We start from the raw sequence: 72089 nt of genomic DNA, 5'->3' as shown, positions 1-72089 counted from the left end.
TGGTAAATTGCTATCAATGATCTGAACTTTTTTTTTTTGATGTAAAAATGTGCAATATTTTATTTTATTTATTTATTTATTTTTAACATCTTTATTGCAGTATAATTGCTTTACAATGGTGTGCTTGTTTCTGCCCTATAACAAAGTGAATCAGCCATACATATACATACGTTCCCATATCTCCTCCCTCTTGCATCTCCCTCCCTTCCACCCTCCCTATCCCACCCCTCCAGCTGGTCACAAAGCACAGAGCTGATCTCCCTGTGCTATGCGGTTGCTTCCCACCAGCTATCCACCTTACGTTTGGTAGTGTATATATGTCCATGCCACTCTCTCACTTTGTCACATCTTACCCTTCCCCCTCCCCATATCCTCAAGTCCATTCTCTAGTAGGTCTGTGCCTTTATTCCCGTCTTGCCACTAAGTTCTTCATGACTTTTTTTTTTTCCTTAGATTCCATATATATGTGTTAGCATACTGTATTTGTTTTTCTCTTTCTGACTTACTTCACTCTGTATGACAGACTCTAACTCCATCCACCTCACTACAAATAACTCCATTTCGTTTCTTTTATGGCTGAGTAATATTCCATTGTATATATGTGCCACATCTTCTTTATCCATTCATCCGATGATGGACACTTAGGTTGCTTCCATGTCCTGGCTATTGTAAATAGAGCTGCAATGAACATTTTGATACATGACTCTTTTTGAATTATGGTTTTCTCAGGGAATATGCCCAGTAGTGGGATTGCTGGGTCATATGGTAGTTCTATTTTTAGTTTTTTAAGGAACCTCCATACTGTTCTCCATAGTGGCTGTAAATGATCTGAACTTACTCTTCACTCTTCCCCACATGCACCTGCTGCTCTAGCCAGGTGTGTGCTGAGAGTGACTCCCCCACCTCACCCCTCCATGGAGGTGATATATTCTTCATCAGCCCCAAATCACCTTGCACAAACCCCAAATGCCTAGATGCCTTTTACTCACAAATCCTGTTGTTCCTTAAATGATAAAATGGGAGGGAGAGGAAAATTTTATGATATTGTTTGGCATCTGGGGAAAACCACTCACCCATTCCATGCACCTTTGCACCTTCATCCTGTGGGGAAGAGAGTAGAATGTTGAGTGAGGAGGACTTGGTCAAAGGTATGAAATTTGGACATGAGCTTTTGGACTTCAGGGTCCAGCCGACTGGGGCACCAATCTGGGAACTCCTGGCAGATGATCGTTTAGTTTTTGTGTTGACACATTTGAGATCTGAGTAAACCCTGTAGGACGATTCCTCTGCTTATTTCCAGAGGGACATCTGACAGCAGAAACTTGAAACTGTGTTTGGAGCTAGAGACAAATGTTCCTGAAGTTGCCACCCGGATCCTGAAGCAACGTGTCACTGAGATTCAGGCACCTTCTAACAGTGAGTGTCTCCTCCGGCCATGCTTCTCCTGCTTCTAAGCCTGTGGAGTCTATAATTCTGGAATACTCAGACCTTTCCAATATGCCCGTGCAATCCTGCCTGTCGTTCAAAGCATCTCTTCCCTAATACCTTTCCCAGCCACTCTGGCTTCTCTGAGGCCCTCCCATGCTCGGCATATTACCCTCGGAGCCTCTGATTTAGTAGATCTGAATTCTTATACAACTCTTCTCCCAGAGATTACGACGATCAGTCTGGTCCAAGAACTTACTTTCTATCCAAAGGAGACTCAAGAGGAAAGGGAAAGAGGCAGGGTTCGTCCCCTGCTCTCTACAGTTCTTTGGTGACCACAGAGAGAGGCCTGCTCAATTTGGATAAAACTGTTTTTTCTAGTTCAAGGCCACCATTCTCAGTGTAGAAGTTTCTCAAACCTTAGGGGACAGAAGAATCTTCCAGGTAGCTTGCTACAGATGCAGATTTCTAGGGATCAGCCCCAGAGGGCCTCCTTCACTAAAGCTGGTGAGGCCCAGGAATCTGCATTTGTAACCAGCGTCCTCAGGTAGTTGGGATGTTGCTTATCTGTGGACCTTTTGAGAAATGCTCGCATAATGGAAAGTAGGAGACCATTGCCCACCTCTGCCTTCTTCCTTGTATAACAGGGCATTCAATTTTAAAATAAGGTCCTAACATTCTCATTCATCCAGCAAACATTTATCTAAGCCAAGCACCATACTAGGCATAGGGATAGAGCCAAAACAATATTTGAGACATACTTACACAGACGGTCCCTGACTTAGAATGGTTCGACTTAAACGATTTTTTTTTTTAAAATGGGGTATAGTTGCTTTACAATGTTGTGTTAGTTTCTGCTGTACGGCGAATCAAGTCAGCTATATGTATACATATATCCCCTCTTTTTTTGGGTTTCCTTCCCATTTAGGTCACCACAGAGCACTGAGTAGTGTTCCTTGTGCTATACAGCAGGTTCTCATTAGTTATCTATTTTATACCTAGTAGTGTATACATGTTAATCCCAATCTCCCAATTTATCCCATCCCCCCTTTCCCCCCTTGGCGTCCATACGTTTGTTCTCTACATCTGTGTCTCTATTTCTGCTTTGCAAATAGGTTCATCTGTACCACTTTTCTAGATTCCACATATATGCGTTAATATACAATATTTGTTTTTCTCTTTCTGCCTTACTTTTTCTGACTTTACAATGTTGTGAAAGCAATATGCATTCAGTAGAAACTGTACTTAGAATTCTGAATTTTGACTTTTTTCTGTACTCACAATATGCTGCATGATACTATAGTGATGCTGGCCAGTGGCAGCTCCCAGGCAACCACATGATCACGAGGGTAAGCCACCAATACACTTACAACCATTCTGTTGTTCACTTTCAGTACACTATTCAATACATTTCATGAGATCTTCAGCACTATAGTATAAAATAGCTTTGTGTTAGTTGATTGTGCCCAACGTTCAGCTTATGTAAGTGTTCTGAGCATGTTTAAGGTAGGCTAGGCTAGGCTATGACGTTTAGTAGGTTAGGTGTATTAAATGCATTTTTGACTTACGACATTTTCAACTTATGATGGGTTTATCTGGATGTAACCCCATCATAAGCCGAGGAAGATCTGTACTAAAAAGTTATCCATTGTTTATCTGAAATTCACATTTAACTGGGAGTTCCATATTTTATCTGGCTGTGCTAGGTGGCAGTGGGCAGGAGTTGTTGCAGGTTGGGTCCTCCACAAGCACACTCTGAGATGGAGTTTAGTGTGCAGGATGTTTACAGGAAGCACCCTTGAGATCAACACATGTGGCAGGAAGGGGAAGGAAGCTGGACTGGGCTGAGAGAGAAGGTGGGCTAATATGTAGGTCCACCAGCCTCCACCAACCCTACAGGCAACCCAACGCATCTGAGTTGTCCCATGTTGGGCTGAAATGGCTGGGACTACATAGCCCGGTTCCCATCCATCATTACGTATAAGTTGCCCCAGGAAGGGTGTCACCTTAGGCATAGGAGCTCTCTGTAGCTGAGGCTGACCCTGAAGGGGCTGACAGCTGAAGGTTCTCTGCTGACAGCACTCCCAGCAGCTGGGCAAGTCCTTCCTTGAACAGAGACCTGGGGATTCACCATCCCTGTGTCCACTGCAAGAGCCTAAGATCTAGCAAGGAGCTCAGTGGTTCCAGCCATTAAAATGCGGGCATGAAAACTTAATGTGACCTTATTTTATGCTTGAGAGGCTGCAATACCTGGATACAGTGGTTAAATTTGTTCGAAAGGAGACCTGTGTCCTACAGCCACATATTATCATTGGCTTTTTTGAACTGCTTCACAGTGTGGTATTTTTGTAGATGCTAACTTTCAAACTTCCACAGCACAGAAAATAAAATTCTGAGAAGTGAATGAGTGATTCACAGTGAAATTTCTCCAGGTTTAAGAAACAGAGCTGATGAAAAGCTGGGATCAGTGGCTAATCATCAGGTGATGAACCCCTTTAATTCCTAGAATCCATGCGAGTAGTAAAGCATGACCTGTTTACCCAATACCATCCCAGGGTCACCTTGTCTCCCATTCTCCATTCATTCATTCATCCAACAAGTACGAATTGACCTTATCCATAGAAATAAGTGCTCTTATTCCCCAAATTGTGGAATTGTTGAGAGCTTTCTGTTGGTATGTTTTGAGTAAAGGTGGAAAGGCTGTTTTTATTACTTGATATGTTCAGGTTTTTAAATTTTTTCATATCTTCCAATGCTTCATTTGTTTTCCCTTGAGATAAGCATCACTGCTTCTCTTTCCTTTACATCAATAATTTATTAAAAAATACACTGGTTCCCATAACAACTTCAAAGGTTAACAGCTCATCTAGGCCAGAGGAATCTCCAGAAAACTGTTTGTGATAGAATCACCAGGTCTTCCAAAAAGAAAAAAAATGCTTAAAACGTTTAAAAGCTTAACACTGTGTGAGAATACACACACACACACACACACACACACACACACACACACACACACACAGAGTTGGCTGATGGTGTAATGTGGGATTTTCTGCATTCTAGCATCTTATTACAGTGTAAGAATGGGGCAGAATTCCCTGAGAGAGGTAGGGACTCACCATGCTAGGGGATGTGGGGCTGGAGAAAAGGAGTGGCCCTAACAACAGTGAGAATAATGTTTTTCTGCTGCAAAGTTTCAGGGGGTCACAAAGCCAGAATTCCTCATCTTTGCCAGATGTTAGGAGAATGCTTAAGATCTGATGATCATATCTCTGATTTTGTAAAGGAGGAATAGAGGCTCAGAGAAAAATGATACTTGGGAGAGCAAAGGCAGAAGAACAGAAAGTAGAGACAGAAGAGGGGTGGCTGTGAAAATGTGCCACTGGATTTCCTACTGAAGAGCAAAATTCCAAGCTGGCCCCTACTCCTGCCCCTCTATCTCCACCACCAGTGCGTTGAGTCCTGCTTCCCTAGGCTACTTGCTCCAATGATTGAGCACAGCAGAGGGACTGAGGCAAGCCCATTCCATCAAGAGGAGTGTGACTTTGGCTTGAAAACTCCTTGACAGCTTGCCTGAGACTTCTGTCCCAATCTTCCTTCCTTTCCAATTTTTTTTTTTAAAATTTATTTATTTTTTAATTTTTGGCTGTGTTGGGTCTTTGTTTCTGTGCGAAGGCTTTCTCTAGTTGCGGCAAGTGGGGGCCACTCTTCATCGCGGTGCACGGGCCTCTCACCATCGCGGCCTCTCTTGTTGCGGAGCACAGGCTCCAGACACGCAGGCTCAGTAGTTGTGGTGCACGGGCCCATTTGCTCCGTGGCATGTGGGATCTTCCCAGACCAGGGCCCGAACCCGTGTCCCCTGCACTGGCAGGCAGACTCTCAACCACTGCACCACCAGGGAAGCCCCCCTTCCTTTCCAATTTTTAAAGTTAAGTAGTCTATCTTCTCATTATTGAGTTATAAGAGTTCTTTTCATATTCTGGATAAAAGTCCTTGGTCTTACGTACGTATTGTGAATATTTTCTCCCATTACATGGCTTGACTATTTCGTTTTTTAATGGTGTACTTGAAAGAGCAGAAATTTATGATTTTGGTGAAGTCCAATTTATCAGCTTTCTTTTATATTTTGTGCTTTTTTGTGCCTAATCTAAGAAATCTTTGTCTACCCCAGAGTCACAAATATTTTCTGGTATATATTTTCTTCTACAAATTTTACTTCTTTAGGTATTATGTTTAGGTTTATGATTCATTTTGAATACATTTTTATATATAATGTAAAGCAATAGTTGAGGTTCATTTTTTAAAATTAATTAATTAATTTATTTTTTACTGCATTGGGTCTTCGTTGCTGTGCACGGGCTTTCTCTAGTTGAGGCGAGCGGGGTCTACTCTTCGTTGCGGTGTGTGGGCTTCTCATTGCGGTGGCTTCTCTTGCTGCGGAGCACAGGCTCTAGGCACGCAGGCTTCAGTAGCTGTGGCACACAGGCTCAGTAGTTGTGGCTCGCGGGCTCTAGAGCGCAGGCTCAGTAGTTGTGGCGCACGGGCTTAGTTGCTCCGCGGCGTGTGGGATCTTCCCAGACCAGGGCTGAACCCGTGTCCCCTGCATTGGCAGGTGGATTCTTAACCACTGCACCACCAGGGAAGTCCCATATCCTTTATTACATAATAAACTGGTAAATGTAGTAGTAAATGTTTCCCTGAGTTCTGTGACCTGGTCTAGCAAATTATTAAATCTAGGGAGGTGGTTGTGGGAACTTCAATTTATAGCTGTTTAGTCAGAAGTACCAGGGACAACCTGAGCCTTGTGATTGGCATCTGAAGTGCGAACAGTCTTGTGGGACTGAGCCCTTAACTTAGGGGATCTGACGCTCATTCCAGGTACATAGTGTCAGATTGAACTGAACTGTAGGACACCCAGCTGATGTTGGAAAATGGGTGAGTGTGGGAATAAACCCACACATCTCATGTCAGAAGTGTTGTGAGTGTAAAGGTAAAGGAGACACAGGGAGTTTTTCCTAGACAAGTCTATAGTTCAGTCTGGGGAGAATCGACATCTTAACAATATTGAGTCTTCCAGTACATGAACAGGGTATAGATCTCCATTTTGAATTATAGGGTTAAATATAAATTGTATTCCATTGTTTTACATGTCTTCTTCAGGAGTTCCAATGATTTGTATCCTTAATTTTCTTTGTCTTCCGTTTCAACCACTTTCTGTCTGAATCTTTTTAGTTCTTTATTTCATTTTTATTTTCTTGTTTAGTTTTCTGCCTCTCCTCAATACTCTTTATTAAAATTTCATTTGAGTCTATTCTCTGTTGGGTACTTATAATTTAGACTTCATTCCTAAAATAATTTTGTCTTTTTTTCCGCAAGTTCATTCAGTTGATTGCTCAATCACTTTATCTATCTGTCTACCTATCACTTTGTCCATTTCTGTTCTTGGATTTTGAATTTTTGATTTAAAGTGGCTTTTCCTATTTCCAAATGCTTGTTTGGCGATATTAATCCATTTAGAATTTTGTGTTTTTTTGGTAAGAATTTTCTCCAGCTAAGATTTTTTTTATTCTCGGGGCTTCCCTGGTGGCGCAGTGGTTAAGAATCCACCTGCCAATGCAGAGGACACGGGTTCGAGCCCTAGTCCGGGAAGATCCCACATGCCGCGGAGCATCTAAGCCCGTGCGCCACAACTACTGAGCCTGTGCTCTAGAGCCTGCACGCCACAACTACTGAGCCCTCGTGCCACAACTACTGAAGCCCATGTGCCTAGAGCCCGTGCTCCACAACAAGAGAAGCCACCACAATGAGAAGACCTCACATGGCAATGAAGAGTAGCCCCTGCTCACTGCAACTAGAGGAAGCCTGCGCCCAGCAACGAAGGCCCAACACAGCCAAAAATAAATAAATAAAATAAATAAATTTTTTAAAAAAAGATTTTTTTATTCTCATTTTTTCCCCCTTAGAGTAGCTTTGTGTTGATTTATGCTACTTTGTTTCATTTTATGGATTTGGAGTAATTTGTCATTCCTAGTTCAAGATCACCCTCTTCTGTCAATGTCGCGAAGTACAGTTCCTTTAACGGATGGTTTTATTTTTAAATTGAGGGGTGGATAATTTTTTAATGCTCTTTTAAATTATTTACCTATTCCAGTTTCATAATCTCCTATTCTGATTTTATTGATGTTATCTTCTTTTATTTTTTTGAAGATTTTAAACAGATTCATTTCAAAGTTCTTTTCAGATTCTTCTTGTATCTCTGTCACCTCAGGATATAAATCTCTCCTTTGGGACTACTTCTCACTGTGCTAAGTGTGTTTTCAGACCTTTCCTGGAAAGCTCATTTTGCATGGGAATTTTCTCTCACATGTCCCTTGTCTGTGAGGCAGCTTCTTAGCTGCCTTAGCCTCCGTCTCATGGGTTAACCAGACTCAACCCATGTCATATGTGTGCAGCTCAGTTCAGAGCTCCCCATTTCTGGAGTGACAACTCTCCACAGTTCTTATGGCACAGAGCAGAAGGGACTCTGCCAAGGACACTGGCCCTGAGCAAGTAGTGTTATTTCTGCTACAATTCTCCAAGCCTGGGTGGAGCTATCTCGCCCGCCCTTCTTGGGTAGGAAGCCCAGCTCAGATTCCTATTACAGAAGGTGCATTTAGGCCTGTCCGGGAAGGTATTTAACTCCAGCCCTGCTTGCCTGGCTCCAGCTGCTTACACCTGTGGTTTTACATTTTGCTTATTGTTTAAGTTTTACTTGTATATTGAGCTGCTGAGATTTTCCTCTTGTATTTTGAGAGAAGCATATAAATATTTTGACATCTTATCCCTCATTCTTATGGATGTAGAGCACAGGAAATAGTATCATGGGTGTATTTACTTTGAGGCATTATCTAGAGGTTTTCATGCCTTTTATTTTTATTTTTTAAAAAATAAATTTATTATTTATTTTTGGCTATTTTGGGTCTTCGTTGCTGCGCGCGGGCTTTCTCTAGTTGCGGCGAGTGGGGGCTACTCTTCGTTGCAGTGTGCGGGCTCCTCATTGCCGTGGCTTCTCTTGTTGTGCAGCACGGACTCTAGGTGCACGGGCTTCAGTAGTTGTGGCTCGCGGGCTCTAGAGCGCAGGCTCAGTAGTTGTGGCGCACGGGCTTAGTTGCTCCGCGGCATGTGGGATCTTCCCGGACCAGGGCTCGAACCCGTGTCCCCTGCGTTGGCAGGCGGATTCTTAACCACTGTGCCACCAGGGAAGTCCTTCATGCCTTTTAAAAAGTGAGAATGACGATATGTATCTGAACTCAAAAAAAATGTATATCCTTTGATCCAGTCATTCTGCTTCTGGAAATTTACTTGAGGAAGTAATCCAAAAGGAAGAAAAAAAGCTTCATGCACAAAAGATGTTCATAATTATCTTTGGTTATAAAAATCTGGATGTATTACAAATATTTCCCAACAATAGGGAAATATTTCATAAATATATCCGCTCAATATAATTTTGTGCAGCTTCTAAAAATAATAATTTACAAAGAATGTATAATATTTAAAAAACGCTTGTTAGAATGCAAGAGAGAAAATTGCCCTTAGCCATTTTTTGTTTCATACAAGTGTGCTTTAAAAAAAAAAATAGCAAGATAGAAAGGAGAATGGAAAGAAATGACACCAAAGTGTTAAAAATGGTTGTCTCTTGGTGATTTTTTTCCTTTTATTTTCCTCTTTATTTCCAAAATTTCATGTTATGTGGATGGATCATTTTTATAATAGAAAAAGATCTAAGTAAATATGTTGTCCAGAAAGCTGAATAATAGAAGACTGAAATTTAAATAGGCGTGCTTCCTGTGATTATAGAGAATGGATTGGGATGCCACAAAAGGATTGATTACAAAACATGGTTCTGATGGGCCACAAACAGCAGAGGAAGGTTTTGGGTTATAGGATTATTTGTTGTGATCAGATCACTTTTCAGCCTCAGGGGACAAGTAACACCAGGTTGGAGATACAGAGCAAGGAGGCAGGACTAGGAGGGGAGGCAGGTGGCAAGAACCTATGATCTGTGGGCAACTGGCCAGGAGCCAGGCTCCAAGGAGGGAAAGGGCAAACTAAGAGATGGCACTGGAGGTCAGCTGTCAGGAGACACAGTGGGAGCCAACATTCATTGAGTTTGTGTCGGGCACAGTTTGGACCCTGAAAATACAGATAGGGAAGATTGATGCAGTTCTTGCCTTCATGAAACTTACAGTCTAGAGCAGGGGTTGGCAAACTTTTTTGGGAAAGGGGCAGATAGTAAACATTTTAGGTTCTGTGGAGCCATGCAATCTCTGTCACAACTTCTCAGCTCTGCCACTGTAATACAAAAGCCACCTTAGATGACATTAAATGAATGGGAGTGGCTGAGTTCCAATAAAACGTAATTTACAAAAACAGATGGTGGCTGGATTTGGCCAGTGGGCCATCATTTTGCCAACTCCTGATCTGGGGGGAAGACAGACATTAAACAAACACATCAGCATGAATATTGGATTGTGATCACTGTCGAGAAGTAAGTAAAGAGGGTGTTGTGGCAGTGAACTACTATAGGTGGCCCACTTGATATTTTACCTTTTATTGAGGCACGACATCCATAGAGCAAAGCATACAAATCTGAAGATATAATATAGAATATTCTTAGCACCCCAAAACTGCATCCTGAAGGATCAGAATGATTTATCCAACCAAAGATCTGGGCAGAGGGAAGCATTCCAGGCAGAAGGGAAAGCAAGTGCAAGATCCTGCAGCAGGAAAAGACCTGGCATTTTCCAGGAACAGAAAGTGCTTCCACGTGACTGGCCGGCAGTGAGCTTGGAAAAGAGTGAGATGTGTGGGTGGAGGAAAATCCTACAGACTTTACAGGCCATTGTGAACATTTTGTATTTTATTCTCAATGTAATGAGAGAGCAGTGGAGGGTTTTAAATAGAACGACATGATCTGACTGAAGTTTTAAGATGATCTGTGAGCCAATTTCTTGTCTTATTTCTGGTCTTTTCTATAGTGGTGTTAGGTTAGGGCTGGGGGCTGGGAGCTGCGGTGGGATGTGTGAGAAAAATCCATCAAAGAACAGCAGGACCACTCACTATGCGCGGAACCACAGACATCGATCTCTTTTATGAAACATTTCTTTGAAATGTTACTGTTACAGGATTTTTTTTTTAAATTAATTAATTAATTAATTAATTAATTTTTGGCTGCATTGGGCCTTCATTGCTGCATGTGGGCTTTCTCTAGTTGCGGCGAGCGGGGGCTACTCTTTGTTTCGGTGTGTGGGCTTCTCATTGCGGTGGCTTCTCTTGTTGTGGAGCACGGGCTCTAGGTGTGCAGACTTCAGTAGTTGTGGCGCACGGGCTTCAGTAATTGTGGTGAGTGGGATCAGTAGTTGTGGCTCGCAGGCTCTAGAGCGTAGGCTCAGTAGTTGTGGTGAACGGGCTTAGTTGCTCCACAGCATGTGGGACCTTCCCGGACCAGGGCTCGAACCCGTGTCCCCTGCATTGGCAGGCGGATTCTTAACCACTGCGCCACCAGGGAAGCCCCGTGACAGGATTTATTGACACCTGTCACTTAACTAGTCGACACCTTAAGAATTGTGTCCTAATCATAGACAAGGGCCTGAGAAAAGTGCAAGCAGGGAGCTCAGAGGTGGGGTCAACCAGCAGGTGTAGATCTGGCAGCTGCAAGATAGGTAAGTAGTGAGGTCGGTTCAGAGGCTCACGGGTGAGGGTATATGGGGTGTTGTAATACACTATTAGCGCCTAGGCAAAGACACTCTGAGTTTGTAGGAGCCTGGAGAGGTTTGGTTTGATTGTGTGTGGCTTTGTTCTGATTTGATTTTTTGAAGACATATTGTGGGGACTGGTTAGGAAGTGTCCTGTGATGGTGAAGAGACAGAAGAGCAAGAAGGGATGGAGTGTGGATAGGTAATTAGAGAGAAACTAACCATTTGGGGTTCATGTTTTCTCTTCCTCCCTTCCTTCCTTCCCTCCTTCCTTTTTTAAATACATGATGATGAGAGATCAAGAAGAAGATATTTAATCAGTGGGTGCCACCCTTCTTAGGGTTGTCAAACACACTAAAGTATTAGGGAACACAAACATACTAAAAGATTATTCGCCATTTATCTGACATTCAAAATTAACTGGGCATCCTGTATTTTTATTTGCTAAACCTAGCCATCCTGCACTGATGGCTTTGGCTTTGCTGCTTCAGCCTCAGGGAGCGGATCTTCCGTAAGACAGCCACCACCAGGAGGCAGCCGGGTGCTGTGCTCAGGCGAGATGACACGTGGTCTCTGGGCTTCTAGGTAGCTCTAGGTCTGTCTGCCTTCCTCTTCAACCCTCCCGGCACCCACCCCCGATTTAACCGCAGCTTTCCACTGCTCACTCCTAATCTTGCTTTGTTACACAAGCTAAACTCCAAAGAAACATTTAAAACCCTGTCTAAACATAAAAAGAACCCATGATATAACGGGCATCCTGCCTTCTCAATTAATTGCAGTCATAAATTAATTCTTTCTTCCTTTAAAAACCTGAATTTAGCTTAAAAGACTCAGAGTTCCTGTCACTCACCCCTTTGACCTGGGTGTCTTCTCCCCTCCCTGCGTCCCCTCCTGCCCTCTATCTGCACTGGCTCTTTGCTCCCTCCCTCCCCACCCCTTCCTGCCTCAGCTCGTCACCATGGTTACATGGGGAGCTGTTTCTGTGGTGCCCTCTTCCATAGCCTGCTTCTGAGGTAATTTCCCCAGTGAATTCCAACTCTTCCTAGTTATCTCTGCCCTTATCCTCTTTCGATGAAAGAAAAAAAAAAAAAAATCAGACAGAGAGGGAGATGGCAGGAGAAAGAACCCCAGCCGCTCAGATACCAACATTTTTTTCTATCTGTAACCAGGAGACGTTCTCCAGCTGATGTTACCTCTTCTTTCCGTTTTCCTTCTTTAGCAGGAAAAGCCACTCCTGATCCTATGCCTCATACTCTGGTGTAAAACCTAAGTCCATATTTAACACTTAGTTAACTAAGCGCCTTTGGGCCTTGTGGCTGTTTTCTTCTTTAAATGCCTTCAGTTCTGGAAACTAGAAGGGTCCCTTTAGGACAGAAAAAGGAACTGAACCAAGAACACCAGCTCTGTCATGTGGGGGAGACATGAAGGTAGGAAACATCAGCCCAGGCCACAGTGAGAGGTTTTTTAATTTATTTATTTTATTTATTTAATTTTGGCTGTGTTGGGTTGCTGCGCACGGGCTTTCTCTAGTTGAGGCGAGTGGGGGCTACTCTTCGTTGTGGTGCACAGGCTTCTCATTGCCGTGGCTTCTCTTGTTGTGCAGCACGGACTCTAGGTGCACGGGCTTCAGTAGTTGTGGCTCGCGGGCTCTAGAGCGCAGGCTCAGTAGTTGTGGCGCACGGGCTTAGTTGCTCCGCGGCATGTGGGATCTTCCCGGACCAGGGCTCGAACCCGTGTCCCCTGCATTGGCAGGCAGATTCTTAACCACTGCGCCACCAGGGAAGCCCACAGTGAGTGAGAGGTTTTAAAGGGCAGCCGGAGGCAAGTAACGAGACATTAAAGCCAAAGGCCTCCAGAAAAAGAAACTTTCGAAGCAAGATGGAGTGGAAATGTCTCCAACAGCTTTAAAGCAGCAAAAATGATTCCAGAAAGCTTTAGGTGTGATACCAAGGAAGAGAAGATCAGAAATAGCAGGGTTTTGATAAGCATTTGTCTTCCGGTTTGCTTGGTTGGGGGTAACTTGAGATCCTGTGTGTTGGGTAATTTTCCGTGTTCCTCATGAGGTTCAGAATAACCTACTTGGATTATGCAAATGCTCATTCAAAGGAAGAGGCAGAATTATGTTAGTTTCTCCTGTAATTCTATTGAAACTATGATTCATAGGGCCCATTCTCAAGGAAGACTTGTTTCAAATGAACACAGGCAAGCAACATTTTTTTTTTTAATGTCACAAAAGGGCTGTAACCCACAGAAACACTTCATAGAACCCCCATGTTTTCTCCCACCTACTTTCCTTACACAGCTGCTTCTGGGTCTCTCCCTTCCAAAACCCAAATTCGAACACCCTCCTTCAGCCTAATCTGTGAGTTTCTTTGTGTTATTCTCCTCCCAGTTCTGCTTCAGGAGAGACCCCAAAATAGGACTCCGGGAGGACTTGGGGAGAGGAAGAAATTGAATAGAAGAAGGCAGAATTTTCTTTAGCTTTAGAGCCAGGAGAAGGGCTGGGAATACATTGACAGCAACAGTTTTGCCTAGTTAGACTAACATCTTTAATAACAAAGTGTTATCAAAATAATTTCCTTTACTGTCCTGACCCACTGGGACAGTCATCTCAACTAGCAATAACTCTGAGTGGTACTTGGTACTTGACCCTACACCCACGGGGCTTGATGGGTCTTGCTGTATTTAAGGGCAGTAAAATTCAACTACACATAGCCATCTCTGGCTTAGCCCAAGAAGAAAGGGAGGCAACCAAGCAGGCCCCCTCTATGTGTACATGACCCTCACCACACTCACCGTCACCTGAGTGAGAACACTCACCTTCTGGAGAAGAAGATGGAGGGCAGGAGGTCTATTGGGAAGAAGTTATCTCTCTTTGTTGTGGAGGTGGTGGACATTGATGACACAGGCAAAGCAATGGTTAGTCTGTTCAGACCTGCTAGGTAGGATGGGTGGTTGTTTCAGGCTGAATTTAATTAATTGCTTATATCTTGGCTGAGTCATTAGGAGTTTATGTTCTAGTCTTCAGCTTTGCATGATCCAAATTGCTGTTCTCATGGTTCCTCTTGAGATGACCAGGCTTTGGAGGATTAATCCAGTCTCTAAGGGGGCAGGCCAGTGGATTGATTTCAGTGAAGAACATCGCCTTGAAGAAGGACAGATTTGGGGTGCTGCTTTCCCACTGAGAAAGTCTGTTTACAGTACTAAAGCAAGATGCTATTTAAATATTTTTCCTCAGTTTCAGATTCCTGCTTTGGCCTCTGCTGCCTTCCTCATCAGGCTGAAGCAGGACCTTGGCAAAGTTTATTCAGCAAAAATTTAATTATTATTCTAGTTCTTGAACCTTGGTAGCCCCTGGACTCTGTTCTTGGAATTTCCAGAACAGCCTCAGGAAAGGAAATCTCTTTCCCCAAACCTCCTTTCCCACTTTAGCTGTAACTTTTCCGGGGACCACCCTTCGTGGACCTGATCCCCTGGAGCTCAGATGTCCACAGTAGCTGCCACACAGTCTCTGGGGCCGCCTGCAGGGGCAGTCTGGTTCTGCTGCCCTCTGCTGACCACAGTGGGCTTGTTCTGTCTGTTAACCATTGGGTCACATCCCCCTCCCCACCAAGGTTGCAATTCTTACTCTCCAACTCTCCTTCCCCATCTGTCCTTAACAGGTACCAAACCCTCTTATTATTAAGGAGCATGGCATGAAGCCATGTTGCAGCTTCCGGGTAGAGTTTATCTCACAAGCCCTGTGAATGATTCTGGCACCCATCATAAAGAATAATGGGTTATTTCTGGGAAGGGCCCTGAAATATGACCAGAAAATGTCTGAGCTCATCAACTCTGCCCTGCCTCTCATTTGATTTGTTGTCAGATGGTAATATCTCTTGACCTTGCTCCCACATTTTGTGATAGTTACTATTTGGGGGCCTCTAAACACGAAGCTACTCACGACAGCGTAGTAATGTTATAATTGTTATTGTTATGCTTTATCTGCTACAGCATCCTTGAAGTGGTAACTGAGCATTGCAGAAATTTCAAATATCAGCATCAGGTTGACCCTTTAAACAGAAAGCAAAGGGGAAAAAATTTGGAAAGATGCTGATGGGGGTAAAATTGGGTATCCTAGAAATAAAGGAGCCTAGGTTTAGATACCCCAACATGCTGGGTTATTAGGGACCATTAATATATGTCAAATTTTATTTTAGAGTGTAGTCTTCTTCAGAGTCTTGTGCTGATCCTTCCCAGCACGCTAATGCAGGCTAGCAGTGCAGTATCTGGGAACTACTTCTGGGAGGATCCACCTACTACGTAGCCTTTTTTGTTTGCCATGGAAGAGCATTTTAGCAGATGTGTGTATTTAAAAGTGGTCTGCACTCTTCCCCCACACCAGTGTAAATATTGTAAGCATGAACATCTGCCCCATATCATTGATGACTACAGGGCATATTGGCCTTAGGTTAGGAGGATGAGACAGCAAAATCCTCATCAAACCAACAGTGGCATCTCTAAGAGTTGGCTGGGGTCGGGCAGTAAGGGAGCTTAGTCCCCTTTAATCTCCATTTTTGGGAAAACTTTTCTTTAGAAAGGTTATTCAAGTATTATATGAAAATAGTTTTTTAAAAATCAAATAAAGGAATTCCAATAAAAACAGTAGTAGCAGCCAGTGCATGCTTTGTTGGGGGTTTTTTCCCCTCTGATACAGTTACATAGTAATGTCCCAAGCAGTGGCTATTCCATCAATGCATGCATCAGTATATGAAGATTATGATGACTTGGAATAGTGCTCTCAGTAGCATGAATAAGAAAGAAGTCTTTATTATTTTAAGCAAGTAATATTTGAGCTCTACCAAAGGATTGCATATACCCCAGCCTATCCTGACTGATACAATCAATGCAAGTACAGTGGTCAATCACTAGGGCTCTGATTTCAGACAGACCTAGATTTTTTTTTTTAATTTTTGAATTTTATTTATTTTTTTATACAGCAGGTTCTTATTAGTTATCCATTTTATACATATTAGTGTATACATGTCAATCCCAATCTCCCAATTCATCCCACCCCCCCCACCACTTTTCCCCCTTGGTGTCCATACATTTGTTCTCTACATCTGTGTCTCAATTACTGCCCTGCAAACCAGTTTATCTGTAGACCTAGCTATTTTTTAATTTAAGTGTAGCTGATTTACAATAGTGCATTAGTTTCAGTTGTACAGCATAGTGATTCAGTATTTTTGCAGATTATATTCCATTATAGGTTACTACAAGATAATGGGCATAATTCCCTGTGCTATACAGTATATCATTGTTCATTATCTATTTTATATACAGTAGTTTGTATCTGTTAATCCAATACCCCTCATTTGTCTCTCCCCGCTTCCCTCTCCCCTTTGGTAACCACAAGTTTGTTTTCTATGTCTGTGAAAGACAGACCTGGATTTGAATCCGGGCTCTGCTGTCTCCTAGCTATATGCCTTGGGTAGACTTCTGAACCTCTCTGAACTTCAGTTCCTTCTCTAGAAAACAGTGATAATAGTAGGATTGTTGCAAGGCTTGGATGACTAAATACATGTAAAACATTCAGCACATGAGTAAGTGCTCAATAAGTGGTAGCTTTCAATGATTAACAGTGTTTTTAGCCTATTTAACATAAGTTCACAGGCAATATAAATACAGGAGGAATGTGTGTGAGCTGGCAGAGTTATTGCACTAGATGGAATACTGCCTTTTAGGAGATACAGAAAGGAGTAAGTTCTTCAAGCTTTGTGGTGAAAATAAGTGCACATATGACTATTTTGTGATAGTGGAGGGGAAGGGGCCTTTATTTTTGGTCTTTTAAAATAGTATCTCTGCTTGTTCACACTCCATTCAGAGAACAAGTCCTTTTTACTAAACCTTGATGAATTCTGTGCTAAAAATATTCCATTCCCATTTGGTGCAGTGAAATGTCATTTCCATTAAACACCAACATACCAAATGCTGCATGCAGATCCTCAACCCAGCAAATCCAAGTCAACAGGAAACTGTGATCATCCTCAGCTTATTCATACTGTACATCTCAGCAGATTATCCTGAAGGATTATCTAAGGCTTAATTGTTATCTTAGAGCTATTTTAAATTATAAAAATAAAGAACTCATGTACTACAACAAACTCATTTTTAAAGAAAGAAAATTGTGGCCCAGGGAATGAAAATGACTTCTCAAGGTCACAAAAATATAAAAGTGCTGGAACTGGGCCAAGATCTCCAAACTTCCAAGCTAATTTTTTTCTCCATTATAACAGAGAGCTACAGAATTTTCAGAGCTGGAAAGACCTTCAGGATGACCTGATCCAGTTCCAATAAGTTGTAGAGGAAACTGAGGCCAAAAGAAACTTAAATGTCTCACCCAGGGTAATACCTAAAGCTAGCACATTCTAGAGTTTGGGGCCAACTTTTGTAACCATAGGCTTGGTGCTCTTGACATGCCACTGGTCAGTCCAATGTGGTTATTTAGAGTAGGGGACCCCAAGCCCCAGTTAGTGGACTGGTAATGAGCTATCAACATCAGAATCACCTAAGGGATGTTTAAAAATAAAAATTCCTGGATCCCAGTCTTTGAAGATTCAGTTTTAGTGGGTCTGAGGTGAGGGCCCCAGGATCTGTATAGTTAGTTTGCTTTCTAGGTGATTCTGGGGGACATCCAGATTGGGGAACCATTATTAACAGAAGCCAGCACTTTATATTCTGTTCTCTGCTGAAACTGGCCGATGATAATTTCCAGCTGATGACGAGATACCTATGGGAAAGCTTAGTCAGGGAAAGTCCTGGGCCATCAAGGAGCCTCTAAGATTTTAATCTGCAAAGCCAACCTCAAGGTAACTAGAGCAAGGAGAGAGCTGCCCTCGCCAGATGGAGATTGATCTGAAATGGAAACACATCCAGGAGAACAGAAAATGATCTAGGAACGCTTGGTCTCATCTCCTAGGCGTGGATGGCCACTAAATCAGAATTGGCAGCTTGACTTCACTTGGGAAAACATCCTTTTAAAATAAAGGTTATCCGTTTAAATATTTTAAAACAGAATATTTGAGAGAACACCATTTAAAAATGTATATAGAAATTGTAATCATGAATAATAGACAAAGATGGGAGGTTATGTTTTGTCAAGTTTCACAAAATAAGAGCTGGAAGGGCTCTTTCAAACCTTTTAGTGAGGGGATTCTAAACACATCTGAGGCCGTGGCTTCTCCTCTGGTTACTCTATCTCTCTAAGTAGAGGATCTCAGTAGAGACCACACCTCTTGCTGATGACTATTGTTGTTTTGCCTATGCGGCATCCTCGCCTCCTTTTTTTTTTTTTTTTTAAATCTTCATCCTTCCTGTTTTTAAATTTATTTATTTATTTATTTATGGCTGTGTTGGGTCTTCGTTTCTGTGCGAGGGCTTTCTCTAGTTGTGGCAAGCGGGGGCCACTCTTCGTCGCGGTGCGCGGGCCTCTCACTATCGCGGCCTCTCTTGTTGCGGAGCACAGGCTCCAGACGCGCAGGCTCAGTAGTTGTGGCTCACGGGCCCTGTTGCTCCGCGGCATGTGGGATCTTCCCAGACCAGGGCTCGAACCCGTGTCCCCTGCATTGGCAGGCAGATTCTCAACCACTACACCACCAGGGAAGCCTTCTCCTCCTTTTTAACAGCACTCTAATTTTACTTTAGGGAATCACCCTTACCTCACTCTCATTCCACGTGGTTCTCATCCATGGGTTCCAGGGGTGGGCACATGTCCCAAGCTTGGCCAATCAGAGCACTCTATCCTTAGCCCAAGCAATTACTTCAGGTGGGCACTCTGGCCATTGAGCATCATCCTCCAACCTGTGCTAAAACTACTGAGAAAGAGGTCTTGTTACTGGGCGTGGCTAGACTGGCAAGAGGCAATGTTGGAGCTGCTGGTGGCTGGCTCTTACCGTGAACGGAGAAGAAGTCAACATGGAGGAAAACAGAGCCAAGAGTCAGAGAAAGACAGACTAATGAAAATATCACCTGAGTTTCTGGTCTAGGTTTTTCTGAAGCTAGATGCATTTTTATGTTTAAACTAGTTCAGCTGGATTTTAGCAACTGACAACCAAAAGAATCCTGACCACCGTGTCTCCTCGGGGATCAGAATCTGGGGTAGAGAAATGGTCATGTGTATTTAGAAATACACCCACGGATAATTCTGATACACCCATTGAGAGTGGACAGAGTTTGGAGACAGGAAATGGGACTATGCTTTTCCTCACTAGACCACTATTAGTTGAGAATGACTCATGCTAATTGAGGAAGCTTGACCAAAGTCACATAGCCTCAATAGAGTAAACCCCTTCTGAACCTGATTCTATCTTCTTTTAGAAAAAAAAAAGAAACATAATACACTTAAAAAAAATAAGGGCACATATCAGTACAAACCCATTCTATGTAATCATTATTCACATTTTGCAGGTAAGATTAACTTACCCAGGGTCACAGAGCTAATAAGTGGCCACATTGAGATGCAAACCCAGGTCTGCTTGAGTCTAAAACATATTCTGTTAACCACTGTGTCTACTGCCCCAAAGAGAGAATTGATGTGGGCACCATCAGGATAGACCTACAGGCAAAAATGAGAAAACATGGGTCACATCTCACTTTTCCTATAGATCTTACTTTTGCCTCTTGTATTTTTTTGCATGCTGCCTTTTAGAAATAGCCCCAGTGGTGTGCAAATCCTTTAAGGGTAGGGACAATTTCTTGCTCATTTCTGTTTTGTTTTTGTCATCTATCATAGTGTTTTGCACATAGTAGGTGATCAATAAACATCTTCAATGAAATTGCGCTTGCTGTGTCCATAGGTGTAGGTATCTGATAGCCTGAGGCTACTAGGAACACTCTAGGTTCCTGAGTGGTATATCTGTCTATCTGGCAGTTTACAGAGTTTGGAAGTTTTAATATGTTTTGTCTTTAAGCACTTCAAAGCATGGTGTCACTGATGAATACTAGCCAAATGAATCTTGACTTTGCTTCTTAACTGGCTATTTGACTTGGGCAAGTTACTTAGCTTTTCTAAGACTCAGTTCTCTCATCTGTAAAATAATACTATTATATAGAACTATGAAGGATAAAAATGATAATGCAGATAAAGCACTTAGTATATTACTTGGCTCATAGTAAGTGCTCAATAAATGGCACCCATTATTATAATGAAATTAAAATATTAAAGAATATTTCCTAAATTAAAGGTAGAATTGTTAAACATGTGTGGGTAGACAAGGTCAAGGAAATAAAGGACAAAGGACAGTTGTCCTGGGATCTGGCACTATTAAGAGGACTGATTTCTGGGATACAGTTTTGCTGGGAATTATTGTTAAAAGCTTCATCTAGGCAAGATGCTTCCCCTTGGCATCTCTGAGTAGTGCTGACCATGGATGTGGATCCTTACCTGGGGATAAAAATTGTAAAGGGCATAGAATTTCCAAGAGTATCAAACTTCTCGTCCTTAGGGTCTCCATGGATTAATTAAATCAGTTCCTAGCCTTCAGTTTCGTGGACTAGGTTTTAGGTAGATCTGCAGTATGTGTTTTTAATGACTCTGGAAATAAATTATGTCTCTTTTGCCTTCCATCTCACCCTGGTTACCCCTGAGGAGCAGGTGGGCCTATGCGGGCCTGCTCTTTTGGGGTAATCCATGGCGAGGAATTTTTGTGGGACTGGAAATTTACCACAGGGAATAAAGAATGTGGCTGCTTCTCAGATACGTGAACTTGAAGGCTGAAGCTGCTGGGCTTAAATCTATTTCATTCCCACCAACTTTGTGTTCTCTCTAAAAGTGGGACTGTTCTAGGAGATTGAGGGTGGGGTGGCATAGAAGGATCATAGCTGCCTAAGAGACAGTCCTGACCCTCAGGGATGTGTAACCTGGTGGGAGAGATGGACACACCAACAACTAACCAAACGGCAAGGCAGAATGAATTGTGAGTCTTGCTCATGGTAAAAGCAATGGGCTGAGAAAGCCAGAGAAAGGAGAAATCCTATCTAATTGGTGCAATGAGAAGGACTAAGATCTCAAAATGTAAAAGGGTAAGGAAAGGGCATTGTAGGTGGTTGGAGCAGCCTGGGCACGGAAGCATGTAAGTGCTTAGATAGACAGGGATTGGCCAGTTGTGTGGGTAACAGGTGGGTGGGTGAAGTGGAGGATGCTAGAGTGGGAGGAGAAGCTGGGCCAAATTTTGAACTCCACGTTCAGAACTTTATAGGGCCATTGTAGGTCTTCCTGGGCCTGTGGTTTCTGTGGATGCCCTGATGCCCTTGATAACAATCGTATGAAAATGCGTCTACATCCCACATTAAGATTGACATATAACGCAAGAGCTGAAATGAGTGAGTTGAGCTCTCATTGACTAGTTCAGTTTACCTATAGATGTGGTTCTAGGACCAGTGCCAGCCCAGGAAGACTGTGGAATCCATTTGGGATGAGATAAGTCCAGAACTTGAGAGGAAGCGCTGAGAAACTCTTACAGCCATTTGACATTGCCACAATAACCAAGCGCGTGATTGTTTTTCTAGTAATTCATTTTTATTCTAATTTCCAAAAATATTGGTCCACAATATAAATGGAAATACACTGGTCTAAAATACATTGGAGATTTTAAAATTTCCATGGTCCAAAATTTTTTTAAAGCACTGGAATTATTTTTAGAAAGTTGAGAAGCTCTGAGCTAGTTGAAATAATACTACTTTTTAAAGAAATTTGTGGTCAGAGATGTCAGAGGAGAGAGTTGGTGGATTTGAATGTAGATCAATAGAAATTATACAGTTTGAATAGCAGAGAGAAAAGAGATTGAAATATCTAGTACTCACCACCGTATCTACCTTATAGTACGTTGTGCCTAAGTGTTCTGACTTAGTCGAAGATAATTTTGTGGCAAATACAGAAAACCACACAAACTAACCTAAAACAAGGCAAAATGTGTGTGTGTGTGTGTGTGTGTGTGTGTGTGTGTGTCTGTGTGGTGGGTTGTTATAAGAAGGTTACAGAGGTATCTCAAGGAATTCAAGGACAGGGAGTGCCATTGGCTATCATGAGGGATGGAGTGGAAAATAGACAATCACTAGGAATCAGGGCTGCTTCTCCCCCTCTCCTCTCTCCCACTCTTCCTCCTCACTCCTTTCCCTCTGGGATGGATGCTGTGTTGTACTGCCCAGATCCTCATTCAGGAATAAAGGACTTAACTTTCCCAGCTTCTGGGAGTACTAACAGAAGATGGGTCTCTACTGTCTGCCTTCTTTGGGGATTGCCTTGGCTGAAAAAACAGCCTCACCTAAGGCCATGCTTTCTTCCAGGGACAGCCCACTTCCAATGGAGCTATAAAGATCTGATCCCCTTGCTCCATCTTGGGACAGCTGAGAAAGGACATCTCAGCTCTAGAGCTCCCTACAGGGTTGCTTTTATTAGAACTGCATCACAGTTCAGCTGCTTTCTTTGCCAAGTTCTAATTCCTTCTCCCTTCCCAGTGTTGGTCTCAAAGGTACTACCTAATACATGTACATTAACTTCTCAGAGCCTGGTTCTCAGGTGACCCAAGCTGGGACACCATGCCTCCCAATCTTCTTCCCACTCTCCCTCCTCCCTTCCTTTTTACTCTCCCGTTTCCCCTCCTTCCCTCTCCCTTTTCTTACCCCCTTTCTCTCTTCTGCCCTCCTTCTTTTTCCACTCCCTCCCTCTCTCCTGACTATGTAGTTTCTCACCCCTCCTTCTGAGTGTCTGCTTCATTCTCTTCTCACCTTTCAGACCAGTTTCCTGTGCTCTTCTGGTTCATGGACCATCATGGCTGCTCCAAAACAGAGCAGTGCCTCAGCCACCATCATTGTAGCATATGCTTTCGGTCCCCCACCCAGGTGCCCTTTGCTAGGCTGGTGCACCCATCCTGCAGTGTGGGTGTTGGTTAATGACTGCTTACATTGGTACCCTTCTCTGTAGGATTACCCTTAGCCAATTGCAACCTTCTCAGCTGGAGATGCCTGAGAGGTTATGCCCCACATTCTTCAGTCACTGACTGTCAGATGAGAGATATAAATGTCCACATTCCTTGCTTCAAGGCAGGACACACTCTGTGGTACAATTCATGCTTTAGAGTTCCCCATGGGGTCAGGCTGAAGCTGGACTTCTCCTGAAAGGACATCTTTGCTTGACATCTTCCCCTGCCCTATGCTCCTCTCTCTCCCTTACCTGAGAGCACTCCTTCAGTAAATCCCACTGCTTCGAGGGAACCTAATTTAAGATCATCACCTTACAAGTCTGGTCCCTGTGGCTAATTGGCCCAGACTCTGCTGTCCTAATTCCAGATATCCAGGAGGGAGAATGGACTGGCTTAGGCTGAGCCTAGCCCAGCTTCTGGATTGAGCACCTAGATTGAGAATTCACTCCAGGTCCAATCATTTATGGCTGGAGAGCGGGCAGAGTTGCATAATATAGAGTAGGTGAGGGTTACAGGGAGAGAGGGCAACTCTCAGAAAAGACTGGTCAATTCCTGCAAAAGTGGACCCTACCATATGTCCTCCTTCTCAGTCTTTCTCGGTCAGCCTCTTCACTCCTCACCTCTCTCCCCATCTGCAATCCCAGGTTCCAATGGGAGGGTTTTGAAAGGTAGCACCATGTGATGGAGAAGGGACTGGGCCAAGCGTCAGGAGGCCGGGGCTGTAGCTTACCTCACCTAGCTTGCTTCGCATCTCTGGGTCTCAGCTTCGAGGTAAATTAGGCGGTTGGTTTGCTAACTTAAACAGGCAATGCCTCTATGAAAACAAACAGGGCAGAGTCTAGATCCATTACCTCTGCAGCCCTGAAGTCAGCAGAGTGCCTGGCACAGAGTCGGAACATATTGAAAACAGGAGATAACCTTTAAAAATGAAATGACAGGTACTTCCCTGGTGGCACAGTGGTTAAGAATCCACCTGCCAATGCAGGGGACACGGATTCGAGCCCTGGTCCGGGCAGATCCCACATGCCGCAGAGCAACTAAGCCTGTGTGCCACAACTACTGAGCCTGCGCTCTAGAGCCTGCGAGCCACAGCTACTGAGCCCGCATGCCACAACTGCTGAAGCCCACGCGCCTAGAGCCAGTGCTCTGTAACGAGAAGCCACCACAATGAGAAGCCTGTGCACCGCAACAAAGAGTAGCCCCCGCTCGCCGCAACTAGAGAAAGCCCGAGCACAGCAATGAAGACCCAATGCAGCCAGAAATAAATTTTAAAAAAAAAGAAATGATGGTGAATTATATTATGACAATAAGGTAGAGCATGACCCCAAAGCATACAATATTCTGAGTGTGGAGCCCATTAGTAATAGCTAGCACTTGGTGAGTGCTAATTTGTGTCATTCTGTGTTAAGCACTTCCCATGCTATTCTTTGCATGATCACTGCTGCAGTATAACAAATCACCCCAAAACTTGGCCTTTTAAAACAACCATTTTATTATGCTCATAGATCCTGTGGGTCAGGAATTTGGACAGGGCATCATAGGGATGGCTTGTCTCTGCTCCATGATTTCCGGATCCTCACTTGGGAAGATTTGATGGCCTGTGGTGACTTGACAGCTGGGGGCTGAGATCACCTGGAGCCATCTTCACTCACAGGACTGGTTGTTGATGTGGCTGTTGGCTGGGACCTTATCTGGGGCTGTTGACCAAAGCTTGGGCTTCCTCAGAATGGTGGCCTCAGGCTAATAGGACTTTCTTCACAGCAGCTCAGGCCTCCCAAAGGGATTGTCCCAATTTCACAAGGCAGAAGCTTCATCGTTTCTATGACTTAGCTTCAAAAGTCAAACTGCATCATTTCCACCACGTTCTATTGGTTACAAGGCCATCCAGATTGAAGGATAGGGGAATTAGGCATCACCTCTTGATGGGGTTGGGGGAAGTTCTCATAGAGCATGCAGGATGGGAGATACTGTTGTGGCCATATTTGTAAAATTCAATCCACCCTGTGTGCATTGTTTCATTTAATCCTTCTGTTGTCCTTTGGGTAGGCATCATTGTCCCTTTACAGATGAAGACACTGAGGCTCAGAGAGGTCATGTAACTTGCCTGTGGACAAAATCAGTACATGGCAGGGCTGGACTTAAACCCAGTCTGTACCAAGCAGGTGTTCTCCAACACATATGTGCTGCTTATAGGACAAGGGAGCAAAGAAAGTCAGACATTCAAAGGCCAGGTCTCCCTATGTGTAGGATTGGGAGCGGGTAAGTCTTCTTCTTGTCCCCCCATAACCCTGATGTCAGAGTTAGTATCTTCCGCGTGTGGTAAAGGAGTCTGGTTTCTATGCATAACTCCCCAAGGTGTTGCTTCCCAGAGACTATGTAACTATTATGTGTACCTCTGATGCCTCAAGTTCTCCAGGCATGTGCTGCCAGTGGAGTTGCTGTCTGTCCCACCTGCCCCCACGCCCCTAGTCGTTTGGCAAGAGATTCTGGGGAGCAGTGAGTTGGAGGAAGCTCTGATCCCCTCTGTGAAGGCAGCACACAGAACCACATCGTGCCAAGAATATCTTCTCTGCCCTGATCCCCTTTTGAAATCATGTCTTCCCTTTAAGTTCAAACAAGGACCACTTCTTGCAGGAACTCATTGTGGATACTCCCCCAATACTTAAAATCGGAATGTTCAGGTGAAATTTGGCACTCACTGCTAACTGTAGTTTTTTGTGTCCTAACCCCTCATTAGTCTTCTAAGGCCCCACGGATCAAGGACTATGCCCTCCTCTTTCCTCAGTTTTCCTCCCCAAACCAGAGGAATGATACCCCGTTCTTAATAGGTACTCAAATCAGTATGACTGATTAGATCAAAGGGCCTCATGAAGTTTATTATTAAGTTTATAACAGGAGGACACGTGCATCTTCAAAAGTAGTTTTTAAGAGCCTACTCTATCACAGGCATTGTGCTAAGTGCTAACATACCATGTGATCCAGGAGCAGGAATTTAGAAAATCAGATATGAGCCTCGTAGGCACTCTGCAGTATGTCAGTAATGTATCAGAACTGGTGTCTAGAAGTGAAGCATCCTTGATCATATTAAGAGGACTTCATATGGGATACATCTGAGACAAGTGCTGTAAGGTTACAATCTCTGTCAGCTGTCAGATGATTCCAGAGTCAAACATTTAGAAAGCCCCGCAATAGGGCTTTAAAAATCCAAAATCTTGACTTTGGCTTCTTCTATAAGTTGTCTGAATGATGTTTTTAGCTGGAGCTATCAGATAGAAAAGGATGGGTCTAACTGTCAAATTAGCCTTCTTGTAATAGGCAAATTTCACTACGCTTCTTTCCATTTGTCACCATTTCACCTCAAAATGTTCCCCAAAGCCATGCCCTTTAGAAACACCTTTGAATGTTCAAACTCAACTGATCATCCTGTTAATAAATGGTGAGTAATCAGTATCAGTGTGTATCTTCACTCATTATTCACACCATAAATTCTTGATCCAAATATAACCCTATTGTATAAAATTCTTTCCACAACATACCATCACCAAGAATAAAATAACTCCTGTAAATAATTACCTTTGGGATATGAAAGAAAATGTAAACATTTTATTTGGCAGTTGTTTCTGAACACATGAATAAATAAATGGAAAAGTACATATTCATATTTCTTTTTGGAGTAACAGATACCATTAAACGCTTATTTACACATCTTCACTGCAAAGGACAGTTACACAATTCAATTTTGACTTATAAAAGGTAACTTCCCACACCACTGGACTGACAGGAAAGGATGGAGATACGGGTAGTGCTTGGTTCTAGCAGCCTCAGTGTTTGAAAGGCATTCATTTGCAAGTGTGATAAGAAGAGTCATCATGCATTTAGTTCATCCGGATCATGTACTGTAGAAAGTTTCTGATGGCAGCCACAGAATTTCGTGTGTCATGCGCTTAAGTCAACTATGACATGTTTGTAAATCTGTGTGTTTCCCTTAAAACTGGAAGCAAAAAGAAAATTACGCTTATTAATGGACACATGCGTGAATGATCTTGGTGCCTGAACATTCAATTCCTGAAATTTTACAAATTTGGCTTTCTCTGTATCCCAGTTATACACTTGAGTAAAGGAATAATCACTTCCAAGAATTGCGTATTGATAGTTATTTATCTGAAGAGGCTGGAACACCATGGATCCTCGCGATGGCATCCTCTGAATATCCTGAAATGAGGAGCCTCCCCATTTCATTACTTTGGAATCACCAATGAATCTTGTCAAGCAAATGTACACGTCACCTTTCACTGAGAAGTGCTTAACGGCATATACATCTTCCATGTTAGGGATGTCAGTTTGGTTAGTAAATAATTGTATTGCTTTGTTCCACTGATAAATTACAGGACGCTGGGAACTACTGGACAGGATTAAATGAGGCGTTCTGAGTGTCTGAGGTGTTCTGGCTATTTCTAGATATTCCACATCAGTATCCCTGTACCACGCATGTAAAGACTGATGGGAGTAGAATCCATTTCCGTTCCATTTATAAATGGTAGTAAAACCAGCTTTTGAACTGTCAGCAACAACAAAGTACCAGTTGTTTTCAATCTTGAATGTTTCAATGTCATTGGGTTTTCGGATTTTGAGAATTTCAATATCCTGGATTTTTATGAATTTATTTGCAAAACTGTCTCTCTTATAGATGTGAGAGCCGCCGAACAGCTGGGCCATGATAACATAGAGCTGAGTTTCAATGACTATAGGCTTGCACACTACAGTGGACGTGCCTGGAAAAGACAAATGAGAGATTAGGAGGATGGCCATCCTCTTTTGGAGCATGTTAATACACATGCCGAAGCCATGCAACTGCCACCAAAATCATTTCCTTGGTTGATTAGGCAAGGCCAATTTCCTAATCAGGTCCAATGGCAGCAGGATCCCAAAGTTCTGTGCCTTTGTACCTCATGGAGCCTTGTTATCAATAACCGAGTTGTCATGTCACATCCAACGTGTACTAGACGTTCAGGATACATGGCTACAGCCTGAGTTTTCTCTTCTCACCTTTTTTTTTTTTTTTTTTTGGTCAAGCCGTGTGTGGATCTCAGTTCCCCAACCAGGGATTGAACCCATGTCCACAGCAGTGAAAGCACCAAGTCCTAACCACTGGACTGCCAGGGAACTCCCTCTCCTCTTGCTTCTTACAGAAAGAAAACATTGCTTTCCCTGACATATCATGAGTTGGAAACTGCCATTTATTGAGCACCAACTATATGCTTTGCCAAATCATCTCATTAAATTTCCCAACAATCTTAAGAGATAAATATTACCACCCTCCCTTTTGCAGATGAGCAGACAGAAGCTCAGAGAGGTTCGGTGCTGCTAGGAGAAGGCAGAGTTGGGATTCAAACCCAAGGCTACCAGCGTCTCTATGCTTTTAACCCAACCTGGGGTGGGCAGTTAGCTGTACAAGGGCTTCCAACTTGGCCAGCATTCCACAAGGTTCTAGAACAACCTCACAAAGTTTTGAGCGGTAGTCTGGGCAGCCCACGGTTCTACCTGCAATTGGTTTGCTCTATGTATAAACTGCTTCTTGCTCTAGAATGAACTGACTTTCTCCTGAGAAAGGAGAGAGATGCCACTTGTGAAGCTTTAGGTCACTGGTGGCAGAAGAGAAGGAAGAGAAATCCTTGAGAAAAGTGAAAGAGGGGTACAGTCATGGGCGAAGCTCCTGAATGTTACTTTGGGAAATCTCAGAAAACTACATGGGAGTCTGTCAGAAGCCTAGCTCAATATCCTTTGTTAAGAGTTTAACATTTATCAGTAGATTCTGATCTCGTAGAGGGAGCTTGGCTCTAGGAAATCCAAAGAGAGCTGGGCAAATCTGGTCCCAGGCTTTTTCTGACAGCAGCTCTAAGGGCTTTGAGGTAATAAGTTCCGGATCAACTCTTTCTATTAATTGGCTCCATCCATAGGCAAAATTATTCTAATTGTGACCCTTTTCAAGGCTGTGTAATTCTGTGACCTTGGGAAAATCACTTCTCTGGGATTCAGTTTTCTCTTCTGTACAATGAGGGTTGGAACTAGATCAGAGATGGCCACTAGTTTTCAGCCATATACCAATATTGATTGACTGATTGATTGTGACTGCCTGGAGAACTGTGTTAAGAAGGATTCTGTCCTCTGCAAGAAAGAGCATCATGATAGATTAGCGATGTCTGTCTGGGGTGAGGGAGGGGATAGTGACTGTATATATGACACATATTCGTCATCCTAGACTAGATGATGCCATCTGAAAGTCTGCAAATATATGATCATTTTTCATTTAAGTGCTCATCTAAAGATTCATTCAAAGCAATTGACAGACTGTACACATGTAAGAAGAACCTTACACAAAGGTAAGGTTTAGATTTCACAAAGCCCTGCTGCAATCCATTGGAAAACTGAGGGGACTTCAGGAGATTTCCCATGCACATTTTGCAGAAGTAATGTTTTTGCCGTAAAGTTTGAGACTCACTGATCTAAAATAACCTCCTTATTTTATAGTTAAAAAGAGGGGCCCAGTGAGGGTGAGTGGCTTGACCAGTTAGCTTGTGGCAGAACCTAGATTAGAACTCATAATTCTTAGTCCAGTACTTTTTCATTGAAGAAAAATAACCCACCTTTTATTGTATATTTACTAAGCTAGGTCCTATGCTAAGTTTCTTGAACATATGCTCTCATTGTTTTATAACAACACTGAAAGTTAGGTATTATTATTCCCATTTTACAAGTGAGGAAATTAAGCTTTAGGGAACAATCCCAGGCACTCAGTAAATGGTAGATTTGGGATTCAAATAATTCTCAACCTGCCCAAAGAATTCCCTGATATCATTCATCTTTTCCTGTTGCCCTTGGCCCAAGTGGCTTAACTTTCCACTCAAAATACGATCAGGCTTTTCATACCTGTAATGTTGTCATAATTCCGGAAGGTCTTTTCTACATGGTCCCATTCAAGGAAAATGCACTTTCCAGTGAAAGGCTGAGCGATGACTACATACTCATCGTTCATATAAGAAAAAGTGTCTATGGACAGTGATTGAAAAGGCAGGTCTTGAGACTTTGCAAACTCTGCAAAAATTGAAAATGATGATGAGTAGCTGTGCTGATGCCTCATTCCTTGGCTAGATCTCAAATGTCCACAAGAAATATATTTATTCTAGAGAAACAGTGAAATGACAATTTTACTTTGCTTTTAAACACATGAACTTTTAACGGTTCATAATATTTTTAAATTGCTCAGTTGGTTCTTAATATATATATTTAAAAAATCAGTTCCTGCATATGTAAAAAAATGTAGCCCTTATTTTAATTTTATGAGGTGGAATGATTTGAAATACATTACCTGTAATGATGCAATCAAAATCCTTGGAGGAGAGACTATTGATTTTGCGCTTCTTGTATTCTGGAGGGCCTTCACAGTAGATGTCTTCGACAGTTGCATTGGTGTGGCCTAGCCATTCCACCAGCCACTTCAGTTTACAGTCACAATTAAATGAATTACCTCTCAGGTCCCTGAAAGACAAACTTCAGCTGCTTTTGATATACAAGGGCCCTTCCTTCCCAGGCATGACTTTTACTTTAGCAATTTATTTTTTTTTAATTTTTTTATTTTTTTACTTTAGCAATTAACATGTGCAGAATGACCTCACCTGGCTTTATATCATGCCTCATAATCTACCTTCAACCTGACTGACCATTCACTTTGGGCTCAGAGAATGACCACAGTGTGCCCTTGCAGGCCACCCCAGTCAATGGAACCTCATAACTTATTCCCTCTTGCATTCAAAGGTAGCTCAGTCTAGAGCTGTGCTGTCCATAGAAATACAATGTGAACCACATATGTAGTTAAACATTTTCTATAGACACATTAAAAAACTAAAAAGAAACAAGTGAAATTATTTTAATAGCATATGTTATGTAACCCAATACATACAGAATTTTATCATTTTCACTTATAGTCAATATAAAAATTACTAATGAGATATTTTACATTCTCTTTGTATACTAAGTCTTTGAAGTCTGATGTGTATTTTATACTTACAGTATATCTCAATTTGGAAAATAAAATTTCAGCAGAAATTCCTGATTTGTATTTAGAGTTAACAAAATTTACAGTTGAAAAAAACAGATTTATACACCCAAGTTGTTCCAAACATACTTAAAAGTCTTCCAATAATTGAACAGAGAATCAGTTTTTAAACTTAAATTTAGTTTTTTATTTAATTTTTTAAAAATTATGTAAAATTTAAAATTCAGTTCCTCATTTACACTAGGAACACATTTCAAGTGTTTGGTGATCACATGTGTGGCTACCATATTGGGCAGCACAGGTCTAAAAGAAAGATGTAGTGATTGCTGTACCATATTTAATTACATCGAGTGAGCTATTTGCTTTTCTTCTTCCTCACAGACATAATTAATCCTGATCTTATTCCATGGTCTACAAATTCAATTTTAATAGGAAATGACTTCGACACAGCCGAGTTAATGCAGACATACAATAATAGCTCATGTCCATAATAAACTGCACAGCATAGATAGTTTAAATTTCCACATATGATCCCAGCTCACCAAGTTCTCTGTTTATTTGCATTGCTTCTGTTCAAAAACTCTATCTCTTTCCTAAAACCCTTCTTGGTCACACAAAATTCCTAAGATAGGAACCGCCTACTTTTCACACAGCATATGAATACTTTTTAAATGTTGAAGCATTTAAAAATGTGTTTTAGGGGGTAATTCAAGAAACCAAGAAATCTACTAAAAGGCAAGTTGGCATGGATCCTTGCACTTCTTAGATGATTCTTGGTTTGGGCATATCAAAGTAGGCCCAAGAGGCCAAACCTATTATGGGATTCCTTGGAGAGACTGAGCCAATTTCAAGTGTTTTTTCTTTTGCTAGTGTGGGGTATAGGCTGACACAAGGTTGGGCCAGAGGGTCCCCAGATACGCCGTATCCCCAAGTCTGCCATGGAGAATCATCTAACTTCCAAGACATTCTCAGGACTCACCTCATATCCCAAGAATACTCTGACCCAGAATAATGAGTGTCAACTTTTCTGGGCTATTGTAAACCAGAGCGGATAACCGTGGTCTGTCCAAGACTATTTGGAAGTGTCCTGATTCTGACACTCTCTTGGAAATAAACCATCTTTCAGGAATTGGGGTAATAGGCATGGAGGAGGGGTGGGGGGAATACTACAAGGAACAAAGAAAGTTTTTCATAGCTTACTGATTTGAAGTTAAATCCTGGGTTTAGGAGAAAATTCTTGACTCAGATTTTTGTTATTGGAGAAAAGTTGTTTTGAATATATATTCTATAGCAAAGTACCTGAAAAATAAGAACTCCTTTGTTTTCATACATCTTTCGTTTGTTCCTGTTTTCTACCTTGTGACATTTAAATACCTTTCCAATGTTCTGGAAGGCACTTATTGAAGCTAAATTGCTTTTGAAAGTGTTAGGCATATATTACTTGCTTTGCTTACTACAAAATACACAAATTATTTACAAAGATCTTTCACTCTGAGGCTTAAAAGTCAAAGTTTGAAAGCTCTTTTGTTTGAAAAAGGGTCAAAAATAATTAAGTTCATTCCCTTCCTGGGGCTTAAGCCAAATTCCTGGGGATTAAGCCTAGAGCTGTTGTTCAGTCTAATGAGAGAAAAGGCAAACTTTCCTCCCTTCCCCCACTTCCTGCTCCATTTCTCTCTTGACTGACCAAGCCATGGGTGTAAACTTTCATTTTTTTTTTTTTTTAAACTTTCATCTTTATTCTGTCAGTTTCCCAGACTTCTTTATGTTTTTCCTTTGTAGCCCCATTTCCTGGACCTCATGAGAAAAAAAAGGCATCTTGAAATTTCTATCTAGCCCTCCTCTTCCTACCCCCTCCAAGTCCCTTGTCATCAGTCCCTGCCATACAGACACACACTTTGTCAAAGGCAAACTTGGGACTATATTTTCAGAATATAGTGGTAAATACCATAGGAGACTCAAACATTAGTCCAACTGAATTCAAATTTTAAGCCAATTTAAAATTAAAATTTAAAAATTCTCATTTAATTTAAAGCCAATTAAAAAATTTAATAATCAACACCAGGCTTCTTTGTTAACGACTGCAAATTAATTAATTAATCAGTGATTTCTTAGGTCCTCTTACACATTTGTTAAAGAATCCAGGCCTTTGAAAATGTCTTTTGGGAGAGTCTGGAGGTTGTTGTTTGCAAGGCTCCTGGAAAAAAAAAAAGAATGATGTAAACTGTAGTCATAAATGAAATAAATGCATTTTATGGCCCCTTATGTATTATGGTATTAAACAAACAAACAAGCAAACCCTCCAAAATACAAGTAACAAAATGATGCCTGGGCATCGGTCTTTCTACTTAGCACTGAGTATGAGCATCACACACTCAGGCATTCCGTCTAAGGGATGTCTCCCCATGTCCATGTCTCCATGTGCTCTCTCTCCTCACACTCAGGCTGCCCTTCTCCTCCCTCCCCCCACCGCCCCACTTGCTCTAGAGAGCACCTCAACCTCCAACTCTTAGTACCAACAGCTCTCAAATTTGGAGGCCTGTCTAATCTATCCCCCTTCCAGCACATTCTTTTTATTTCCTCCTTTTTCTACATTTTTTCCCTTTTAGCTCCATTCATTCATTCCTCCTTAGAAAATAGCTTCCTCATAAATATCCATCTATTCATACATCCGGCCATCCATTCATCCTCTTTAATCATCTCCTTTTCCCTTCTTCCAATTCTTGCCCTATTATCACAGGAATTGTTTTCTCCTTCTCTTTCTAGTTGTTCTTCCACTTACCACTAAAATGATTCTGATGCTAATCAAGGGTAATAAGTAAGAAACAGTCCTGATAGTATCAAGGAAAGGGGCATGTGTCCATACTGCAGAAATGTGCACATAACAAGGAACAGATGCTGTATGACAGAGAAGGGTACTAGGTACTGGTAATTTTCTATTTTTAACCAGCATTATACATGTACATGTTATATACTTTTCTTAGGAGTGTTTTTAATTTTCACAATAAAAATTAAAAACTAAAACAAAAGAGCCTATGCTGTCGGCCTCCAAAGCCCTTGAAAATTCTCTCAAATTCCATTTAAAACACTCTCAAAAGTCTTCTATGTTTTCCACCTCCTCTAATTAATACAAGATTTCTCAAGTGCAAGCATTCAAAACTTTTAAAATCTATTTTTAAGTCAATTATGTTGTTTTTCTGAGTTTTAGAAATTACCACTAGATTAGAAAGCTTTTTTCAATGAACCTTGACACAGAAGAAAGGGAACTGAATCAGAAGTTTCCAGTCTCAGTGATGGTGCATTTTGTGACAAAGAGCACAGCTTTGGAGTCATTCTTTCTGACCTTGGTTTGAATCCCGGCTCCACTATTTACAGGCTGTGTGACTTTGGTTATGTACCTTCTCTGCGACTCAGCTTTTTCATTTTTAAGCGGAGGTAATAATACCTCATATCATAAGAGTGTTAGAAAAAGTAAATGCGATAACTCAGGATGGTAGCTGGACTACTCTCAATAAAGGGCAGCTGGGAGGAGGAGGAGGGGACAGGAAGGAGAAAGGCTTTTGTGTGGTCTTTGCCCAAGAAACAACATTTAGAAAACTGACCATACGAATGAACCGCTGTGACTGTCCACCTACGCAGAATTAATAAAATGCTGCTAAAGAAGATTATTCCAGAGAACAGCTCCATAATTCTTTTTACTGAATGGTGGTTGAATGGAGAGATTTCTTGGGTCTTGGACCAGTCTAGAATCTCTCTCAAATTATGTGTCTCAATATATTTGCTGACACAATGTGTCCTGAAGTCCTCATGCTAACTTCTCTTAAGTGGACGTCCCTCCCCCAGAAACCAGCACGAAGTGCAACTGGCTGCAGGGCATGAGCTTGGAGGAGGCTGGGTCATAGGACAGTGGGAGTGAAATGATGAGAGTCAAGTCCTGAATTACTGCAGCCACTAGGGTTACACAGGAAGAGGCACCATGTTTTTATTGCTGCCCTGGGCAGTTCTTTTAAACAGCAGGTGAATCTGAGAGTTCCGGCGTCCTGCCCAAAGAATACAGCTCTAAGCCTCACATACCCAAGGTGTTAAGAGTCAGTGAACTTCATAGATACAGAGAACAAATTGGTGGTTGCCAGAGGTGGGGTTGAGGGGATGGGAGAAATGGGTGAACTGTGGGGTTTTTTGTTTTTGGTTAAAAAAAAAAGATTAAAAAAAAGAAGGAATTCCAAAATTAAAAAAAAAAAAGACTCAATGAGCATCACCACCCTAGGTTTTACTAAGGGGTAGGAATGCACTGTGTCTGGGTATCTGATGAGGGGTAGAATTGACTGGGAGAGGAGCGAAAACAGGCCAATGAGAGGTTTGAGAAAACATGCATCAATGTTAATTTTTTTCTAGGATGACTCTGTAGTGAGTACTGGAAGGATGTTTTTCTTACCACTGTATCCCCAGTGCCTGGCATAACATAAGTCCTCAACAGCTACTTTTAAATGAATGAATGAATGGGGCAGGCTGGAGTCGATAAGAAGAAGGACATCCATCCAGACAAAGAAAAGAGCAGAGAATGCTTCTCTTAGGCCCTTGTACCAAGACACTGAGTTAGGGAGAAATTGCAAAGCCCTGTGAATTACCATTGCCCCACCTCCGCGATGCTCACAAAGTGCCCTCCCTCCTCTGAACCCTCAATGTGGTAATAAGCCCTAAACAATAGGACAGCTCTTCTTTTTTTTTTTTTTTAATTTGGCTGAGCCACGAGGATTCTAGTTCCCCGACCAGGATTTGAACCCAGGGCCCAGCAGTGAAAGCGCCGAGTCCTAACCACTGGAACACCAGGGAATTCCCTAGGAGGGCTCTTCAAAGTGTGCCTGCAACTAAGCTCCATTCTCTAGGTCCTGACTCAGAGTCTACCTAAGAAACATTCTGTAAAACACCGGGGAAACTGCCGAACTGAGCACCTAGCTGCCTTGAGACTAGCTGAGAAGAGTCAAGCATTCTCAATGGCAGGCAGGCTTTCCTACCCAATGGAACTGATGACCATTCCCTCCACTTTGGTGTTTTCATGGTTTACCTGAGAAAGCCTCTATTAATGGAGTATGGAACCTACTGGAAGGTCTTCTCTCTAAGGCAGACCAGACTGGCTCAGACAGCACGTTTGTTTCAGTGCCACTGGGCTCTGCTGCTAAGAAAGCATCGCCCACGGCCATCTGGGGTGCTCCCAGCCTCCCTGCAGTGCGGATTCTCAGCTTGAGTTGGTGTCTCACTGAATTTGCGGTACTTCAAGTGCAGTTATTTTAATTTCATACAAAATGTTGAAAGGGGATAAATACACTACAGCATTCGGAGTCCTGATCCAGGACCAGTGGAAGTTAGGCAGTGAGGTTTAGTTTATTCCTACGTGATGGTGTTTATTGCATACCACACTCTGTTCTAGGCACTTTGCGTAGATTAACTGACCTAATCTCATGACAACCTTAGGATCTAGGTACTCCTAAGTATTTTATTATCCCCACCCCCATTTTTACAGATGATTATTATCACTTCCATATTACACATAAGAAATTGGAGGCACCATGAAGCTTAGTGACCTGCCTGATGTCCCACAGCTATTAACGGGTAAAGCCATGCTGTGAACCCAGGCAGTCTGGTGGCAGAGATCCCCCTCAGCCAGTATACTGCACTGCCCTCTTTACATGCATGTCATTGTGAAGGCCGAAATGAGGACATCCTGCCTGACTAACTGGAGACACACAGGCACCCTGAGCTTGGGGACTGCTGTATATATCTTTTGCACCTCCGCAGTGGTGAGCAGCCAGTAGGTGCTCCCCAGCAGGTAGACATTGATGACATTTTCCCCAAATGTCTTTATACATGCATGCAAACAATTGTGCCTCCACTGGGCCTTAGCCACGAGGATACTCATGTGACGCCCAAGGGAACCTTTACGAAAACCTCATGGGTGTTAATAGAAACCAGTACGAAGTGTTTAGAGATATTGTGATCATTGGTCATAAATGATTTTTTAATTCATTTTTTCCCTGATTTCAGAAGTAATACATGGTCATCAGGAATATTCAAACCTTTCTGAAATATATAAGCTATTCAAACACTTAAGTTAATCATGTATAATATTACAGTCATTCAGAATAATCAAGAGAGGGTCCCAGGATTTGGAAGGACTTAAATATAAGGAATTCTCTATTTTTTGGGGGGGGAGGTTGGTTTGAGGGGGAGAGGAGTCTATATAGTAAGTTTTAAGTTGTCTATTAATGTCTCTTTAGAAGGTAAGTCTACTGAGTTAGATGTATAAGAAGGTGAGATAAGTTCATTGCTTCTTTAGGAATGAACTGAATTTATATCAATGCTCAGACAAGTCCCTTGGAGCAGCTTTAATGTTAGGCCAGGGTGGGAACCAGTTGGATCTAAAAGTATATGTCTAAGCCCAACTATTTGCATTTGGAGACTAGAGCGAGGGTAGGGCTCTTCTCTTCAGGATCTTCTCTTCCTTCCCAGCCATATTTGCTCCTCAAATCATGTCCTGTGGAAGGATCCAGCCAGCTCCATAAAGCTTTCTGATCCTGCTATAATTTTTTTCCCATTTTTCCTTTCTTTTTTGGCCACTGCATGGCTTGCGGGATCTTAGCTCCCCAACCAGGGATTGAACCCAGGCCCTCAGCAGTGAGAGTGCGGATCCCTAACTACGGGATCACCAGGGAATTCCCCGGTCCTGCTATAATTGACATGGTGGAGAGGGCACTAGATGTCTCATTAAAGACTTCGGGAAACTTCTAACTTTTACCGCTACTAACCCGGGAGCAGCTTAAACTCAGGGTGTACCTCCGTGTTCTCATTCGCCAGTGGGGATAGTGCCTGCCCTGTATCTTTCATAAGGTCATCAAGAGAGTGTAATGAGGTCAAGAATATGAAAAAGCTTTGTAAACTCTTCCTGTAGGTTAGAGGGTGAGGTGATAATTCTTTGCTACTTGAATGTTTGCCTTTAATTGAGAAGAATTGGTCTGAGGTGGAGGAAAGTGCACTTTGAAACCTAACACCTCTAAAATCTTAAAAAGAAAATTAATGGCTCAAACAAAGGTCAGATTTATTAATAAGTGGTAAATAATGGAAAATGAACTTGATGTGCTGAGCAGTCAGAGGGACATTTGGGCTTCAAATCTTCCCTACCCATCTCTTCTTGAAAGGAAAAAAGGAAAGGAGAAAAGAAGAAAGGAAGGAAGGAAGGAAGGAAGAAGCAGAGAACTACACCTGGAGGAACAGCATAGTTAGAAAGGAGATCCTGACCTGGGCACAAGGCACTCAGTGAGAAAATATTTGTTCATCTAATTCCTCTTGCTAGACTGAGTTCTTCCAGGTTGGAGCTGGATTTTATTCATTTTTGTGTGGCACATCCTAGAGACTATTTAGGAAGAACCATATGGCAATGCCATTTTTGCAGATCCAAAAGAGTCTCATATTGGCAATGTCACACGAATCAACCTAAGTGTTTGATAAAGATGCAAGAGATCTAAGGGTCATATTCAATCGACTTTAACCTGCTCCCTCCTAAAACCTCCTTCCTACCTCCAGCGCCGGTCAGACAGGTGGGACCTCCCTTTCATTGTCTGACTCTTCAGATTCACGCCTCTCTCTTTGAAGGCTGCCTCTTGTGTTCCCTTGAGCTTGAAAATTTCTGGGTATTAAGCACATGCTGTACCAGTGCCTTCTTCTTATACTCTTCATACCTCTAAAGAAGGGGCCTCTTAATGACCCAAATTTATATTTCCATTTCATTTGATGGGCATAATAGGCTCTAGTCAAACAAAATGAATGTTCTTCACTAGGGTGTTGTATAAATTTTTTTCTTCCCCACTTTCCTCCCTTCCTCACCCCTCCCCTCTTTCCCCCTCATTCCTTCCTTTCTCTCTCTTTCTTCCTCCCTCCCTCCCTTCTTTCCATTCTTCCCTCCAGGTGAGGTAGGCCTTTAGGCTGGAGAGAAGATATACTTGATTGATCTAAGGGGTGCGGCAAGGCTATGTCCAGGTTCCCAGAGAGAACACCAGGGTCTTACATCCTTCCTTCAGCCCCTCATGATGCTGAGCCATTAGACACAGGCCATGTTGAATGGATTTATGTGAATCAAGTAGATTTCAAGTTGAAGTCATGAACTTCCATTTATCTTTCCATTTATTCGTTTCTTTTATTTATTTTTGTCTGAAAGATTAGGCTTGGTGGTGTTTGGCTCTGTAATCAAATGGCACAGCATTCGTACCATACACAGCCAGGTTTGCAGCACATTGTAACACTGACGTGAAAAGCAGTGTTGCAAACTGTTTATTTTATAAACATTATTTTCCTCATCATTTTATAATGACTACATACAGAAGCCTTGAAAGGTGCAGTGATTTCGTAAAATACATCTGGCCACCAGTTCCCTGTTGCTGCAAATCCAAATAGCAGTAGAGACAGGGACTAGTAAAGGCAGCATGATGACCACGTAGACACCCTAGAATAAAGGTTCAAAGGGCAGGCATTTTTATCTGCCTTGTTACCTGCTACCTCCCGCGGTCTAGAACAGAGCTGGAAATGAGGTACTGTGACGCAACAGGTTAAAATCGACAGGATGACTATGATGCTTAGATGACATGCATCTTTACCCAACACTAAAGAGACACATATTAGGCACTTGAGAAACAGTCCCTGAATGGATGAGTAGCCATAGCAGTTCAGCCATTGAGTTGATGTTATCATAATTCCATAACTACTCAGTTCACTTGTCACATATCCCCTCCAGGCTTCTGTTTCCTCATTTCTAGAATGGGGGTTGTGTGACTCTGGCAGGATCGTTGAGAGTGTTAAATGAAAATTCACGTAAAGAGCACTGGCCAACATAGTAGTAGGCACTTAGCAAATGTTAGTGCCATTTCTTCCCATGCCCTTCTAGTTTCCTTAAAAGTACATCTGTCTGTGAGTGTGTGTGTGTAGGGGGTGGGGGAGGGTAAGGGAAAGGAGTTATTTGGTTCCTGTTACTCAGGATTTCCCAGCCTCAGGACTGTGCCCTTTTAGGCTGGGTAATTCTTTGCTGTGAGGCTGTCCTGTGCATTGCAGGATTTTAGCAGCGTTGCTGCCCTCTACCCACTAAATCCCAGTTACATCCTCTAGTTGTGACAATCAAACATGTCTCTAGATATTGGTGAATGTTCCCTGGGAGGTAAAATTGTCCCGTTAAGAACAGCTGATGTAGCTCTAATCATCCATTGAATAAATATTTCTCTTATAAAAAAGTTGTTCAGGCGCTGTGTAGACGTGGCCTGCGGTTCTAAGTATATGTTTAAATGTATATGAAGTCAGGGCTTGTACAGAAAAAGAGAAAGAATATCAAGTTAAGCTATATAGTCAATTCATGAAGTGAGTAATGATGTAGATAATTAAAAACGTTATTTCAGTCACACAATTTCCCTGCAGTAGATTGTTTTCCTAATTATTGCTGGTTTGGGCTAGTATTAATAGTAACTGGTTTCCTGGACACACACTGGCTGATGGCAGGGAGAGAAGGCAAATGTGCATGTAGAGAAATCATTTGGCTTTCTTAAATTTTCATGGATACCCGCAAAGTGGGTGCTTTAACCACAGGTTATCAAATTGCATTGCCCACTGGCAAGTTTAAAAGGTAATAGCAACATTCATACTTACAGGTGAATTAAAGACTTTAGTCCCCGGAAAGTATGTCTTGAAATGGACTTGATGTTGTTGTTTTCTATGAATCTGCAATAGGTTATAATATTTTGGGTCAGACAGCTGTAGGAACCTCAGAGCCCTTGTACTGAATCATTATGTTAAAAAAAAAAAAAAAAAGGTTATTTTACTTACAAATACTCTAGATGTGGGAGACCAATAAAAGCATCATCACTGATCACATCAAATGAGTTCGATGTGAATAACCTGCCCAGAAAAAGTTCACAATGAAATGGTTAAACTGACAGATTGTCAATCTTTGCTGCTTTTATCTCTCAGAGAAACGAGTGGGAGTTGTGCATGGAAAAATGTCTGGATGTCTGCCTTCTACAGTGTTACTTATTCAGGTAATTTTTGCAGCTTTTTTTTTTAACCGTCAATTATCTCATCAAACGCTCATTGAGGGGGTGCCTTGTGCCCCACTCCTCACAGGGATGGATGTCACATGCCCTGGGTAACATTTTGAGATACAATAGGGCAAGTATGGCAGTCGACAGCCAAATCAACATGTTGCAGGTTTCCATGCAAAGACACTAGCAGAATCTCTCCCTCTTGCTCTAGAAACTTCTGGAACATTCTGACCAGGCCAAATAATGGTGTCATGGTTTCAAGCCTGGGAAACCTACAAAACTAGCTCCATGTCCGGTTATGCTATGATATCTCATAGTAGATAAGCCACCGACACTGGCTTAATAAAAATCAACTAACCTCCTACTTTGAAAATAGAACAGGCTGAAGATGGGAAACAATGAGGCTTAGGAAGAGTCTCAGACCCATTTTATTACTACATAGTTGAAAAGGAATACTTTTACTTGGACAAATTTATTTGCAATTTCAAAATCCAAAGGGATTTGGTTTCAAAATAACTGATGAAAAGTAACATCAACCAGCTTTCCCCACATCCTGTTGAATTTCCCGAAGAATTTTTTTTTCTGAATGGGAGGCTTAACAGAGGTAGTTAGAGGTCAAATAATACAAAGTTATTTTTTTAGAGTGACAATTTATGGAATTCATTAGATAAAGTGTTGATAAAAACTGAAAATAAAGTTTTACATGTACTGATGACAAATTTACAATGAGTTCAAGTGACATTTAGTCTACGTGTTAAGGTTTTCATATGGGAGAACCTCATATTTCACTTGTAATTAGAGTCCAAAATGTGACCGTGGTCATGGGACAGACCAGAAGTTTGACATAATTTGACAACTCATGTCTCATACGTACTGTTTAATTGTACTATGTAAAGTCCAATATTCTCTGTTAGTAAACTTTTTGACTTTTATTTTTGAGGTGTAGGGGTTAAAAATAACTGCCACTAACCAACTTAGTGACTTACCCTCTCTGAGCCTGTTAACTAAGGGGATTAAAACTAGGAGATCTCACTTTCTAAACAGTTGTGAATAACTTATTTGACATCTGGGATTCCTTCAAAATATTGAGAGAAGGGGGTAGCAGTGGGTTAGAGATGAACTGAGCATGAGGTGGTAATTTCTGAAGCTGGAGGCTAGGTCCATGGGAGTGAATTTTACTATTATCTCTACTTTTATATATGCTTGAAAATTTCTGTAAAAATGGGGGAAAACACAAACCAAACAAACAAAACCAGATGATCTCTTGCATTTCTTCCTACGCTATCATTCCTGGAATGATGTTGGATTCTCTTCTATCCCTTCTCCTTCCAACATCATACATAGCTTTATACTCAAGTGATTCACTAGACTCTGAAGAGTCAACACTATCGAATAGTCATACATATTAGATGCCCATAGTTATTCAAACAAATTCAAAGTTTTATGATTTCAGTCACAACTTTGGCAATTGTCTCTTCTTACTTCATGGTTCTGGGAAACAAGAGGATTGCTCAGCCTTACTCCAAGGTAAGCTACCATCCAAAGTCTTCCTTAGGTTCCAGATTTTTGTTTCATTCTGTATAGGCAGCATCAAGGATGGAGAGAATGAAATAAGGCAGAAATAGATACAGAGAAATACCTCCCATGCTCACTGGTTTGCAAACTGTCCCGTGGTTGGACCAGTGACTTCAAAATCACTCACTCCAAGTCAGTGGAAGAAATGGCTTCTAACACTAGTTCTCCTTATGTTGAATCATATGCATAACAGGGTAGGATATAGATATTAGTGGGCAGAATTAGCCCACACATGTCAGGGAACTAAAACAGGGTTTCCACTAGAATTTTTATCTGCTTGTTCATTGCTTATCCCTAGCACCTGTAATAGTGCCTGTCCCATAGTGGACACTGAATAAACATTTGTAAAATAAAGAGGGATTTACTTTACATTAAATTCTGGTCATTACTACATTACTAGATTGAATGTTCCTTATAGCAGGGGCTTATCTTTATTGACTTTTGGGTCCTCACTCCTGAGCATATTTCCTGGCTGAATTGTGTTTTCTGAACTAGCTCATAAGGATCAAAACCTCTGGCTAAAACTACAACAACACGCAAGAATATGGGTGAATCTCACAAACCTAAGTCCAGGGAAAGAAGCCAGAATGCAATAAAGTACATCCTACATGATTGCACTTATATAAAGAACAAAACCCAGCAAAACTAATCTATGCTGGCAGAAGTCAAGATAGGGTTTACCCTCGAAGGTGAGTAGTAACTGGAAGGGGGCACAAAAGGAGTCTTTGGGGTAATGATAATGTTTGGTTTCTTGACCTGGGTGCTGGTTACAAGGGTGTTAACTTTATAAAAAATCATGGCAGGGGTGGGAGTGATGAATAGGCAGAGCATAGAGGATTTTTAGGGCAGTGCAAATACTCTGTGTGCTACCATAATGATGGATACATGTCACTGTACATTTGTCCATAGGATGTACAGCACCAAGACTGAACCCTAATGTAGACTATGGACTCTGGGTGATCAAGTAAGTTCATCAGCTGTAACAAACATACCACCTTGGTGGAGGAGGCTGGTGATGGGGGAGGCTATGCACGTGTCAGGGTAGTGGGTCTATGGGAAATCTCTGTGCCTTCTCTTCAATTTTGCTGTGAACCTAAAATCGCTCTAAAAAAATTGTCTTAATTTAAACTATCAAGATGTACACTTAGGATATGCACACTTTTCTTTACGTAAATTATATTTCAATAAAAAGTTTTCTTATAAAAGCTAAAACAAATCCCTCTGGCTAAGATAATAATGAATATCTTAGTCCTTAGATTCTAAATTCAATTGTAATTTTCTTTGGACAAGGATTCCATGGACAAAGATTTGTAAATTTATACATGCATTCTAAATATAGTTGAGCAGGCTCTCCATTTTATTATCTATATATACTTAAAAAAGACTTAAAAAGTCCTGTGCTATAAAGGGGGTAACATGCCAATCTTTAATTTGTATGGGTTCCTTTATAAATGTTTGATTTCAATATCATGATTTGTTATTGAGCCAGATGTGTTAAAGAATCCCAAAGTCCCTGTTAAGGGAAACTGTGTCACCCCACCCCATCTTCACACAAAACAGATCTGGGGCAGACCAAGGTGGCCAGGTTTTATACCGCATGACCTCTGCCCCTTTTCATAAATTACGAGAAAAAGAAGGACTCCGTTCTTCATCCAGAGTAGCTGATCCTGGGGTCAGTCAGCATCCCATGGCCCAGCTAGTCTGGTTCAAAAAGGTGAGTTGGGCTGAAGATGAATCCCTTCTTGGGGGTTTGGAATCACAAACAGATGGAACCAGCCAGCAGAGGAGCTGAAGGAGAAAAAAGGCCTTAGGGTTGAGTTAGCTCCACGGCAGGCAAACTGTGCAAGGCACACTCAGAAGAGAGTGGAATGCAGAGGAGACCTCACAAAGGGCAGTGTGTGTGAAGGCTGGAGCAGGGAGATGCCCAGATCTGTGTTAGGCCCCACATCTGTGCTTCTCAATCTTAGTTGCACTTGGAATCACCTGGGGAGCTTTAAGAATACTGATACCAGGTTCTCGCCCTCAGGGATTCTGGTTAAATTCTATACCTGGGGTGTGGCCTGGGCATGGGATATTTAAAAGCTCCCCAGGTGTCTCTTACACACAGCCAGGGCTGCATATGGTAAACTTTCTGGTCAGCCACAATAGCCTTCCTTTACCTGTGGTGACCGAGGGGGCCTGTGCTCCTTGCAGCAGGTGTGGCTGGAATAGTTGCTCTGGTACACAGAGGTGCTGTGGATTGTCCTGTCTCCATAACTACAGGTAGCAGGAGTCCACAATAATATGACTCAGATTTGACAACTGCCCTCACAAAAGTAGCACATGGAGGGGTGGGTGGGGATAAGTGTACTGTCTGAATGAACTGGTTACCCTGAGCTACAAATCAGAGATCTCTATCCATACACTTGCCAAGCGGCCATCCGGTAGGTTGGTGCAGAGATAATGTAGAGTTTGCCCTCTGCCCCTGATCCTGTGGGAACATTTGAGGTCTCTGCCACTTCCTCTATTCTTAGGGAGGGAAAAAGGCAGGCACTGTTCCCTAGAATTTTGGTGGAGGTGGACACAGGGATGCACCTTGTCCTTTCTGTACCCTCCCCCCAAGGGCTGTGCACTTAGGTCTCTTAGCCATCAGTCTCATGAATGCAGTACGAAAACAACGGAGTGTAGGAGGTGTGGGGAGGATTTTTTTCCTCTGCAACCAAGGGAGTGTATATTTCCTTATCAAGAAAGACATTTAAGACCATACATATCAACTATCAATACCATGCAGGCAATAGCTCATTCTTTAAATGATGATTGTTGCCTCCATAATAGCCTGTATTTCATAGACTCCTGCTGCATTATCTTATTTGGTCTTTGAAACAACTCTGTGAAAGTGGTAGAGTAGCTGTTAATAGCTGTTTGGCAGGAGGAAACTGAGGCCTAGAGGGCTGTTAAAAGCTTTGACCAAGGTCATGAGGCCCAAGACTCCTGGTCTACTGCCCTTTCCACACACTGGGTGGTCTCTCAGTATAGGACCCGGATCACATAGTGATACAACATCCACATTCCGGTAGACAACCATAATAACACTACTCAGCTTATGCAGATTTAAGAAATCTAATTAAATCATAATTCCTTTTTTAAAGGAATTAATTACTCAAAATAAGCAGTCTTAAAGTCACGTTAAGATCATGTCAACTTGTATTTTTTTCAAGTCAAGAATTTTAAAAATCTGAAGGCAGTTCAGTGTATTCTGCTTAAGGACGCTATATGCTCAGTGTAGAAATTCTGGAAAATAAAGAAAAGCTTAAAGAAGAAAATAAAGATCACTGTAATCATACTACCTAAAGATGTGAATATGTGTATATATAATAAATATATGATATATACATGTATATATTTATAAAATTGGAATAATGATTTTTATATTGTTCTGTGTCCTCCTTTTAATGTACTTATTTTTTCAAGAACAATTTCTCAGGACAATACATTTTCAATATATAATTTTAACAGTCGAGTACGTTTTGTATTATGGAGATATCGGGATTTAACTTTTTTATTGTTGACTCCAATTTTCACTATTATAAACACTACCATAACCACCCTCTCATGCAAGTATTTTTCCATATTCCTAATTCTTTCCTTAGAATAGACTTAGGATAGATTTTTAAAAGTAGCATTATTGATTGTATGTGGTTTGTATGTCTCTAGTTTATTACTAACTTGTATCAAATTACATGTTCAATTCTGAATATAAAAAGGCCTGTTCTTACCACATCCTTACCAACATTTAGTATTATCATTTTTGTTTCTTTTTCTATGAAATCATGTCCTTTGACCATTTTTGTTGCTTTCTAAGCACCTTTTATTTACTAAGGGTATTACCTATTCTTTTCCTTTATTATTTGATGCTGAGTTTTTCCCTACTGATTATGATTTGCCTTTTGAATCATTATTTTTAACATATAGACGTTTTACATTTTAACAAAATATGTCAACTTCTATTATATATTCTTTCTTTGCTGTAATTCTTAAAATGTTTTTTCCTACCTTGATATTAATGAAATATTACCTAAACCTCCCTCCTTGAGCCTTTTTTTGGACTCTAATTTATTTGGGACTTACTTTTATCTATGATGTGAGGTGAGACATTGCCTTGATTCCTGCCTAGATATTTACCCAAATTTGCCAAAGCCTGTTGTTGAATAATTAATGCCCTCCCCCGCCCCGCCACTTGCGAGTACATATTACTTCCTTCAAATGTCTGCTATTTTATTGGGTTTTTCCAAAAATGAAATCTTGGATTTACTTATTATTCCCACTGCTTCCTAATTTATTATTTTTTCTGTTTATTGTTTATTTTCTCTTGAGGTCCTTAGAATATGTATTGTTTCATGCTCAATTCATATGTTTTTATTCTTTCTGATTTAAAATGAAAGTATCAATATTTAGAAATATGACTTTACCTCTATGTAAAGCATCCAGTAAGTTTTAAATGTAATCTCTTAAAATTGCATATTTGATTTCAACAAATATTTAGAATAATATTCTTAAAATCTCCTGTTGATGATAGTTTGTTTTTTTTAAAAAAAAAAAGCTTTCATAATTTAAAATTAATATTGCACTGGGACCAGAGGATGAGATCTGTAAAATGTCTGCTAACCCTGAGCTCCAGTTCTTCTTTCTGACTACCTATTTTCAACTGTCTGTAGCAGTGGGTCACATCTCTCCATAAGCAATAAATTAACACCAAGGCTGAAAGGTTATTAGGGGGTTCCTAGTTGAAAAGCTAGGACCAGCAGCACTTAATTCAAAAGGAGCAGAGAAGAGTGTGATAGGGTTAGCATGGAGCTCAAGTGCTGGGATCAGCAATAGAGAAGTAAAGGAAGAAGCAGAGGATCACAGAATGAGGATCTAGCTACATTAGAAGGAGGTCAAGGCTAAGGCTGCCCAACGTCCAGCTGGGGGTCCACAAGAGTAAAATAACTGGGCAGGAGGGACATGTGTCGATGCCAAGGCTGATGGGCTGCTGAAGCGGTTTCTTGCCCTGGCTTCTCACCTCTTCTAGGGACTAGGGAAGGAGCATGTTGCAGAGGGAATCGCAAAGCCTGGGTCTTCATTCCCACTTGGCCATAAATCCTCTGTGTGGCCTTGAGCACATCACTTCTTCTCTCTATGTTGTCAAATGAGGGGTCTAAACTAGCTTGAAAGATGTATGCGTCAGGCTTGTAGCGCTGCAGGCTTCATTCATGGAAGAGTAGGCATGGCCTCTACGTGAGGAGTGGGGCATCGTGGGGAGGCAGGTCTGCAGATGGCTGAATGGGAGGAATAACCCTGCTGGGAAAATCTCCCCTTGTCTCAAACCAGACTGCTCATCTGGTCACATCAGGGCCCCCTGGCTCTAATGACACTTCTTCAGACTCTCTCTAGTCACCCATGACATCTTAACTGCCATCAGAATTGTCATTGTTCCACAAGTGGTCTGCATTTTATCTTCCAGCCCAAAGCAGATTCTTGCAGCTATGGAGGGGGGGATGATTTAGGGGGCTCTCCCATAAACCCCCCCTCAGTAAGGGCTACTCTGGATGAAAAAGAGAAGAGTGAGCAGCCAGCATTGGGCTGTCACTTAGAGATGGCACTGATTAGACATAGAATAGAGAATCTGGTTTCTAAGTTTGTGGCTGCCACTTATTATGTAAATGATACATCAAGGAGGTAAATCTATTTCATCATCTGTTAAAATAGGAATGATAGTAACAAAAAGATTTCCTGGAAGATTCTAAGAATTCCATGAGTTAATGTATAAGAGCATGTCACCAATGCTTCTGCCAAGAAATAGCTCAGCAAAGATCATAGACATAAAATATCAGAGCTGGAAGAGCTTTTAGCTCTAGTGAAGGACCTTAGTTATATAGAGTGGGAAACTGAAGTCCAGTGAGATTGTCACCTACCTAAGAGAACTGTAATTAGCGTTGTCCAGGGAATTAGGCAGCCATGGGCAGTGTTGCGTAAACATACTTCCAAGTACATATGTGTGCCTGTATGTGTATATGTGCATATATATGTAAATGAGAGAGCAAGATGCATGGGTTACAGCTGTTGGAAGATTCGAGGGCATAGCTGGAGGGGCTGGCCAACTTGTTTAGAGCTGCCTCTGCTTAAATGATTCAGACCTTCTAGCTGTTACTAATATTCTCCTTTATCCAAAAGAATAGGACTGGTTGAATGAAAATTAGTAATAGGCTGATGATTAACTTTAGTTAAATGCACACATTCTAAGTGCATGTGCCACTTGAATAATTTACATTTGAATATTTTAAAATATGCTCTTAAGATAGGAAAGCATTAAAATGGGAACATCACATATGAGCGCATTATGTCACAGTTCTTTTTGACTTTCATCCTTGGAAAACATTTTCAATGTAATTCAGCTGATCCTTAAGTAGACCACCACCTCTTCGACCTGGCTTGATGGAGAATAACCTTAATTTTGCTCTCATAAGTCTGAGGGGGGGGGCACCCTAGAGAGATATGCCATTCAATTCCTCAGGTGAGGAAAGTGAGGCCCGCAGAATTAAGTGACTTATTCAAGGCCACATCTTTTGTCAGCAGCAGCGCCAGGTTTAGAATGTAGATTTTAGATTTGCAGGGATTCCCTGGGGAATATTCTTGGCATGCACACTAGCAAAGACTTGAGCATGGGCCCACCCCTTTGGTTTTATAGTTCATTACCTCTCCTCCCAGGATAGTCAAAACTTTTCCTTTATAGACATTGGCATAACTAGTCAACAGCCCACCCTCCCGATGTTGTTTGTAAATTCAGTCTGTATTTCCCTGCTCCTAAAAAACAAAGGAGGAGGGACTTAAATTTTATTTAAAGTATTTAAAGCCTATTCTATGCCAAGCCTCATCTTTATCAGATTGCCATCTATTAACTCATTTTGATCCTCCAATGAACCTACATTATAGTCTCCATTTAAAATACAACGAAACCCAAGGTGAGAGAGGTAAAGTAATTTGAAGCTTGTAACTGGCAGAGCTGGGATTCTGTGCCCAGGTATGATCTCCCCCTGGACTGGTAATGGTCATGGGCAAGGCCATGCTTCCTCTTTTCAGTCCTATCAGATCTGCCCAGTATCTGCTACAAATCTAGGCTAGCCTTGTCCAGTAGTTCCCAGAGTGTAGTCCCTGGAACACAAGGCCTTTACGGGGTTAAGAGGTTTTACATGAACAACAACAGAAAAAACCAGACAAATAAATTTGGGGAAAGTGGGTAAATGAAGTTACCCGGGGTTCCTAATTACACGAATCTTTCTATCCTTAAGTAAATTGAGACTCTTCAAAAGGGATTTAAATATGCAGCTTCCCAATCTTATTGATAATGGGACCCTTTTATCATTGAGTTTTACATACAGTGTGTATACCCAGGGAAATGCTGGATTAGCCATTTGGGAAATAGCTGTGAGGGAATCCTCTCAAAACAAAAATAGTGAGAGTGTAAATTTAAGCTCAAGGGGCTTTTTCCTGTTGAATGGGCTGCAAGTGATAATCTACTTCCTCTGAAAGATGGAGCTCCACTGGGAGGTCCCCAAAGAAGCAGAGTGTGCCACGCTGCTTGACCAGGTGGAGAGCCTGGCAGTGAGTCACTCCTTATATGGAGATAGATGGTTTAATGGATCCTTTAAGATAGGATTCTTTCTACCCACCCAAGCTCTGTTAGCAAGCCTCTCTAGAACAAGCTGAGGTATAAATAATAAAGCTAATAAATAAAGCAAGGGACTTCCCTGGTGGCGCAGTGGTTAAGAATCCGCCTGCCAATGCAGGGGACATGGGTTCGAGCCCTGGTCCGGGAAGATCCCACATGCCGTGGAGCAACTAAGCCCATGTGCCGCAACTACTGAAGCCCGCGCACCTAGAGCCCGTGTTCCGCAACAAGAGAAGCCACCGCAATGAGAAGCCCGCGCGCCGCAACGAAGAGTAGCCCCCGCTTGCTGCAACTAGAGAAAGCCCGCGCACAGCAACAAAGACCCAACACAGCCATAAATAAATAAATGAATGAATAAATAATAAAAAATAAAATAAAAAGAAGCTCTTTTAAATAAATAAATAAATTAAATAAATAAATAAATAAAGCGAACACCGAAGGCATAGATTCCCAATATCCTACTGTAGGTTAAGAAAAGGAAAACAACATAAAATAATTCCAGAGGCTTTTCTAAGCCAAGGTGCATTGCAAGTAGCCAAGCAGGGATAGAATGGGCAGTTTCCCAAATTTATCTGAGCACAGAACTCTTTTCTTTTTTTTCAGGACAACTGTTCTATAGGACACAAGTTTAGAAAACATTGGTCTAAGATATAACTTTAAAGTATATAAGTCCCTTTCTGTTTGCTCTTTTCTTCACTCTCTCTCTCTCTTTCAAAGGAAGGAGACCAGAGTTTACACATACAAAGGAGAGTTGAACCCTAGGGAAACTCGATGTTCTTGCAGCGGGCCACTCTTTGAAAGGGCTTGTCAATGATTGTCTCCAGGAATGAGGACACATCCCCTGCATATCCTCACTAATGGCAAAGGTTAACCCTTTGAGAGGGGATTCAATTTGGGGAGCAAAGCTATGCAAAGTTAAGCCCAGTTATTCATGTTCAAGAGGAAGCAGAGAGAAGTAGTTAAAAGTGAGGATGTGGGTTTACACTCCGGCTCTGCGACTTATGAGGGGTGTGACATCGTGGAGGTTACCTAACCCTTCTATGATTTAGTGCTTCATCTGCAAAATGGACATAATCACACTTCTTCACAGGGTTATTGTGATGATGAAATAAAAAATGAGACATATACAGTGCTTGGCATCAGGCAATACAAAAATGACAAATGTCCCCTAACAAAACTTTGCCTGGTTTTATTGTATGACTTGTAAACTGGCAGTGAAGACAATTCTCAAAGATCTAGAAACGTTTAGCTATAGAAGCAAAGTTAGGAAGAATGTCTGATCTCCCGTAAGGAATTCTCTGCAAGTGAGGAGTTACTTGTGCATATAAATTCTAGTCTGTTTATTTTTTAAAGGCTCATTGTTTTTTAATCACAATTTACACAGGCAAACACCTGTCATCCTGCCATGTAAATGGGCTCAACAATTCCTTTCCAGTCCTTGCCCCATGGGAGGGATATTGAAACATTGTTTTACCATCAGCCACCATGGGAGGTCCTGGTAAAGTCCCAGTGGACCTGCTTGGGAAATTGGGAACTACATTATTATTCTAATAATAACTTTATAATAGTCAGTTCCATAGAATGAAGCTCTTTCATTTAACAATGTAATTTACTGGTTTGTTAGAATTCATACAATAAATTTTGTCCTTTTCTTTAACAAGGCCATTTTCTATATTATGTATTCTATTCTACAAACAGTACTCTGTTTGTAGAATAGAATAGAATACAATAGAATTTTTAAGCAGAAAGAGACCTTAGTTAATTGAACATGAAGGTCTCAAAATGCCAATTACATATGTTTTGTTTGGTCTTCATCCTGTTTAAAAAATCTGCCTCCAGATTTCTGCCTTCCCCTGAAAATTTAAAAAATAAGACTGCATATTCATGTGCCACATTCTCATCAGCAATAATCAGTTGAAACTGAAGATGTCATTTTTAGGTAAGACATGTCTTGTCTGGTTTACCCCAGTCACTACCACTCCCTACTGTCTTATACCCAACTGTTTCCTTCATTTACCTTATCACCCCAACCCCCATTGGGCATTTGAGTTTGAGAACCATAATTTAATCTATCTCTGGTATTTTCTACATATAAAATCTGAGGCCCAGGGATACTTGGTCACACAGCCCATTACTGTCTGAACGGGATTTCAAACCCAAGTCCCCTGACTTCTACTTCAGGCTTCTTTCCACCTTACCACAGAACTACTCATCTGAAGACTGGCCAGTGTTAATTATTTTTAACAAAACTTGACATGTTTACAAAATGCGGTTCCAGTTGTTTTTTCATGCGGAAGAAGTGAAAGGGTTCTGCTTCTCCTTTCCCCTCCCATTCTCGGAAAGGTAAATAGTTCATGTTTCTTGTGAGAAGTATTTGAAGAAAGATTTCGTAGAAGGTTCTGATGGAGACCTATGCGTAGAACAATAAAATTTTAAGGCTAGCACTGTAGGCAAACCCAAACTATACCATCAGATGCTAATCTGATGTTAAGGTCGTTCAAATTAAAGTGATTTTCAGAACTATAATAAAAGCTAATGTTTATTGAGTTACAGGAACCGTGCCAAGTGCTTTACATGTACGGTTTCATTGAATCCTGACTGTAATCCTGTGTAACAGGTACTATGGTTATTGCCCACTTTGTAGTTGCAGATAATGAGGCTTGGTTAAACTTGCCCCGAATCACAGAACTAGGAAGCAGCAGAGTGAGGATTTGAACCCATGTCTGTTTGACCACAAAACGTGTGTTCTTTGCTACTTGCCACATTGCCAGCTCACCAGGGTTAGCCATTTTGACATCACAGCTGTCATTGTAATGCCCTGTGATCATTTTGTAGCCTATATCAGCCATAGGCTCAACAATGGGCAAGAGTCACCATCCTCACCAATTAACTGAATATCATTTTGAACAAAATGAGAGAGCTTATCATGACTGCCTTATGATACATTCTTTGTGTTCACAAATTTGCTCTTCATCTTAATAATGCTTAACCAACATTTTTCTTTGGATGTCCTGTCAGACTGGATGAAGGGGGGACTTTGAACCTTCACAGGAGAGAGGCTAGTCAAAGCTGGGAGAGAACCTGGGCGGCAAATATGATTTGGTACTTGTCAAAGACCTAGAGGAAATCAGAGTGAGACAAAAGGGATTCAGGAGGTGGGTCTAAAGAAAGATTTTGGATGCTTTGCCTTTTAAGTTCCAGTACACTGGAAATATCTGTTGAAGAAGTTTGACATCATAATGTCATGAACAAATATCTCTTCATGTTTTTTTTTGGTTCAGCCCACTTTCCAGACGTCCACTCTATTAATTCACATGAAATCTGATTGTGTATACAAAACATACAGAAGAGCAGGTGCATGACCGAGACTATCTACTGATAGGAAAACAGGAATCCCTAGTATAAAATCTATAAAATATGAACTGAATTCAACAAACATATAGTAAGCAAGATCTAAGCTTATAACATCCAGGCTCTTTTCTAGGGCCTTGGCTATTGAGAATCCTCCGTGAGCCACAAGGGCAGATACAAGCACAGTTAGCTCTAAAAATGACAGGAAGAACTACAGACATCAGTAAAATCTACAGAGCCTGAGAAAATAGAGGTACTTCAGGCTGGTATGGATGGATCTTACAGTGTGTGTGTGTTGTGTGTGTGTATGTGTGTGTGCGATCAATACTGTGAGAGATGACCCTAGACAAATAGCCAAATTCTATTAATACCAACTCAGCTGTTCAGATGTTTCTCTGTCTCTAGGGAACCGTTAAAGGCTTCCAAGCATGAGGGTGACATGATGAGATCTGCGCCTCAAGAAGGTAACACTGATGGAGGTGGGGAGGATAGGGACCGGAAACGGGGGGGACCAGTGCAGAAGCTCCCCAGCAGCCTGTAGAACAGTGATTGCAGCCTCAGTTAGGGCCATGGTCCTGGGGTGAAGAGGAGATGGCAGATTCTCATGCTGTTTCCTGTTGAAAGTGGACATGAGGGAGAGGTAACTCCTAAGTTTCTTGCTTGAATAATTGAGAGAATGAAATATACTTTCAGAGAAAACATTTGTTGTACAGGGCTGTGTGCACAGTCACAACAATTAATTAATTAAGAAGTTAAAAATCAGAGCTATGGGTCATTGGGCAGATTGTAGACAAAACAGCCTAGGTGATTGAAATTTTTACTTCTTGGTCCCTGTGGGCCATCAACTGGGCACAAACCAAAACATGCTCATGCATAACCGGCCAATAATTCCTCTAGAAGCCCTCTTAGCTGATAGGTTTGGCTTGAGTTGTCACTGAAGATTGCTAAATGTTTCTTACATTTGTCACATAAGGAGGAATAGAAAAAGAGGCTAATCACTGTAAAGGTGAGATAGGCTATGGATATTTTACCCTGGACAAATAATATTTTGAAGAACTGAATGATAAAATCTTAGTAAGGATGGACTTATGATTTATCTTGTTCATGCTCTTTGCTTGTCTGTTTTTTAGTTTTTGATTTCTTATGGGCTATATATTTATGTATTGATTGTGGATTAATAAAAGAAATGATGATATTTTTTCCCCAGAGGGATCAATTCTATTGCTTCAGACAAGATCAAATCTCACTGGAATAAATAGAATTTTTTCTGGTTACACCAAATCCTTATATAAAGATTTTTTTGTGTGCATGATACTAACCTAACCCTGTAATTTACTCCCTGCAAATAGAACTCTCTTTAGAGTTGGATAGCTTTAGTTTATTAAAAATTTTATCAACAAATGGCAATGTGGCCACATTTTATACTCTTAAATTTGAATTTTACTTCTGTAATGAGCCTATATCATTGGGGATTTTAGTCTGTGGTTGAGAAGAACAGGACTGTCCTGTGTGAAAACACATTTCTGTAAATTGCCTTCACTACAAGTACCACTCCCTATTACTAAAAACAGACTAGAATGAATAATCATTCCCATTGGTTATGTTTCACAGCAGGCCTATGGAAACATGAATGAAATTACATTTGCTTGGGAAAGGTTTTGTTGCTATTGTTTAAAACCATAGGTGTTTTAAAAAAAATAGGTTTGTATAACTAATCTGATGAATTTTTATTGGATAATTTTATTCTTCCTCTCTACAGAGTGTGGGCTTTTGTTTTTCTTGTTCTCCTACACACATTGCCAGCCAAGGCCTACCAGGATCTTTTCCCCAAAAACATTATATGTAACTTAAGGAGGCACTACGTCTGTTTCCCTCAGTACCCCAGGCTGACATTTCAAAAAGTACTTCTCATCCTGCCTTCTGCAGAAGGTCTGAAAAAGCATTTGGGGCCATAATGAAATTATCAGATTGTTAGGGTTGGCGACGGGAATGGGTCATTTCTTTTCTTTTTTCCACAACTTAGCAAGAAACCAACTGCCTTTGTACATCAATCAAGCAGAATCGATTCTGAAGTTTATCTCTTCACAGGATATGACAGGTCAGTTTGGTAATCCGCGGTCACAAATACCATTAGAATTCATTGCAAACCCCAAGCAATGGCTGGTGTGATCCAGGTCTGGTCTGATGGCAAAAGTCATGCAAAGGCAAATAAGACCCCTGGGTCTTCCTGTTCCAGTGGGGGGCTTTCAGGGCAGTGGATGGCCCTGTCCTACAGAAAAACTCTTTCTGTCTGTGAGCCATGCATTCCCACCACTGTTATGATTATGGCCCTATTCATACTTGGAGCCTTTTCATTTATTTTCTCCTCAGTGAAAATGCGCTTATTAGACCCTTTCCCGAGGACAGGAGGAAACAGATAACATTGGACAGGGAGAATGGGGAGCAAAATCTTTAGGAAACAGGATCCTGGAGATCAGAGACAAACTCTGACCCTGGACAATTTTGCGTAAGATCAGCACTGGCACAAATCTGCCATGTTGAGGTTAGCCAATGTGAGTTAAGTAAGGACATCCAGGGCAAGAATTACTCGCCCTTTTGTTATTTCTGAAAACTGAACTGCTTTTAGAAATAAGGGCTGGAATGTTCCATAGGAACTCAGAGCATGGAACGCAGGGGCATGGCACACACGCTTGGTGTGGGCTATTTAAAAACCAGTTCCTTGGCTTTCCTCTGTGATTCTAAATACGTGTAATCACATTACTCTGCAGCAGCCGGTAACTATTTCTATAACATTGTCCAGCATCTGTGTTTGCTGAGGCCGGGTCCACCCAGCAGAAACACAAAGTGGAGAGGTGCTAACTGATGAGGTTGATTGATCCAGGCTTTCTGTGTCACAGGTAACGACTATCCAGTGTTGGAATTTGAGTAGTATGTGTCAACTGACACTTCTCGAATTTTAAGGACTGATCTATTTAACTCTCCTGGGGAGAGAGAGGTGCCTTAGCTCAACAAAAGGATGTTTTCAAAATGAGCCATTTATGTATTTAACAAATAATAACATAGGCACAACTGATCACTTTCTCACATACAACCAATTCTTATCCTACGGAAGGATCCCAGCATTGAAGACTTTGCCCCTTTCTGTGCTAAAGACTCTTGTCTTTTTTGAATTTGTTTGATGTACTAACACTTTCCCTAATCAGACTATTAGCCATCAATCAAACAGATAAATCACTTAGGAATATTCTACTCAATTGTTAATCATTCAAAGACATTAGCTAGTAGAAGGACAGTAGCCAACATTATTACATAATGTCAAAACACCTGATCAGGTTTATGAAATGAAATAGTCAAACCAGTTTGGGGATTTCAGGTAGACGAAACAATAGATTAAGTGATTTTTTTTTAAAGTTTTTTTAGCTTTATGTAAAAAGTTAAAACCCTACCATTCATAAAATGTGTAACCATTTGTCACATCCTATGCCAAGCATTTTATCTACTTAAATCTTATTTATCTCTGATAACTCTTCAAGGTGTCATCACCTCCATTTTACAGATGAGGAGACTGAGGCTCAGAGAGAGTTAGTCATTTGCACATAATTTCATGTCTAGTTTCTAGGGAGTGGTAGGGTGAGATTTACACACAGGTCTCTCGCATTTCAAATCCATGCTGTTTGCCTCTGTATATAAAACCTCAAACGGCCAAAATGGCCAATTAAGGCAAGAAAACAAAAACCAGAAAACAAGCAAAAAAACTTGGGTCCAGGATCATGCAGTTAAGATAACTACAGCTCAGTTGATGGACATTTGGCTGATTCCCCCCCTGGAACCGGTAACTACAACCCAGTCTGTGGCCTGACACCTGAGTACCGGGGGGGACCTCTTGCCCCCGTATGTGGTCCTGCTCTAAGAACTAACACTCCAGTGGCCAAACGTTACACGTCAGAACAAATTATCCATGTTACATTATGACTGTGGAGAGATCTGATTTCTTAGTCAAATATTATTTTTTGACTATTTTCAGACATAGACTGAATATATGGTTCCCTCATGGCTAACTTAATACACACAGCAAAGACTAATCCTTTGCACTGTCCTATATTAATATTTTCTTTCCCTCCTTATAAGGGGATGAGTTATAAATTAGATGAGATTAGAAAGCAGTCACTTGAGAATGAATATTTTAAGGAATTACCTAGAAAGAACTGAGATTTTTCTTCCCCACATGGTAAATCATACAGAGTAGCAGCCTGCCCCAGGTCCCCGAGGACAACATCTTGAGCGCATATGTTATGCTGGGTTCTGTATTGACTAATTCAGAAACTCCAGGGTAAAATAACCAAAGTTCCCAAGTCAAAAATGAAAGTAAAAGGGTGAAATGAAATGAAGATCATTGTTGCAACATTCCAACAACTTCATAAATAGCCATGAAAGTAGCTAGCATTACAGGTTAGCAAATTTACAATTGCAAGCATCAATCCACACCGTTGGTGTCAAGTCGCAAACAAACCCATCTACCTCACTTTACTGATATTCCTTTCCTCTCCAGAAATATAATCACATTTGACAAAATTAATATTGAGATCGTTTTACTAGAGGGTTTATCCAAGTATATGCTATATTAAAAATAGTCATGATATAAATATTTCTCACAAGAGCTGCAGCGATGGTGTGAATAAAAAACTCCCTTCTGAGATTTCAGTAAAACCAGATCTCACAAAGGATCTGAAAGAAAACAAAACAAAACAACAAACAGACACACACAAAGGGACACACACACAGAACAAATCTTATGTTAATCCAGTTTAGCAAAACAGTCACTATTTGACACTATTTTATGAAGTACGATACTGTTCCTTCCCAGATGAAGTAGGAGAGATGAATCTGCTACAGGTTTCTCATAATAATGTTCAGGGGTGGAAGATATCTAAGCATGTTCTGTAGCAGCTAATAAAAATCAAAATTTCTAAATGCAGCAAAATGTTAGCCCTGTCAAATGGCCAAGCGTGCAAGAGGAATCTCTCCCCATGCCCTTCTACCAATACATACAAAGCCCCAAATACATCGGCTGGAATTTTTAAATTGTAAATTAGATACCAAAATGCTTACGGGCCTTACAATGAGATAACGTCAGGAGGAACGGTGCGTGGAATGGATCTGGCATTCTCACATAAAGCATTATCTTTGGTACAAGTACACACGGCAGGGCATTTTGGCTTCGCTGGTTTCTTCCCCTCAGTCAGCAAAAGCGCAGATAAGAGACATAGGCAATAAGCAATTCTTTTCAGGGGGTTGCAGGCATTTCCCATCCTTTGGCTTCTCTCTGATTCCATGCAGTCGAAAAAATATCCCCAAACATGAACAGGGCTTCTGGAATTCAGATGGTGATTGTCTTGCTTTAAGACCAGGTCACATAAGAGTCCACCCTTTTCCTTTGCCTCTGTCTCTCTGCTTTTCAAAACAGGGACCTGCAGCTGATTCGTGAGCTGCTCCTCGCTCCAGCGATGCACTGCTCGGGGAAGAGACCTGTGAGGTGCTGCGAGATGGGAGGGATCCAACTGCTCGAGGAGAGAGCGGACTTGCATCACCACGAAAACACTGAGCACAGACCAGCCTTCGAAGGCAAAGCAAAGTGATGTAACAGAAAATAAACAGCTTTCTGCTTGCACCGGGAGCCCTTTAATTGTTACCAAAAATAGGATGGCATTATGTCTTATTAGTGGGTGGGTGGGCCGGTGGGTGGGAGCAGTCATCTTGCATCGGATCTCAGCAATCTCAGAAACCTTTGGGAATTTGCTTTTCATGTGGCAAACAACCTAGTAAGAAAAGCTAGCTTTGGAGCCAGCCCTGGCTGGAAATATGAAGTGAAATGAAACTCTCTCCCTTTGCAGCTTTTGGCTAAAACCTTGGTATTTCTTGCTGAGTCCACCTGACTGATGCCATCGCTGAAAGACAAACAAGAACACATGGAGAATGTGACTTTCAGGGAATGAATGTGAGTAAATACTTTTCTGACACTTAACTGTCATAAATTATTGATTTTCATAATCCACCCCGCACCCTCCCCCCGCCCCATGTGTAAGCCATTCCCTCCTCCCGAGGTGAGGGAGGGAGATAGAAGCGGTTCGTTGACTGCCTCTGTGTATAACCCGCCCTCCTCACCTCTCACACTCCCCCTTCTTCAGCGCTGGAACCAGAAGCCTGGAAGTAACTCCCTGCCAGCAGGAGGCAGCCAACTTTGGTTTCTAGGGCTCTGGAAAGGTCTGGCTGAGCCCAGGAGGCTGAGATACGGTGGGGAAAATGCCAACCTTAGAGCCAGAGACCTGGCTTTTTAGGGTCCGGTTCTGCCATGAACTAGCTGATGGTGCCTCTGGATCTATTCTCCTGTCTGTAAAATGGGCATGATAATGCAGATGTTCCATAAATATTACAAACATTAAATCCAAATGGTAGGGACTTCCTTGGGGGCACAGTGGTTAAGAATCCACCTGCCAATGCAGGGGACACGGGTTTGAGCCCTGGTCCGGGAAGATCCCACATGCCGCGGAGCAACTGAGCCCGTGCGCCACAACTACTGAGCCTGTGCGCCTAGAGCCCGTGCTCCACAACAAGAGAAGCCACCGCAAGGAGAAGTCCACGCACCGCAACGAAGAGTAGCCCCCGCTCGCCACAACTAGAGAAAGCCCCCATGCAGCAACGAAGACCCAACATAGCCAAAACTAATTAAATAAATAGATAAATAAATTTATTAAAAAAAAATCCAAATGGTAGGCTATGTTACTGTCCTGTATGATGGGAAAGAGGATGTACCCTTAGAGAAGGAAACTCATTTAAATGAGAAAAACAAGAGGCCCTGGCTTTGGGGCAGGGAGGTATAATCTATGTGGGCGTGGAGATGCTTAGGATGGAGGAATAGACGCGTGGTCTTCTTACCACGCCGCAGGCGGCCATCCCTCAAGCTGGCACAGTTGGCCAGCGATGTCAGTCCACAGTCCTTTTTCTCTCAGCTTCTTAGACTGAAAGGAGTACAAGGACTATTTAAGCAAATATGTGATTATGACATAAACTCATCCTGCATGGAGCTTGAGGCATTGATGGTCCAACCTTTCCCTCTTGTAGGGAGCTCGCCCCTCGTTTACTTCTCTGTAAGCTCTGTGAGAGGAGGACAGTGGCAGTCATGGTCATTCCCGTATCTGACTGCTGTCTGTTTACCCAGAAGACTGCAGGCTCCACGAAGGGAGAGACCCCTGGGTGAATCCAGTGCCCGGACAGCGCCCTGCTCGCCGCCGTGAACGGCAAGCGTGCCTTCATGAGCGGCCACAGCGCGCGGAGGCTCGCCACGATCGGGACATGCTCAACCCAGGAAACTCCAAACAGCTGCTCAGAGTTATCATGAAGGAAGTTAAGGACAATTCCCTGGAGAGACAATGAGTTCCAGGTTAAGGGGGAATGACAGAGAGGGTTGGCAGGAGCATTCCAGGTGGAGCAAGCAGCATTTGCACAGGCCTGGCCACCACGCAGAGAACCAAGGATGCCTCTGCAGAGTTTTAGGCAGCAGAGCGATAGGATCTGGTTTGTGTTTCAAAAGGACCAGTAGGTTATTATGATTAAACCAGTTTGGGGGGGCTTGTAAATATGTTGGGTTTTTTTTTTTGTTTTTTTGTGTTTTTTTTTTTTACAAAACAAGGAAAGAAAAGAGAAGTAATGATTTGAGAATGCATTCTACTCTTGCTTCTCTGTCCAGGACTCTGTGGAGGAAGGGAGTCTATCACAGTGATTTTAGAAACCGTGACCTATGGGCAAGCCCCACTTGAAACAGTAAAAGTGTCACTTAAAAGTTGGCTGCAAGTCAGATTTTTGTAAACTGAATCCTGCTTTGAGTGCACAGTGGAAACTTGCTCCGTGAAATAATTATGTGACGAAAATTTTATAGAAGATGGTTTTTATTCAAACAATCACCTACGCCCTAAGTTCTCTGACTTGTAAGTGATGTGTTTTGTAACTATAAAATAAAAACCCTGAGATCTTTTAGGGACCTCAGAGTTCTCGGCTCCAATCACTGCGTGTTTGCGTGTTACAGATGGGGAGACTGAGGTACTGAGGGGTCACACAGATGAAAAGTGGCAGGGCCACCACTCTGCATGGGGTGACACTCTGGCAGATTCTTGGTTAAACTGATCTGTGTAGGCAAACAGAATACTTCCCTCCCCTCTGATACACTTTCAAATGTATCAGATTATCAAGATGGCTTGATCAGCCCTTGGCTTTGTGCTCTGTAGATGCCATCAAAGAAAGGGTGAGCAGTCTTTCATGTTTGACTTGGTTAAGCCAGGAGACCAAATGAATGCGGGAAAGAAATCATAGCCATAACTTCACTTTGTAGCTGTATTTATCTGGCGGTTCAGTTTGTCAGTTCAAGTGGAAAAAGGACCATAGTGAGTGGCGGGGGGGCCGGTTCCTTAAGGAGAAATTACAATGGGCATTCTGAAAAGACAGTAACTTTTTCTTGTGCTATGGCATGTAAAGCCCAGACTTGAATTTCTTATTCAATTAAAACGCCCGCTAAGATCAGGCACAATTTTAACTGTGTAATAACAGATCGCTGATGTTCTTCTAGGGAGGAGAAACCATTACAGGTTCCAGAATTGGATTGAGGAGGGAACTAGTGAGAGGAGGGCAGGTTGCTGCTATATTGAAGTCTTTTGTTTATTTATTTATTTATTTGGTTGCACCAGGTCTTAGTTGCGGCTCATGGGCTCCTTAGTTGCAGCATGTGGGCTCCTTAGTTGTGGCATGTGAACGCTCAGTTGCGGCACGCATGTGGGATCTAGTTCCCTGACCAGGGATCGAACCCGGGCCCCTTGCACAGGGAGCGTGGAGTCTTATCCACTGCGCCACCACGGGAGTCCCTATACTGAAGTCTTGAGGGGCCTGGGGATGGGGCCCTGTTGCTGACCAAGCTTCCCTGCCCTCCTTCGGGAAGCCCTGGTAGGGCACAGAGAGGGTGTGGGAAGTGGGAGGGTAGAAGCTTAGGGCTTTCCACCAGCTTGGAAGCCTTTATATAAGTTTTGGCAACCCACCTGTGCATTACGGGGGGGGGGGGGGGGGCCTTGGGAGAAGGGCTTAGAAAGGATGAAAGCAGAGCTGGAAGGAGGCCCAGGGAGGTTAGGAGGCCTGGCTGAGGCAGGCTCACTGCCCAGTTCCAGCTCTGGAGGAGTAACTGAGGGGATCCAGGGCTGGCTCTGCACTTGGCCAGCCATGTGACCATGGGCTAGCTCTCTAACCTTTCTAGGTCAGTTTTCTCCTCTGCAAAATGAGGAGTATGTATAAGAGTACATATCACATAAAGTTGTTGAGAGAATGACGGACAATAATGTATGTAAAGTGCTCAGCATGGGGTCTGTTACACGAAAGATTTATCATCGTCATTGTCATCATTGCAATGGGACTTGAATTCTGAACATGGAACTTCTGATGTTTGGGAAGCAAAGTTCTCAGATAATAATGGGTTTATCTCAAGTGTATATTCACTCCAAGAAGCAGGCACTTCTGTGCAGGATGACAGACTGTGGCCTTGCCAAGAGTCTCTGCGCATGAGGGAGCCAAGAATCCTCCTGGGGAAGAAAGAACTCTCTCCCAGTTTGGATGAGAGTAGGAGCACCCAAGCTTGGTCCAAGGATAAGGGCCAGAGCTGGAGAAAAAGAAGGTGGTCATGAACATGGGATGGAAATTTTTTTTTCTTCAATCCATTGCCCTTGAACATGTGTAATTTTGAGGGCGTAAGAAGAATCTACTTTGGGATCCCTGTAACAGAGAGTGTTCTCTCTAGTTTGGTGGGCACCACGGCGTTGCTTGTGGGTGCCATGGGGACCACACACAGTGCTCTGGCATCGAGAGCTGCTATAGAGATATGAAACCAACAGTATCCCCATCCAGGCCCATGGCTCAGACATCACCAGAATCACTGGATTTTCCACGAGGAGCAACTCACCCTTACTGTCCCACAGTAGTGACAGCCCCACAGACATAGGAAGTGGCAAATGATCCCAGCAGGGAGCCTAAGCAGCAGAGAAGGAAAATGAAGATGTTTGGGAGCGCATGTGCAACGTTCCCTGGCATTCTCAGAAACTGAAAGGGGTCTTTGAGGAGGGGCTGGCAATTCTGGGAGAGCTGATGAAAGCACAGAGAGAGAAGAACAGCCTGTGCTGTGGTTCTGATCCCAGTTTTCCCCTCAGGCTGGTGACCTAGGAAACACACATCGTGCAAGTAAACAAATCATTATTATGAGCCTTAAAAGATCCAGCTTGGCCCTGCCTCCTTTTACACTCAGACATGCAAACTGGTGTCAGTTTAAGCAGCTTTCTCAATAGAGCAGGGTTTTTGAAGCAGCAAGTCAGCTGCGTTAGTGGGTTGCAAAATCAGTCTAGTAGGTCAAGCAGAATTTTAAAGAATAAAATAGTTTTGAATCCAAAATTGGACTGTATTGCACCTATAAGAGTAGCTGTTGCCTTGTGAAGCCTTTGTTTCCATTCTTTGGGTATGTATGTGTGTGTGTGTGTTCAGGGTTGTAATATAAAATGTATTTCTTACAGTTGGTTTATGACCTCCCCCCACCCCCCAAAAAAAAGAAAGAGAGAAAAAGAAAACATTACCTTACAGGATGTTGAAGAGCTTCACCCACCCCAGAAGTCTGTGAAATGGCAGAGAAATGTTGATCTCAATTCCAGTAACTTTCACTTACTGATTGAGAGCAGCAATCAGACCTGTTGGAATATCATTTCTGTTATTTACTAGCTGTGTGACCTTGGGCGAGTTGCTTAGCTTCTCTGTGCCTCATTTTCCACACTGGTAAAGTGGAAGTCATCCCTTCTTTGCATTCTTGATATTAGGATTAGTGACAGTGCACGCGGAAGGCATGTCACAAAGAAGGCGTTCAATTTCTGATAACTCTCCCAGAATTAAATGGGAAGGGGGGAGAGGGCAATGAGCAGAGGGCCAGATCTTAAAGATTAGAAGTAGTGTGTCACCAGGGACTCTTTGGTAGAGAGTGATGGACACTGACTCTGCCAATCTAAGCATAAAAGGACCTTCCTGCCATGGTGATGGAGTGACTCACAGAAGGGCTGTCCAAGCAGGCTTCAGAAACAGAGAAATTTGTGGGAGCTTGGGGATCTAGGCAGCAGGAGCTAATGGGCAGTGTCCTCTGGTGGACCCACTCCTACCAGTACTTATCCACATGTTCCTGCTGAAGGAGAGAGTCCATTGGGCTCAGCTGGAGTCAGGTACCCTCCCATTTGCCGTGGGAAGCCAGGGCACCTTGACTGGCAATCACACCAAGAGTGCACACTGTGGGAGAGGGGTGGCTCCCCAAAGGAAACTAAGGTGCTACTACCAGAAGCAAAGAGGATGGATGCTGGGCAGGCAAAACGAAGGGACACTCACTACAGGACATGTGCCAGCATCTGTTAGGCTAGGGCAAAGGGAAATGATAGCAGCTATCATCCCAAATCCATCCTCAAGATTTTAAAGCGCAATGACCAGGGGACAATTTAGACAAACAAATGAATAATTTCCCAAAAGTCAGCTAAACTCTTATGTCCTGACTGTGGAATCAGGAGATTTTCAACTCTTGTGGTCCAAGAGAACAGAAGTTTGGCCAAGAGGGGAGTTGAAAAGGCAACAATAACAAAAGCTGACACTTACAGGATGCATATCATGTGCCAGCTGCTGTTCTAAGCACTTTATGAATATTAATTCATTTAATCCTCGTAACAATCCCATGGTTATTATATTATTATTATTATTATTATTTTCTCTCTATTTATAGGAGAAGAAAAGGAGGTCCAGGAGGTTAGAGAGCATGCCCAGGGTTCCGCAACTGGTGAGGAGTGGCAATGGGATCTAACCCAGGCATTCTGACTCTGGTGCCCAAGGTATTAGTCACTACTGGACACTGCCTCTCCAAAGGGCAGTGTGGGATGTGGGATACTGGGGGCTGCTTTGGAGGCCCATAGCGTCTCCCTGGCCAGGCACTGCTATTGAACTACAATTCCCAGCATGCAACTGGGCTATCATCTTAACCTCTTCCTCACCAAAAGTTCCTCACTGTCTTGGGTAAAAAGTTTTTTAATGGCAAAGGTGGCAAAATCTGGTTTCCCTAAAGCATGATTATGAGATGGGAGCATGAATGCAGATGTCAGTGGGAGTAAATAGAGGAGAGGGTAATATTCTAGGTTAAAATATCCTCTGCAGTTTTTAGTGTTTGCAGGAAGACATTGGAGATCACCATGGGAAAGACTGTTTTTTAACTTGGAAATGTGTACCAGGAAAATGGCAATAAGGGTGCTTTAAAGCACCCATTCTCAAACATGGCTGCACTTTGGAATCAGCTGGGGAAATAAAAAAAATACTTAATGCTTAGGTTACATCCCTAGAGGTTCTGATTTAATTAGTCTGGAGCGTGACCTGGACTTTGAGACTTTAAAAATCGCATTGAATTCTAAAGTGCAGCAAAATTTGAGAATCCTTGTTTTTGAAGGGAAATATTCAGGTGTAGTCATAATGATGAATCACATTGTGACTAGCTCAAGGAAGCTTTTAAGAAAAAAGAGAGGGAGACACTCCAGGCTCTAAAAGCAGTGGTTCTCAGCCCTGGCTGTACATTAAGATCACTAAGAAAATGTTTTCAAAAAAATACAGATACCTCACCTCAGACCAATTGAATTAAAATCTCTGGGGCTGTATTTTAGGGCTGAAGCAACCCCGGAACAGTGGTTCTCAAAGTGTGTTCTTAGATTAGCAGCATCAGCGTCACCCAGAAATTTGTTAGAGATGCAAATTCTTGGGTCCCACCCCATGGTTTCTGGGGCGGGGCCCAGCAATCTGTGTTTTCACAAGGCTTCTAGGTGATTCTGATACACTTTCAAGTTTTGAGAACCCCTGCCTTGGGATGTAGGCTCCAGGCAGGAACCTGGTCTAACATGTTCACCAGCAAGCCTTGCAAAGTGTTAGAATGTGCTTTTTTAGTCTGTTATGTTCATGGCGCTCAAGGAACCACACATCCCAGTGTCCATGCCCTGTGCCCCCTCCCCTGGAAGCCAGGCTGGTCCTCCTTAACCAATAAAATGTGGCAGAAGTGATACTGTTCCAGTTCCAGGCCAGAGTCCTAAGAAGACGCGACAGCTTCTGCTTTTGGGCTTTTAGGAGCCCTGAGGTGCAATGTAAGATGTCAGGCTCCTTGTGAAAAGACCATACAGAGAGTTAGAAATCCTGAGACTGTAAAGAGAGATCCAGCCACCCTATCGTCCAAGCTGAGTTCAGCCCCAAATAGATCTGCCAGGTGAATGCAGCCACAAGAGTGACCACTGGCAAGACCAGCAGAAAAAACTCCCAGCTGAGCCCAGACCAGATCGAAGAGCTGTGAGCAAATAAAATGATTGCTGTTTGAAGCCAGTAAGTTTTGGGTGGTTTGTTAATGCAGGAACAGGAAAAAAAAAAAAAAAAAAGAAAGAAGAAAGAAAAAGAAACACTGCTCAAGAAATAGTTGTTGAACTAATGGGTAAAAGTGCTATAGGGACATGGAGCTGGAACATAGCCTCTCTCCTTTATCAAAGGAGGAAAAACAGGAGTTGGAAAGAAAGCAGGGATATTCTATCCAGTTGATGAAGAGGGTGGCTAAGAAGGGAATTTTGACCAGAAGCCAATAATGCTATAACCATACCCAGACAGCAAAGGCCCACAATGCCCAGCCAAGAATAGAAGAATTAAAGGTACTCTTTTTTTAAAATTTTATTTTATTGAAGTATAGCTGACTTACAATGTTGTGTTAGTTTCAGGTGTACAACGAAGTGATTCAGTTATATAGGTATGTATACATATATTTGTATATGTGTGTATATATATATATATATATATATATATATATCCTTTTCAGATTCTTTTCCATTATATGTTATTACAAGACATTGAATACAGTTCCCTGTGCTATACAATAGGAACTTGTTGTTTATTTATCCTACATATAACAGTTTGCATCTGCTAATCCCAAACTCCCAGTCCATTCCTCCCCCACCTCTCCTCCCCCTTGACAACCACAAGTGTGTTCTCTATGTCTGTGAGTATGTTTCTGTTTCATAGATAAGTTCATTTGTGTCATATTTTAGATTCCACATATAAGTGATATCATATAGTATTTGTCTTTCTCTTTCTGACTTCACTTAGTATGATCATCTCTAGGTCAATCCATGTTGCTGCAAATGGCATAATCTCATTTTTTTATGGTTGAGTAATATTCCACTGTATATATGTACCACATCTTCTTTATCCATTCATCTGTCAATGGACATTTAGGTTGTTTCCATGTCTTGGCTATTGTAAATAGTGCTGCAATGAACATTGGGGTGCATGTATCTTTTCGAGTTATAGTTTTCTCCAGATATATGCCCAGGAGTGGGATTGCAGGATCATATGGCAACTCTATTTTTAGTTTTTTGAGGAACCTCCATATGTTCTCTATAATGGTTGCACCAATTTACATTCCCACCAACAGTGCAGGAGGGTTCCTAAAGGTACTAACTTTTGCTACCACATATTGAATGCTGATTATGTGCCAGGCATACAGATGAAACTTTTTTCCTATATTAGTGTTCACTAACAATATTATATATTTATAATACATATTATACATATACATTATATAATATATAAATAGTATATTATATATAATATTAGGTATTTATATATATTTGAATTATATATTGATTCTTCTCAACAAGTTTGTATGATAAGTACTATCATTACCCCATTTTACAGAAAAGGAAATGAAAGAGCAAAGAGATTAAATCATTTGCCCAAAGTCACATAGCTACTATTAATTGGAACTCAACCCATATTTGTCTGATTCCCAAATTTAAGCTTTTAAGCACACAGTAGGGCCAACCTATTCAGAAAAACTGAATAGTGACCCAGATTGTAGAATCTGATAGATCTGAGTTCAAATCTCAGTATTGCCACCACTGGCTGTGGGATCTTGTTCGAATCACTTAACCTCTCTGGGTCTCAATTTCTTTCTGTAAAATGAGATTAATAATGCTGACCTCACAGGCTTTTGACAAGGTCGGGTGAAATTGTGTCAATGAAAGCATTTGATATGAGTAAGTTATCAAATAAGTATGAGGGGTTATTATCCTGTTCTAATCTCGCTTACTGAGTTAAATTCCATCCTCCCTCCCCAACTGCCTCTTGCCTCTGATTCTTCCTCCTCTGTTTTATTTCCCTTTGTTGTAAGGGTACCCAAGATTTGTTTTAATCAGGTGTGATAAGACATGCAGACATGGAAATAACTGTCATGAAGGAAGAAGTTGTGATAGTTTCCTGGAGTATAAAACAGGAGGCATGGCACACCATGCAGGGGGGCCATGTGGGGAAGCACTAAGGTTGGTCAGGAGGCAGAGGGAGTAAAGAAAAAATGTGGACAAGAGCCTTTATTGCACTAGTTGAATAATCTCAGTGGGCTTTGGGGCACTGGAGCTGCCCCTAATGATCTGGTACCTGCCTCTGAGATAATTAGTGGTCTGGAATGTGAGAGCCCAGCACAGGAGGTGGTTGGAGATATGGACTCTGCATTGGTTGGTTTACATGTGAAAGATATGTTCACAGGTGAGTCATTTACTATCTCTAGGAATTGGCTAACCCTGGGAGGGGCAGTCCTTCCAGAGTCAGCAAGGGCCCGGATGTCAAACCTTTAGAATAAAGAAAATAAAAAGGCATGCTTAATACATCCTTCCAGCCACTCCTCAATAGGAAGCAATTGACTGCGCTGCTCTAAGAGCACTGGGAACAGCACGGAAGCCTGGGTAACCACCCATTAGGAGTGGTGGTCTGCAAGGAAGGGAGTAGGAAGGTCAGTGAATCCAGGAGAATTTCAGCCCTGGCACTATTTAGTTTACCAAGATTCCAAGCCCATCACAGAGTGGAACCTAGGTAAACAGGATGAAAGGCAGCAAGTTGTACTGCTTATGAAATCCTCCTTGAAGGCAGGACCCACGATTTATTTATCTTTCTATTTCCTTGAATGAATGATTGTTCAGTAGGAAAAACAGCTAAAATGGCCTTATAAAAGAGAAAAGATAGAGCCGTGGGCTGGTACTTTTCTTTACTCTTAAAAAAAAAAAAAAAAAGAACTTTGTTTTGCTTAATTTTTATGCCCAAAGGTAAGTAAGCTGAGTTTACACATTTTCATTACTGTCTTCAATATTGAGAAGAAACTGAATTAGCTATGGATTGGAGAATGTTGCTTATGTCCCCAAAGGAAGAGCCCCTTCTGGCTCATGATGGTGGGAGAAATTGAACCAGCCATGCTTTCTTTCCCTGGTTAAATTTTCAGGCAAGGAAAAAGGATGTAATTGATGATGAAGATGTTGGTGATGATAAGGATGATGATGATGATGATCTAGTGATAATGACGATGATGATGATAATTTAGATGACAACGACGATGATGACGACTGACACTTAACAGGTGTTTATAATGTGCCAGTCACTGTTGTAGGTGCTTTAGAACCATTACTCCATCTAATCTTAACATACATAGTTTGGCTATTATTGACTCCCAATTTATTTATTTATTTTTTACACACACACACACACACACACACACACACACACACACACACACACTGTATTTTATTTTTACAAGAGATAAATAGACTGACACCAAGCATTGTACATGGATGACCACAACAAAAGCAACAATGATTGCAATTACCAAACATGAAACACACTCATACTATGTCATAATATTGACATTCAGTCCAGTAATCCTCCACTGTAACAGCTCCTTTACTTTGCAGTGAAAATTGATTTGTATATTCTTTGCCTCTGTGACTCCCAATTTATAAATGAGGAAACTGAGACACAGAGGCTAGGCAGCTTGCCCAAGATTAAGAGATTAATCTGGCTTTAAACTGAGGCATTCCATGCTCTTAATCACTCCACAGCACTGTTTCCTTGCTTCAGGGTGGTTTCTTGAAACAAAGATGATCTCAGCTTATTCACACCAGGGCAGGCAAGAGGTGTGTAAGTGCAGAACCCCAGTGAGGTGATGTGTATTGAGCCTTTGTGCTAGCCTGGGCATGTAACCAGGGTTGATCCTTGGAATAGCTGTGGCGTATGGGAAGTTTGTCTCTGGGACATGGAAGGAAGGGAAATGGGCTAAGATCTGGTTCTGTCATGGATGAGTTATATGACATTGGGCACAGCTCTTGAGAACTAGGTTCTGGTTTTCAAAGGAAGCTCTTGGGCTGGATGATCTCTACGGATTCTGTCCACGTCAACTGCCCCTGCCAGAAATCCTGTTAGAGGCTAGATTATTAGAAAGGCAAGGAGAGTGTTGAGCAATTTCTTGAACATCCAAACGTAGTAGGTAATAGCTATTTGGGTGCCCTGAGGAGGTCTGAAAACTTGGGGCTTAGTTGCCTCCTGCTTCACTTTGTGCCATATGCCTGTAGCTGGCGAATGGATAACATCACTCGTGGCTATTCCTGGATGCTCAGAAAACCTGAAAAGAAGGAAGGAATGATTATTTAGTGAGAAGAATATTACAGAAGACACTGGGGAGGGCAGGGTAGGGAGGGAGGACTTTTCATTATTTTGGTCTTAGAAACCCCAGTGGATATCGACTAAGGGCAGTACTGCCTTCCTGGGAAGTGTTTGGAAATGGATAAGAGCATTTCTGTTCTCACCCTGGCTGCGGTTGTTGGACTGGAAATGTTAACATCCTGAAACTCTTGGGACCTCCACACACAACGAAGAATTGTCCAGGCCAGTATGCTCTGAGCGTTCCCACTGAGGAAGAATAAAAGAAGTTCTCATAGTGGGAAACATAAAAAACTTCTTTGTGCATTTTTCTGAACATTAATCAATAATCCATTAACTCAGGGAAGCTGAATGCTCTTCACACAGAATCCAAAACAAACTGACAGATATCCTCTGGCAAGAACTCTGGAGAGGCTGTGTGGCCTTGGACAAGGCGTTTCATTTCCTTAGGCCTCAGTTTCTCCATCTTTATAGCACTAACATTCTATAACTTCTAATTCCTCTCCTCAGAAAGAGAAATACCTTGTAAAAATCAAGGCTTGGAAAGCCTTTGTTTTTCTCATTTTGTGTATGGCAGATACATGTACTGTAGTTAACCAAAATGCATATGGCAGAGCTTAAATCAAAAGTATACAGAAGCATACT

The 72089-nt window shown here is 41.9% G+C and overlaps 1 protein-coding gene across 4 annotated transcripts; it reads right to left on the bottom strand.

The window, feature by feature from the left end:
- Positions 1-27049: 27049 nt before the first annotated feature.
- On the bottom strand, positions 27050-59653 carry LGI1 (leucine rich glioma inactivated 1). 4 transcript variants are annotated; one of them, XM_068548984.1, is made up of 8 exons: positions 58968-59653; positions 58503-58574; positions 41022-41093; positions 40845-40916; positions 33289-33360; positions 30480-30649; positions 30041-30205; positions 27050-27885 (listed from the first exon to the last, which is right to left on the bottom strand). In XM_068548984.1, exons 1-8 carry the CDS (start codon positions 59651-59653, stop codon positions 27050-27052), a joined length of 2145 nt encoding a protein of 714 aa, XP_068405085.1. The 4 variants fall into 4 exon arrangements, with proteins under 4 accessions (XP_068405085.1, XP_068405086.1, XP_068405087.1 ...); XM_068548987.1 differs by having other exon boundaries at positions 27067-27104; positions 58968-59182; XM_068548985.1 differs by lacking the exon at positions 58503-58574 and having other exon boundaries at positions 58968-59182.
- Between the last annotated feature and the right edge of the window lie 12436 nt (positions 59654-72089).

This window comes from Eschrichtius robustus, chromosome 7, assembly GCF_028021215.1.
Source record: "Eschrichtius robustus isolate mEscRob2 chromosome 7, mEscRob2.pri, whole genome shotgun sequence".
In the NCBI taxonomy this organism is placed as follows: Eukaryota; Metazoa; Chordata; class Mammalia; order Artiodactyla; family Eschrichtiidae; genus Eschrichtius; species Eschrichtius robustus.
Note: the sequence above shows the minus strand (reverse complement) of the source record. Positions and strands in the feature narration are given on the sequence as shown.

Coding starts and splice junctions, on each gene's coding strand:
- LGI1 (XM_068548984.1), bottom strand. CDS start 59,653: ATGAAAAGCAAATTCCCAAAGGTTTCTGAGATTGCTGAGATCCGATGC. Junction 40,917..41,021: donor CTCCCACATCTAGAGTATTT/GTAAGTAAAATA, acceptor AACCTATTGCAG/ATTCATAGAAAACAACAACA. Junction 30,206..30,479: donor TTTTGATTGCATCATTACAG/GTAATGTATTTC, acceptor CAATTTTTGCAG/AGTTTGCAAAGTCTCAAGAC.